This window comes from Lotus japonicus, chromosome 5, assembly GCF_012489685.1.
Source record: "Lotus japonicus ecotype B-129 chromosome 5, LjGifu_v1.2".
NCBI lineage: Eukaryota > Viridiplantae > Streptophyta > Magnoliopsida > Fabales > Fabaceae > Lotus > Lotus japonicus.
The window spans coordinates 9,464,046-9,528,773 of NC_080045.1; the positions used below are offsets into that span (position 1 = coordinate 9,464,046).

Genomic DNA, 64,728 nt, shown 5'->3' on the forward strand with positions numbered 1-64,728 from the left:
ATGATGAATGAAAAGAGACAAGAACCAGATACATCAGGAGAATTAGATTGTATTCCATCTCAATCGTCACATCATGACAAATGGAAGAGAGCACGACAAAAGCGGGGGGGGGGGGGGGGAATACACATCAGAGGCTATACGTGTTGTTGCTGAGAAAATTGTAAGTGAAATACTTTTTCCATGATTACTTTCTGATTATGGTTGTATATGTTCCTTGTGTGCGGCATCCTTCTTTACCACTAATGAAATATTAAATTTTTATGTGTTTTGCAAATGTAGGGCTCACTGGTTGAAGAGAATGAAAAAGGAACCTTTGTTTCACAAGGACGTGACGATATCTTGACAAAGGCAATTGGAACATCCGAGCATGGTGGTCGTGTTCGTGGTGTTGGACGATTTGCTAATCTAAGCAACTACTTCGGAAGATCTTCACGTCCAACACAATCCATAGATGTTAAGGAGATTGAAGCACAACTTGAACAAAAACTTGCAGCAAAAATTAAAGCAGGATTAAAGAAGAGTTTGAACAACAATTGACCATAGCGAGTGAGAAGATGCAACAATCATTTATGGAGACGCTTAAGACTATGGGTTTAAAAACTATGGGTTTATCTGAAATCTCTCCAACAAACAAACAAGGAGAACAAAATGTTTTTGTGCATGGAAGCACAAAAGGTTCTGTTCCGCCGCACAAGAAAATCACAAGGAGGACTCGACCACTGACAATATTCAGAGAGTGTTACTCATGTTTTTGAAAGAGCAACAACATGTATGTTTACCATTACAACATGATCTTGGTGCAAAAACTTTTAAATTTCACCAAAGTGTATTAAGGAGTTGTTGGTGGGTGAGGCTTGGCTTGACTGTTCTATTCTACAAGTTTGGTGCACGTAAGTACACTTTCATTTTTACTATTATCTTTCATGATTGAAATATTCAATATTAATTTCAACTTTATTCAGGTATATCCATCGTATATGTGTCGAAAGTAACAAATCAGATGTGTTTAGAATTTTGGATCCAGTAATCAAGAGTTTTAATCCAAATTCCACAAGTCTAAAAAGAAAGTTCAAGCATACATACAAGAAAAGTTATGTGATTTGGACAAAGTGTATTACTTAGCAACATATCTTGCTTCGTAAGTATATGTAAATTTGTGTTTTCTCTTATTTATTTTGAATCCAAATGTATCTTACTTAACACACTAATTGTTATTCCACACGTACAGATGACATTGGCAATTAATAATCATTTGTCCTAAAGACAATACTTTAGTTCTCCTTTGTTCATTAAACAATGACCTTCATCCACCAATGGATGATATTGTTATAAAGTAAGTGTAAATACTATGTCACTTTTGTTATATATTATTACTCCCTCCGTTCCTGATCTTTTGTTGTTTAAGGTTATGCACATTGTTTAAGAGTGCAATCATTGATATTTTTGTTGACATAAACACCCCTATTTAATGTTAATTAATAATCATTTGTCCTAAAGACAATACTTTAGTTCTCCTTTGTTCATTAAACAATGACCTTCATTCACCAATGAATGATATTGTTATAAAGTAAGTGTAAATTTTATGTCACTTTTGTTATATATTATTACTCCCTCCGTTCCTGATCTTTTGTTGTTTAAGGTTATGCACATTGTTTAAGAGTGCAATCATTGATATTTTTGTTAACATAAACACCCCTATTTAACGTTAAGTTAGAGTGAAGATAGAGAATGATAGTTATTGGTTAAGAAACTTGTTATGATTTTGATTGGTGAAAATTAGAGGTGGTATGTGAGAGATATAATATTAAATGAGGGTATACATGGAAAAATTTGAGAAGAAATGCATTGGGTTTGTAAAACAACAAAAGTTTTGGAATTTATGACAAAAGTTAAAACAACAAAAGATCAAGAACGGAGGGAGTATGTCCTATTACACTAAAATGACTAACTTACTTTGATGATTGTTTTTATTTTTTTTGATATAGAGCTATGCAGGTTTATCAAGTGGCCAACGGTAATAGAAAAATGTCTAAATGGCTTCGTCCCAATGTAAGTGTAGTGTAGATTATGGTTGCGTCTTTCTGTTGCTGTTTATGCTTCTTGTCACTGGCTGTAATATGTACTGTTATGATATATATTCAATGTATAAAAATTGATTCATTTGTAGGCAAGGTTGCAGCCTAATGAGAAAGATTGTGGATATTATGTGATGAAGAATATGCTTGACATTGTCTCTGCTAATATTACTAAGTCTTGGATGGAGGTATTTTAATTTTTTGATAAGTGAAATGTTTGTCTCCATATTTGTCTCACTGTTTGAGATCTTCATCAAAATGTCACAAAACATGTATTTTAACCTATTGTGCAAATTGTCGGTATTCAATGATCTAACGACATTAACAGAACAAGAGTTGTATGATTTGCGAAACAGTTGGGCAACTTGTTTTCTTGACTTGCTTAAACCTTTGAATTTATCTGGTATGTATTTAAAGATTGTGCCTAAACTGTCTGAATTTCCTGTATTGGCTCATGCTTTATCCCTTGGACAACCTGTTTTCTAAATTAGCTAATATTTCTCAACTACATTATATCATAGATTGTTGATATCTGTATTTATGGAATTACTTTTGCAAGGTTCAAAATTGCTCGTCTCTGGTGCTCTCCTGATTTATGCTTATGGTGTTGGTGGCTTTCCTGCTTGGGGCATTAATTAATTTGCTGAACTGTTGCTGTTTTTGCGGCTGTGTTGCTGTGATGTGTGTGTGTATTGTGCTGATTAACACATCCTTTATCAAGCCATTAGAATAGTTAACTTATAGCAGATTGCTTTCTTCCATCTTTGCTGGTCTCTTTCACTATTGTTTTGCTCATGCTGCCTTGCACGCCTCTACTGATATGTTGACTATTTTTTGCACTTGTCTTTACTAGTTAGTTTCTATACTAGTTACATTTGTTCTAGGTCTTCTAGTCTATTATGTTTTTTTTTTCTGTTTTGCTATGTATTTTCCTTTGATGTTTAACTCACTTGAGAGAGTGAGTTTTCAAGATCTCTTTTATTCATATCAAATTAGTGTAAAAAAATATATATATTCAAGTCAAATTAGTGTAAAAAAAGCAAATAGAGAAAAAAAAATTACATCGATTTCAAACAGAACCGATGTGGTAAGTGTACATTTCACATCGGTTGTGAATATAAACTGATGTAAATTTTTTTTTTCATTTGCTTTTTTTACATCGGTTTCAAATAGAACCGATGTGAAATGTCTATTTTTTACAACGGTTTTTTTGTCTCACCCGATGAGAAATGTGTATATTTCACATCGGTTATACCAGATGTCCGATGTAAAAAAGTACTTACCACATCGGTTGTGTAACCGATGTGAAAAGGTGAGGACATACCACATCACCTTTACTTACATAGGACGCAAACCAATGTAAAAAGTTCAAAATAACCGATGTGAAAAGTATTTTTTCTAGTAGTGACATAAGAACTTACGCACCGAATCTTATTCTTTTTACAATAATTCGATAGCTACAAATTCAATAATGATTATTAGAAGCAGTATACGTCAAAAGTAAATTTACAAGACAAACTTGGCAGACATGGATGAAACTAAAAAGTAATAACAATACATGATGCCTTTTTAGATATAACAAGAAAAAATGTTAAATTTTTATCACAGCCTATGTTTGTCAAGTCCAGGTTATAACTTATAATAAACCTCCAAATACATATATTGGATCATATATTGATATCAGATTATCAGTTCATGTGTGCAACAGAGATAAGTAAGGGCTTACTTGTTATACTGGACTGGATGTGATCTATTCATCAAAAGAGATATGGAATTACTTAATTTATTTATTTGATTTGTGGCAAAGAGCAAGGGCATCAGAGGTAAAAGAGTTGCAAGGTCAAATTTGAAGAATCATCTGCTAGCATTGGGGAGTCAACGCCTTCAGTAGCCTCTCGTATATTCTGATCCTATAAATATGAAAAGCAGCTGTCAAAATACAATCACTACATGAAAATCCTAATTGTATTTAAATGTTCAACAAATTGAAAATATGCATATCATCACATTGATTAAACATGTTACAACTAGGAAATAATCCATATTCTTACCACAATTCATGCGATCAACAAGTGGTTTATACCACAGCTATAATTACAGTAGTTACAAAAGCTCAATTGAATCGTTGACAGGATCCTTCATAAGGGTGACAAGGAAACTAATTGCTGTGCCATTCTGAGAAAGTTTTCTACAAAAACATTGATTCCAACCAGATCAGTCTAGAAACAAATCAACTGGAAATCCTTAAGAAGGAACTAAGTAGTTTGACTAAAGCAAGAATAAGGAAAAGCTTGCCTACTTTGTTTCTTGCATGGGCCTCTACAGCACCCTTCAAAGTATTTCAAATCTTCATTTTCACTCCCCTGTGTTGGAAATATTAGGAAGGAAGAATGCGCCGTGGACGAACCACTGCCTTGAAAGCAAAATTCCGGCAGACCTCCGGTGCAATCTATTGCCGGGTTTGCTCCCCAAGGTTAACACAGTCGCATGTAAGGTATTGTGCACTCAGAACCTACACATGCTGGAGTCTCTACAACAATGCTCAGAATCAGAAGGGTAAAAGAAAGGCTCGATCATGATCATATTTCTAAACTCTTTCTTACAATATGGCCGTATATCTTGTACCATAATCCTCCAAAGCATTTCCTTCCAATAGCTTTACTTTATATATAAAATGATAGTTTTAAAACCATTGAACACTTAGTAACGTAGCCAAGGAGTAACGTAGCCAAGGAGGTTAAAAGGATATCAATGGCCATTAACACAAAGATTTCTAACGGTGGAGAAACACAAAACCGTTAGTAAAAATCATTTAAATGTCATTATTCTATCAATCCCCCACTAATGGCAAGTAAATGATTTTTAAGAATTCTGAGCAAAGAAAGTTAATTTTTTGTGCTTAAGTGTTAATGTCCAAAGGATTGAATTAACACGTAGTGAAGTGAGGCAACAACTTTTGTCAAAAAAGTGAACGAATCTTGAACTAGTTTGACTTGGTTGGAACCCCCACTACACACACCATAACTTTAAAATGTAGAGACTCCGCGATAGAATATTAAAACCATTTTCCGAACCTTGGGATACATGTGAGTGTTTTAGAAAGATTTCTCAAGTCTTTCATAGACAGCGGCTTTTACCATCTCCACTCACATATTTATTCACATAGATTTCAAATGTGTCTTATAAGCATTTAAGTGCATCTCACATAGCACTTTCGCAGCTGTGAATAAACTTTATTTATAATCTATTTCAAAATATATCAAGTGCGTCTCAAAAGCACTTTATCACATAGATATAACAGGTGCTTCTCAATAGCATATCGAAGATCCCTATGTATCTCTTCAAACACATCAAGTGTATCTCAAAAAGACTTTATCACAGACACATCCAGTGCGTCTCAAAAGCACTTTGTCTTTATACATCAAGTGCGTCTCAATAACACTTTGTCATGATACATCAAGTGCGTCTCAATAGCACCACCACAAATGGCTATGTATCTTTATAATTATATCAAGTGCGTCTCTAAAGCACTTTATCTCGAATACATCAAGTGCGTCTCAATAGCACCACCAAAATTGGCTATGTATTTCTTTCAAAAACCATCAAGTGCATCTCAAAAGCACTTTATAATAGATACATTAGATGCATCTCAAAAGAACTGTCGCGGTTAGCTATGTGTCTATAAAAAATAGCATTACCTCTCGTCATAAGGATGAAAATGTAATGCATACGAGTAATCATACGGCTTAGTTTGACCAACAAATGGGTATCCACCATATTTTTCTCTTTGTCAGGGTTTAAGGTTCATCCTCCTCGACTTATCCAAGACAACTTTCTTGTCAATCCTTTAGCAAGACGATCAACAAGACTTCGTTCACTTCTGACATACTCAAAGAAAACCAAACGATTTTTAATCAATTTCTTAACAACAAAAATCTGACATGTAATCATACTCTCTATTGTAAGTATTGTTGCTAGTAACTCAAATTGCTTCTTGTGAACCACAAACACAAGCACGAATATATCATTCATAAAACTGAAGATCTCTAGATTCAAAAATAATATCATCTTCAATCTCAAAAATTTATGGGCAACACCATCATGAGCATAACCAATACAACAATATACCTTACCTCCAAAATTCTTTAAGATATGGTATTTCTACTTTTGTCAAATACCCCCACAGTTTAATGAATTTCAAGTATGAGAAAACCATTTTATACTCCTTAGTGAATTTTCACAAATTTTATTAGAAACTATATTAGGAATATAATATACATTCAAAATAGTTTTCATTCACATATTATCATACATGTCAGAACTAAGCAATATGACATCAATCAAATTTTTTTTTTATTATTGGGAAAAACAAGCACTACCAAATTCTCATGTAAGAAAAAAATATGAATATCACTTCTTTATAAAAATCGATAAATAGAGTCCACCAAAACACCCAAAATGTAGACAATCGAATTCTAATAACATTCGACATTGTTAGCATAAACAAAAAGGCATAGAGAATATAGATACTTATCTTTTAAGCGAATTGCCTCTCTTTTCCTAACTTTTTTTGAGCAGTAGCATCATCGCCATCGGCACGAACAAAATTTTGCTTTCAAATTGTTGGAAATATTAGGAAGGAAGACTGCGCCGTGGATGAACCACTGCCTTGAAAGCAAAATTCCGGCAGACCTCCGGTGCAATCTATTGCCGGGTTTGCTCCCCAAGGTTAACACAGTCGCATGTAAGGTATTGTGCACTCAAAACCTACACATGCTGGAGTCTCTACAACAATGCTCAGAATCAGAAGGGAAAAAGAAAGGCTCGATCATGATCATATTTCTAAACTCTTTCTTACAATATGGCCGTATATCTTGTACCATAATCCTCCAAAGCATTTCCTTCCAATAGCTTTATATATAAAATGATAGTTTTAAAACCATTGAACACTTAGTAACGTAGCCAAGGAGTAACGTAGCCAAGGAGGTTAAAAGGATATCAATGGCCATTAACACAAAGATTTCTAACGGTGGAGAAACACAAAACCGTTAGTAAAAATCATTTAAATGTCATTATTCTATCACCCTGTCATTAGAGTTCCCAATGGTAGAGATAACAATAGAAGTAAGCTCTCCAAAAGAAATCCAATCTTAATAGATCTCTCTTATTAGAGCCTGGATTTCGCATAGGGATTCTTGCAGGTCAATCACAATTTGATAAAAACTGAAAGAAATCATTCAATAAGTTCCTAATTCAATTTATTACAAATCTTAAATAAAATAAAATTAGACAAAATACAAATCCATACCGCAAGAAATCAATTTATCTATCTGTCTTCGAAGATGATTGAATTTTATTACACATGATTGAGTTTTTTAACGTGAAGATGATTGATTCTAGAAGAAAATAATATATATTTATAGAGGATTTACTTTTAGAGTTTAATATATAGTAGTGTGTGCAATTGTGTTATTCATTGCATCTGTGGCAAAAGACTGTTTCACGACAATCACCAAGTGAATACACCAATGAAATCAAAGCTAAATATGTCAAAATAAATAAAAAATTAAATGAGGAAAATTATGACTAGTTAATACACATATCTAAACACCTTTTTTTTATATTTTCCAGATTTGATTTAGATGTAAAAAAAAGTACATGAAATTATCACAAAATTTTTTTAACAAAACAATAACTACATAAATTTACAAAGAGATTCACGTAAAACATAGCAAAACTAATAAACTATCAATCCATATAATTCAACACAATTCAAATAAGAGTTTAATGGTTGTGCACACCACCATTGGGGTAAAACATTTTTACACAAACGTCCGATAAATTTAAATGAATCTATATTTTCATTAAATTAAAAGCTTATTTTCTGATTTGACAATATAATATTAGATGTCTGTGTAAAACAAAATTAGACTGATGCATTACCATTAAATTCCTATTATTTTTTCTCCTTGGAAGACAAAGACAAACACTATAAGTATACTATATAAATAAATAAAAAATAAAGAGATGAAGTGTTAAATATTATACCTTATAATTGAAAGATAAAAAGATGAAGTGCGGCAAACAACTTTCTCTATACCATATTCACGAAGTCAGTACACAAATGAGGAAGCTTCCAGCATCAACCCATGGTGATAGATTTAGGTTGAGGGATCATGGAACAGTTATCATAGAAATTAAGTGAAGAAACAGTAAGCATCGATGGCGTGAATTAGTAGGGAAAAAGGTGAGAAAATTATGAAGGAGAATCAAGGTATTTTCGGTTAACCTGTGTAATGGGGCCTATAAGCATATATATTAGAGAGTGTGATGTGCTATAATAATTGTGAAGAAGAGGAGTGGAAAGAGAGGTGGGTGATCAGTTGTGAAGAAGAGACATGGTGGTGGTTGGGTTAGAAAGTGGAGGAGTCCCCTATTTGTACCCGTCTACTTAGGGTTTGGTCCTCCAGTCTCATTTTGATTCACCCTATATTTTATTCCTTATTTCCTAAATTAAATAACATATTCTAATTATTTCTTGAAATTATTCCCCAATTAATTTTTGCTAAGAAAATCTTCATTCCTCTTGTAAAAAAACTAAGTAAATCTTCTAATTAATTTTAAATCCTTTAATTTTATTTTTAAAATTTATTCATTATTTTCGGAATTATTTAATTAATTATTATTAAATTTGTGAAATTATTTAATAAATTATTTTTATCAAATTTTTGAAACTATTTATTAATTATTCTAATTTGGAGTGTTGAAATTTCTATATTTTAAACATATCAGCTATATTAAATTAATATTATTAAGGTACGATAAAATTGGGTATTGACACTAGTGGTGGTCGTTCAATGTCTTAAATAAAATGATTCCATTAAAATTAGAAAAAAAAAGTTTCTTTAAGGATCTTATACCTCTTAAGATCACTTGCCGCATCCCAAGCATGATATCTGAAGTTTGCATCCTTTTCAATTATGGACGCACTTTTCTATGAGGAGCAGTTTATCTCTGTATTTGCTACATTTTTCAAAAGATGTTAGAGGTGTTTCAGTTGAAAATAAAAACATTTATGTTAAAAGAAAAAGAAGAGCTATTTAGGCTGGTCGAGCTCCTCAGTCGATCCCAAGGTTCCTTGTTAGTCATTCAAGAATCAAGACACTCAATGGGCGTCCCCCTTTATATGGTCACATGGTCATGGAGAAAAAGAGTCGCCCTACACGAGACCTTGGAGCAGGTTGCACGCCTCTTTGGGACGACTCGCCTATCTTGAAGGTCCTCGTGGAGGTCATGCATCCAGATGAGCGATCCTCTTATCTTAGGAACGATCCACCGATGTAAAATGACCACTAATGTATAGGACTTGTAGAACATGGTGAAAAAAAATATGATGGAAATTATAAGAAAAAATGGATGATGCATTGTCAGTGTAAATTTTTTTTACGTGATCGTGCATCCAATTGATTTCCGCCATATCAGAAATTTATTTTTATTTTAATTAAAATTAAAAGAAATATGACTGTTTGGTCCTATGTGGCATATAATATGATTGAATATTAGTGTTCAACTTATTCATTAGTATCAAGTTATAAATCATTTTATAATATGGTAATGCTTGTGCGGACTTTTTGGCTAAGCATGGAGCTGGTCAAGGCGAGGCTTTGGTTAGTGATTGAGCAACCAATTCTAGGTTTGGGATTGCTTCTTCTCGCGGATGCGTCGGGTGTCTCCTCTATAAGAACGTAGTTTTCTCTTTTTTCAGATCATGTACCAAAAAGAATTCGTGTAAAAGTCATTATCATATCATATACATACATATTCATAGAATAAATACATCATTTGAAATGGAAATTGCCCTTTGGAAAAAGCAGCCCGTGCATACAAAGGGTGTAATCAAAGCCTATGTGTGGATTGTGCTGTGCTACAACACCAAATTCATAATGGTTAGGTAGTAGCGTGTAATTTATTGGGGTCTTGCAAAGTTATCCTTAAGGAAGCTCCAAGGTCCTGATCCAGTACCAATTCTGCAAATCGAAGTTCATAAACGCTACATCATTTCAATCCTTTGTCATATGCATAGTTCCATATCTGTTATGATTATAATTTGATTAAATTTCTATTTCATTGTAAATGAAATATGGGTGTAGGAGAAGTGATGGATATTATTTTTTTGGTCTTAGAAAATTGCTTGATTATAACTCATACTGACAATGATTTATGTGTAGCAAAAGAAATTACCTCCAAAAGCCAGCAAACACCCTTAGGCTCATGTATATAGACAACGCAATCCAGATACCAGTCATGCCAAGGCTTGAGGATAACATATATAAGATATATATGCTCACCAATGCCACCATAATCTGGGAGAAAAGTGATGGCAAATACATAAGCCAGAGACAAATTGTATCACAGCAGGAAATGGAGGGGCTGGTGACTGTATTAAACACAACTATGATTTTTCGAAGTAAAAAAAGAGAGAAAAGATAAAAAGATTTATTGGTTCATCAACATTGAATAGTTTTTTGCTTAAATATTTTTTTGATCCCTGCATTATTGGAGTTATTGGTTTTAGTCCCTCTTTGTTTTGTTGCATGATTTCAGTCCCTGTATTTTTGAAATAATTTCACACTCTGAAAGGATTAATACCAAAAGAAAAAGGAAATTTTGAACACTGAAATTTACTAAAAAAAATAGTTCTTGAAATTGTCTTTTTCTCTTGGTATTGATCCTCTCGGAGACTGAGACATGGCTAGTTCGAAAATACAGGGAGTAAAGTCAAACAACAAAACAAAGAGGGACTAAAACCAGTAACTTCCAATAATGCAGTACAATAAAATATTTAAACCTACATTTTTTTTACCTGGTTTTCAAAGTCAATTATGCCAAAGTAAGATTGACCAACATTCATGGCTCATGAATGCTATCTCACATACTTTGATTTGTGCAGAAGAAAATTTTTCTGAACTTACCATTGAGTAAGCAGAGTATATGAAATCTGAAGCTCCATAGTTAACTCCATCAAAAACAAATGCTAGCGCATTGATGGGTTGAGTGGCTGCTACATACTAGTAGGTAATCATCAAGAAAACGGTTAGAAAAATATATTACCCTCTCTATTTGTGAAACCAATATATTGCTAGAAGGAGAGAGGTCTCTTGTTTTATATGCAATAGCGACATTACTTACTGGAATAGTAATACTGATAAGTTGCAGAACATTGATGTCATTTGTAAATAACTTAGAAGCAAATGGTAGTAGGCTAAATAGAAGGAATGAAAGTACCAACCCTAGAATCAAGCCAAGCTGCGTGATCCAATTATTCAAGTTAAGCGAATTAAGTGCACAAAAAGCAAACAAATCATTCAGGATAACAATTTGAAATACCTGCAGCACACGTGAAGTAGATGATATGACCTTGCTGTAATCCCTTCTTGCAAATGCACTTGCAATAATGGCCTGCAAAGACTTTTTGATTATGGTCTATATTGACTAGAATGTATAATAGGAACATCCTTTTTTCCTCAGAATAAAGTTATCTGGAGTGAATACTTTTAAATGAAGATAGATTTATCATAAATAGAGACTTAAGGCAAATCATGATGATTCTGTGGCAAATGCAACATAAAAGCATGAAAAACATCACCAATTAAATTGACCTTGAAATTTGTGTTCTTTTTAAACAGGCATAACAACTACGGTATGGAAGATCCAATGATCTTTATAGTTGGCTTTGGCACATGTCATAACTAGGAAAAAATATCTCAGTTTACAAGTAATAAATCCCTATAATGACTGGTGTATCCCTTTCATCATTGATAGTTAATCCCCTGGTCAATTATAACAATTTTCTCTGTCTATCATTAACTATAAATAAATGTGTTGGCATGCAAATTGACTAATAGATCTGAAATGTGACTTAGTTGCTAAGTCAGTATATTTGCTGCCTGATTTCTCACGGTTCTCAAATAGATAGTGTTAGACGTATAATGATTCATGTGTCTTCACCCAACAACTTAAGCTTTTGGGATAGTTGGTTCAGGACTTTGTATTAGAGTCTCTATAACTAAGTGAGTTTAATCCTTGTTACCTCCATTATTATAACAAAAAGTTGAACTTGAGCACATGGTAGATGGGTTTGTGCATTGTTCACGCTTCAAGCCCAAAGGGCTCTTGTGTGAGTGGGGATGTTAGAAGTATAATATAAAACTATCAATGTGTCTTCACCCAACAACTTAAGTTTTTTGCCTCGTGAAAGATAGTAAGCCGGAGATTTTCTGAATGTAATTAGCTTGCTAGTTTCTTAATTTCTTTCACAGTTCGTGTTTTCAATTCTTTGGTTGTACAAGTCATTTGACTCAAAGATTTTAGTAATATCTGTACTAGGAAACAAATAGTAATTTTTCATCCCACCAATCTATTTAGCAAAATGTGTACATTCATAAGAATTTCACTTCTTACTTGTCCAGCAACAGCCAATCCATCAGTAAGCAAAGAGGTTGCCATCCAAATCTGTAAGCAGATTTGGAACGCAGCCATCACTGTTGATCCTTGCCTTGCTGCTAGGGATGCTGACAAGGTCACACATGATGTCACAGCTACAACTTTAATCATTAATAGAAACCCTACATCAAAGTGGTGAAAAAAAAGGTAAAGATTTGTTCTCAATAATTTTTGTTTGGTATAATTAATGTTCTCAAGAATTCACTTCTTCCTTTTATTAGACAGACTAGATGTAACCTAGATATATTGTAATCATGTTAAGTATTTTTCATCAGGAGATAATATTCACTGTTTTTATCCCACTTTCACTTTCTCAAGTAGAATGTATCAAACATGTTTCAAATTTAAGTCTAAAAGATTGTTCAAATTCAACCAGCAGGAGAGAAAAGAAGCTTTCTGAACCATAATGAAATGTTCTCCTTATTTTGGAGCAAAAGACTGTGCCATCCAACTTTCTTATAAATGAAGTTGAAGTCAAATATTGAGTCCTGAAGAAACTTATGCTATAACTCTCTTAAAAAGTAATAGCTGAGGTTTGAGAGCAAAACACACCAAGATAAATCCTCTTTAGTATAAAGAGTGAGAGAGATATCTCCATCATAAGAACTAGAGGTTGATAAGAGGATTTCTCTTAATGTGTTTTGCTTTCGAAACTCAACTCCAATTTTAGAAGAAGGTGGATAAAATAAGTTCTTCACCATCCAATGTGAGACTTCAACTTCATTTATAAAAAAGTTTGATAACAAAGTCTTTTCCTCCACCAAATGTGGGACTTCTACAAAACTTCCAAATAAAGAGAGACCCAAATCTTCTGATGGTGAAATGTAATTTCCGCAAGAAAACTGTTATAAGATATGCTAGTGTTTCTGTGGGCAAGGCCGCAGACTTCTATAAACAGGATGTCAAGTTCAAATAAGCAAGAAATCTAATGTCTATGCAGATCAAATTTTTAAAACCATGCTATACATAGTAATATGGAGGTTTAGCCGCTAAATGAAATTAACCCGGAGATTCTGAGAAAACAAATAAATAGAAGGAAATTATAACCATTTTTCAGAATCTTCCCAAATTGGCAGTCTTGGATACTTGGCGGAAGGAGAACAACTTGTTTCATTAAATACCAGAACAAAATTAAGGTAATCAAGTACCTATTAAATCAGATCAAGATAAATGAAATGAGAAAGAGAAGTGAACCATGACTTCTGAATTCAAATATCATGTTTGTGATAAAGACACATCTAGAATCAGAGATGAATACTGAAAGTGAACTTACTGGGAGATAATATGAGCAATGGCGGCCCCACTGACTCCCAACCGGACTACAAATATAAGTAATGGATCTAAAATGATATTTGCTAAATCTCCCACAACTGCAGTTAAACTTCACAGATTACTGTGTGATAATAAGTGTACTTCATCATGATCATGATCTGAATATAAATACTGATTTGAGGTAACGAGAGGAATGGCGTACTTGTAGCATACAAAGGAGTTCTTGTATCTTTGATTCCTCGAAAAACTCCTTGCATTGCCATAGAAAGAATAACAGCTGGTGCACCAAATGACCTCAACGTCAAGTATTGTTGCGCTGGTTTTAACATTGGAGAATTCTGCATGAGAAATTAACATTGAAAGCCATTTTGCACAACATAACAAGGTAGCTAAAAGGATATAAAAGTCTAAGAAGATAATAGCCACAAATTAAAATTCAAAAACTAACTAGCTTTTTGAAGTAAGATATAATATGTGAAATTTGTTTGAACTTTGAAAGAGTAATAGATAAATCAAACTTCAAACAATTATGAAAACTTTCTATTTGATCTCAAATTTAAAGTTAATATCAGTTTCATATAGAATTCCTATAGCATTGTCAGCAGAGGACTCACAGAATGGATGCCCATGTAATTCAAGATCGGATTAGCTGCGAAAATGAGAAAGAGAGCTTGTAGGACACCAAGCACACCACCAATAACAAGTACTGATGAGGCTGATGGAATATAGCTTTTGTCATGGCCCAGTTTAGCTACTCTGTCAATATGAGTTTGTGACGTGCTGCATTCGGGATCTAAATTATAAAAAAAAAAGTTTAATGTTCTTATCCCAGGGAAAGTTTATAAGTTGAAAGAAGAAGGTGCATTAGGCTCTATTAAGCTCCTCAATGTATTTCACTCCAAGGGAAGATTCTGCTGAATACAAATTGAGAGATATTGACTTTTCCTATAAGAAAATAAATACCATCTTGCTCTATATTGTCTTCTACTTCCAACTTTCTTTCCTCATCAACAGAAGAGACCTTGATCAACATTTCTTTTTCTGGTGGTTGAGTTTGTAACATATCGGTAGCATCCTCCTCAGCAACCAAAGAGGTTGTAACACTGACAAGTGGAATTATTGCAATTTTCGAGACTTGATTGAAAATAGCAATTGAAACTCCCACAGCCGCAAGCTCCACAGGACCTACAAAGTATTACTTCGTAATCTAACTTAGATGCAGTTCAATTACAGGCTAGAATAAAAACTGACAATTTTATTATAGAGGACTTGTTACATGAGGATACACATAGATCTAACAGTTCATAGGAATTATTTAGCATTGTTATATCCCTTTCATTACTCAAAAATAAACATCATAGGACAGAAAAAAATAGGGTGATAAGATTCGGACTTTGTTAAGTATATTATTACTTGTACAACCATGTCTCTCAGTATGATAAATATATGAATAACCCTATATGTTCCCAAGACTTGTCATACTTCTCTTGATTACAAGTCAATCAGTGTTTATATTATGATCTTCACATAGATGCAGCACTATTTACGCGAATGTGCTTGTGGCGGCTTCTCTTGTTTATCAGCATCCAAAATGCTAACTAACAGGTTTCTTCAAATATAACATTTAATGAGCTCCAGACCCCAACCAATATCTTAGTGTTAGCTTAAACTTAAAGTTTGGCACAACTTATAATAGACCAGAATGACACAGCTGAAGTAGTCAGTAGTAGCAAAACTAAAGTTGTTACTTCTTAGCAGTTAGTTTTCAGTTAAACTAACTGTTTAATTTGATAGAGTAAGTTAGAGATGCGTATTGATTCTGTGCAGATGTTAGCAGTATAAGTGTGTGCATTCTAGTGTGCTATCATATAAATAGGACCTTTTTTGTGTCATGTAGATCATTCTTGAATAAAGAAGTTCTTTTCCCTAAATTTTCTTCTGGTTCTTCTTTCTTGGGACTGAGTGCCCAACTGTGATGACTTATGAATATGAAAAGATCCAATCCCTAAATAATTAGAATTATTCAGGAAATATCATTAAATACTACATGGTTAGTGTGCCTGTGAACAGATTTTCAATAGAAATGCCAAAGACAAGATGTAAGACAAACAAACCTATGTGGCCGATGAATGCAGTATCAATCAAAGAAGCAATAGGATCTGCTGCTAAAGCCAGAATGGTAGGGACTGAAATCTGCATTATTTCCAGGCCTAGTTCATCCTTTTTGAGAACATTTCTACAACCATTCAACAATATGGTCGCTTCAATTTTATGAACTCAGCATCTAATAAAACTAATAAAACAAGCAAAACTTCATCCAGGTTGCAAAAAAATCAGGGAAAAGTTCTGAAGCACAGTTTAATACAATTAATTACTTTTTGGGTCAGGGGAGAGGGCCAGTAAGAAAGAAAGAAAGAAAACTCTAAATAAAACAGAACCCAAGATTTCTTCTTTCCAGCATGTACAAAATCCAGTGAAAAGGGGTAATCACATTGAAAGAACACCAAGAACAACAAAAAATAAATTGAAAGAATCTAGTCATCTTTGTAAATATGATGCAAACAGTAAATGGTACCTTATGCCAGAAAATAACACCAGAAGGGGCATCTTTCCTGTGCTTGTTCAACAGTTCAACACATGACAATAACTTTGTGGCATCAACCTATATCTATGTGACATAAATAGTGGAATTTGTTTACTCAAAACTAGTAACTGCAAAATAAAAATTAATCCTTGGCTTGAAGCAAAGTTGCAAATGATTAAGTGTTATGTGATGTTGAAAAAAAGGCATTACCGTACAAAGCTAAATAGGTTGTATCTTCAAAGACACCAGATAACAGCACTCTACAAAAACCTCCCTCAGTTACACAAAACCCAGATTGTACAAGGTTTAATAGATAATTTATTGAATTTTATATTATACCCTGGGGACTTCAGTTGATACCAGACAGTGACAGTCGTGTCTCAATTCGGAAATCCATTGCATTTCTGCTTTGCGGGAACGTGGAAGCTGCATTTTGAATGTAATCCAACGTCTAGCAAGTGGATCCTCTCACTTTTCAGGAAAATTAGTTAGATAATTTATTTTTTATACCCCACTGGTGCAGGTGTGATTAAAAGTAGTTGTTGGAAAGGTTGATTTACCACACTTGGGTCAAATAGAATTGTCACACTTATTTAATCTGGTCCATCAGGACCATCCAGCTATTTCTATGCAGGTGTATGCGGTGTATGGTTTCCCAGAGGCACAGAATAAATGGAGGACTTGGCACATGATTCGCCGGGTGAGACCGGTAGATGTGGTCCCTTGGTTGTGTATTGGTGACTTTAATGATATTCTTTCCCCGTTGGACAAGCTTGGGGGTGACCCACCTGACTTAGGTCGGATGCAAGTGGCAAACCAAGCTTGTGCTGATTGTGGGCTATCTAGGGTGGACGCCTCAGGGAATCCTTTCACTTGGGTGAATAATCGAACCGGGGTTGGTAGAGTGGAAGAACGACTTGACTATGTGCTGATTAATAGAGCTTGGGAGGAGCTGTGGCCTTTTACTCGGGTGTCCCATTTGATCCGGCACCAATCGGACCATAGTCCTATTGTGTTTCATTGTGGCACTCGTAGGATGGAGATAAGACGCCATAGAACAAGGATGTTTCGGTTTGAAGAGCTTTGGTTAGAGAGTGGGAATGAATGTGCAGAGATTGTAGCGGAAGGATGGAGTAGACCACACACCTCTCTTCTAGGGAAGATTGATGTGGTTGGGCAACACTTGAAATCATGGGGGAGTGAAAAGTATGGGGATCTACCAAAGAAAATTGCAGACTCAAAGAAGCATCTCCAACGCCTTCAAGGGGGTGTGCAAACAGATTCAGTGATCACAGAGGCCAAACAAGTTGAGCGGAACTTGGATGACCTACTCAAGCAGGAAGAGATCTTCTGGGGCCAAAGGTCAAGGGCGAACTGGCTCAAACATGGGGATAGAAATACAAGATTTTTCCATACAAAAGCTACCCAGAGGCGAAAGAGGAATTTGATAGAGGAAATTAAAGATGATCAGGGTAGATCATTTGAGAAGAATGTTGACATTGCACGGGTTCTTCAGAAATACTTTGAGGATATCTTCACTTCATCAAATCCCTCCGGGGTTGACGAAGTAGCCACATTGGTTGGGGGTCGGGTCACTGAGGCTCATAGGAGAATCCTCTCTACACCTTTTACTCGCGATGAGGTTGAGGAGGCCCTCTTCCAGATGCATCCCATAAAGGCGCCAGGTTTAGATGGTTTTCCAGCTCTGTTTTATCAGAAGTTTTGGAATATTGTTGGTGATGATGTGACAGATTTTTGTCTTCAGGTTCTCCGGGGCGAGGCCTCTCCAGGTATGATTAATCAAACTTTAGCCTTTGCAACGTATTGTTTAAGTTGATAACTAAGACCATTGCTAATAGGCTTAAGCTGATTTTGCATGATTTAATTTCAGAGGCCCAAAGTGCTTTTGTTCCGGGTCGGTTAATTACAGATAATGCTTTACTTGCGTTTGAATGCTTCCATTACATGAAGAAGCGAGTAACAGGAAGGCAAGGCATGATGGCTCTTAAGCTTGACATGTCTAAGGCATATGACCGAGTGGAGTGGCCTTTCTTAAAAAGTATTCTCACCCATATGGGGTTTCCATTGCAATGGGTTGAGCTTATAATGACATGTGTTACTACTGTGAATTTTTCTATTATGGTTAATGGTAACCCGCAACCAACTATCGCACCTCACCGAGGTTTGCGACAAGGAGATCCTCTCTCCCCTTATCTTTTCATTTTATGTGGTGAAGCTTTTTCAGCTCTTATTCAGCGTGCTATGTCTGAGTCTGCTTTACATGGTATTAAAATTGCTCGTTCTGCTCCTGTCATCTCACATCTTTTGTTTGCAGATGACAGTGTACTATTTTCCCGGGCATCTCTTGAGGAAGCACAGTGTATAAAAAACATTCTTGCAACCTATGAGCGTGCTTCTGGGCAAGTGATCAATTTGGACAAGTCCATGCTTTCAGTTAGCCGAAATGTGCCAGAGAACTGTTATTATGAGCTTCAACAGCTTTTGGGAGTAAAGGCAGTAGAAAGCTATGACAAGTACTTGGGGCTCCCTACTATCATTGGGAAGTCTAAAAACCAAATTTTCCGGTTCGTTAAGGAACGAGTATGGAAGAAACTCAAAGGATGGAAAGAGCGTACACTCTCTAGGGTAGGTAGAGAGGTGTTGATCAAAGCTGTGGCACAGGCAATACCGTCATATGTTATGTCCTGTTTCATTTTGCCAAATGGTTTATGTAATGAGATTGAAGGTATGATTTCACGTTTTTATTGGGGTGGTGATGTGACCCGAAGAGGTATGCATTGGGTTAAGTGGAGTACTCTTTGCCAGCCGAAGTTGAATGGTGGTCTTGGATTCCGGGATTTTAAATCTTTCAACCTAGCCCTCGTGGCGAAAAATTGGTGGCGAATCCATAACCATCCAGATTCCCTCCTTAGTAGGGTATTCAAGGCAATTTATTTTCCGAGGGGCAACATGATTGGAGCCAGAAAAGGCTATCGTCCGAGTTATGCCTGGACAAGCATCTGGAAAACATCTGATTTGGTTCAGAGAGGGACTTCATGGCGCATAGGTAATGGTTTGAATGTCCGAATTTGGGAGGATCGTTGGCTTCCTCATGGCTCGCCCATTAACTTTAGGCATGATGTGGTGGAAGAGCTTAAGCTTGAGACGGTTGCTCACCTTATCCAACCTGGGGCTAGTGTTTGGAACAAAGAGTTGATTGAATGGACTTTCTGTCCTGCTACTGCAAAGAATATTTTGGCGGTCCCTTTACCTCTTCATCCAGCTGAAGATTTGCTGTTTTGGGAGCACACTTCTGATGGGCTCTACACGGTGAGTTTTGGCTATGATTTCCTTCAGAGTTCAGCAAGTCAGGCATCCCCATCTTCCTCAAGCTCATCCTCTGCTGGTTTGGATGTGGGCCTTTGGAGAAAATTCTGGAAATCGAGCTCTATCCCGCGGGTGAAGGAGGTTGTTTGGCGGATTTGCGTGGATGCTATTCCCACGCGTGCAAGCCTCAGGAGGAGGTCCTTGGATGTTGATCCCAGTTGCCCGGTGTGTGGTCAAGAGGAGGAGAGTGCCAGCCACTTGTTCCTGCAGTGTCCGCTTGCTCGTGGCTGCTGGTTTGTGCATCTTGGGGTTCATGTGGAAGCTGGAATGGAGATTATGGACTTCATGAGAGCTGTGCTTAGGGAGCGTGATAGCTGGGTAATTTCTCAGGTACAGACTGTGTTGTATTGTTTATGGGAGGCGCGGAATAGGTGGCTTTTCGAGGAACGGCGGGCGGATTGCCAAACGGTGTTGGATCGGGTTGCCGCGTTAGGTGTTCCAGCGGCGATAGCACGGGTCGACGCGCGCCAAGAGCGGACGGGCATAGGGACTTGGACACGGCCAGCAGCTGATATAGTCAAGGTAAATGTGGATGCTTCTCTTGGTGATGACATGTTTGTTGGGTTGGGTTTGGTAGCTAGAGATGAGCAAGGTGAAATTTTGGCAGCAGCTTCTTCATATCCCACGGTAGCAGCTTCTTCGACTGAGGCGGAGGCCCTTTGTCTCCGTTGGGCCATGCTTTTATCTTCAGAGTTAGGCTTCAGGCGTGTCCAGATTGAGACGGATAGCTTACAGTTATTCCATGCTTGGAATAGGGGTGTTGGAAGGTCTCTTTTATTTTCTGTTGTTCAAGACTGTAAGGGTCTGTTGAATTTGTTTGATTATGTTGCTTTATCTTTTATTCGTAGGCAGGGAAACACTTGTGCTGATTTTATGGCCCGGAACGCCTCTACCCTCTCAGATGTTGTTTGGATAGAGGAAGGTCCCCCGGGTTTGTATGGCCTTCTTCAGGCGGATATTTTGGCTTCTATGCCGGCTATGATTTAATCTATTTGATGTTTCGTTCAAAAAAAAAAAAGAGAACACATATGGCTAAACCATATGGAAAAAATTGTATTTTTTTAACTACCCTGTAAATTTTTTTAACTACCCTGAAAAAATGAATAAATTCGTTAGCACATGTTAGATAATTGAATATAAAACACTCATGTTTGGTAGGGAAGAGATAAAAAAAATAGAAAGGAAAAGAGAGATAGAGACAAGATACTCACATCACACTCTCATTTTTTTGGGAAATAGATTCATTGAAGAGAGGTGATTAAACTATGTGCGCCTTATGTTTTGGTTGAAGAAGGGCGATGTTGCGTCTTATTTGCGTAATATTGTTTAGGATTGTATTTCGTTCAGCTTATCTTTCTTCTTAATTTCGTTTGACTTTTGTTAGGAGGGGAGGTAATAAGGACGCAAACTTCTTGGCTAGTTTGGTGTTCTCTTCTTGTGATTGTATTTAGGTCAAGGATGAACCGTTGAGGCTATCCATATTTTATTGTTTGATTCTCTAGCTTAATGAAATTTCGTTTACCGTAAACAAATATTTGTAAAAATTATTTGAGAACTATTTCACACGACACATAACAAGAAGGCACGACTTAGTTACTTTAGTAAAAATCCAAGTTTTCTTACAAAAATTAATAAAAAGAAAAGGAAAATAATAAGTCTGAAGTTCTGAAATCAACTTTGAGAATTAAGCCGACTAAGAACATAAACGACTGAATATTGTATTGAGTATAAAATCAGTGTATGTTATACAAGAAATTTCCCTAGCTACTTTATATAAGGGAGGGATTTTCAACCCTAGGTACCCCTGTTCCCCCAACCGGGCGACTAACCTAGTTGACCAACTTACATGAATCTTGAAGGAAATCAAGGGATTCACTTACTATCAGCGTGCACAATGGGATGTATCTAGATGACTGATTTCTTGGCTGGCCGAAGACCTTCACTCTGGCCTGGTGTGGTCTTTAGTCGCAATACGAACTAGTCCCTTCCTTGATGTGTCTCTGCTGGATAGGGCCTGACTCGCCATTAGAAGTCATCTGACCCATTCCCAGACCATATTAGTACCCCCTCAAGGCACAAAAAGCCTTTAGAACTAAGCTGGTGTGAACGTAAGTCATCGGGTTATGCTTTGTCTCATGCTAGTGTCTCGTCGCGCGACCTTGGGCTGGTGCAGTAATAATTCATCGCGCAGTTGTAGGCCGACATGGTAGTAATCCTTCGCGTAGCCTTGGGCCGGCGTAGTAGTAGTGCATCGTGTGGCCTTGGGTCGGCACAATAGTAGTCTGTCACGCGTCCTTCGGTCGACATGGTAGTAGTTTAGCGCGCGGGCTTGGGCCGACATGGTTGTAGTTTAGCGCGCGGGCTTGGGCCGACATGGTTGTAGCTAATGGCACGACACAGAGCCATGCAGGAGATTGCCAACACGAGATTTGGGAGATATCAAGTTGTGGAGACAATTATGCGAAACACTTAGGTGATTTTCATTCGCTTAGAGATCTGTCAGCCGACTCGTGAATCACAAAGGTGGTTTTCATTTATTTAGTGATATGTCGTCTGACTAAAGAAACACATTAAAATTGACTAATCGAGTAGCCAAATTTGGTCAATATTTAGTTATACCATCTTCAAATTGTATGGTCCAACACGACATTGCAGAGAGATCATGGTCGGTGAATGAGTTAGTTGTTTGTCACTCTTAGTCCGACAACGAGCTGATTTGATCAACTGAATATGGTTGAACGGATATGCAACAAGTTAGTGTTATATGCAGCCGTTTAAACTGCAAAACAAAATTAGCAAAAAAGATGAGCATTTACAAAGAAGGTTGGCTTGCAAAGCATTTTCGGTTTATGAAAATTCTTTCTGACTTGATAGGTTTCTTAGTTTGTTGGTCGGCATAATAAGAGGTTTCTCAAGTTTTCCGATTTGAGTTCGGGGGCTTCCACCAGCATATCTGCAAATCAATTTATAGAAAGAGGTGCTTTTAAATGGTCTACCATTCTTCTGTTGCATTTCTCCATTTTTTAGTGATTGGCCTTTGAAACTTTGTGTTTGTTCCTTGCTTAATTTACGAGACGTCAATTATATTCGTGAATCAGTGGTTGGTCGTGAACTTGATTGTGAAGATCAATTGATGAAGCACTTTCAGAAGAAGTGTGACTCTGAAGAAGGTAAGCTGAACAAGAAGCACATCTGAACTAAATTCTTGAAAGTTCTACAAACCTACATTAATATGCATAAAAAGTTCTTACAATTTGTTTTGATTGAAAGTGACACTTAACTTTTTCCTTAAAGAACAAAAAAAAGAGAATTTGAATCCAATTCTATTCTAGATTGCTCGTGGATTCACTTATTCACTGAAAATATGCCTATACAGAGCCAAAGTAGAAGAAATAATGTAACTTCATTGTAAGCTTAATTATACTTTCAGAAAACTAAAGTCAACCAGGGTAAGTCGCAAACTTATTTGAAAAGGTAAATCAAGCAATGAAAGACCAAAAGCTAGTAAATATTTGATACATGAACACTTTGGTAGAGAAGAGAGAGATAGAAAAGAGAGAGTAGAGAAGAGAGAAGTTGAGTAGAGAGAAATATATGAGAAATAGAGTAGATTTCATTGGTTCTTTGGTACGATAGAGATAGAGGTGAAAGAGAGAAGAGAGAGTGTCACTTTTCATATCAAAAGACATTTTTACCCATAAATTTTTTAAATATTTATATAAAAGATCAAAATGGTAAGTGGGGAAAAATTGGAAAGTAAAAAAAATTGAAGCAACATGCATCATTTCTTCTCAAAGTGGGGAGATTGCTAAAAGGTGAGGTGGGCCACCATAATTCTCTCTCTCTCTCCTACAGTATTTTATGAACCAAATAAGGGTGGAAGTACAATCTCACCTCTAACTCCATCTATCCTATCTCTCTCTTCAAACTCTCTCCTACCAAACAAAGTGGAAGAGTGAAAGTTAATAAATTAGGTGATTAAATTGAAAGTATTTGATAAAACTAACACTTTGATTAGTTAAAAAATATAAAATGACATAAAGATGATTTGGCATTTAACAGTACTTTATGAATTACACATAATTATCTATATTATTTTAATTTTAATATGATTATCAGTTTAATTTTTTTTTAAAATTATGGGACATCTAATCCACTCTATTTATTTTTTAAAAGGAGTAAGTTAATCATCTTCACCTTTAAAATTTATTAAAAAAAAGAGCTATAGGTTGCTAATTTATTGCTTAAAAACAATCAACGGATGTTTTTCTTAAAATCTCTAAAAATAATCTATTTTTTAAGACCTCTAAAGATCATTATTTTTTTGATATGAAAGAAACACACTTTAAATTAATATCCCACACCTTCCAGGTATATCACAAAATTACAATTATTACTCTTGCTAACTTACATTTTATAAATAAATGTGAGTAAATCAATAAACTCGAAACCGCCCGTGGAGGATAGCACTGGTGGGATCCTTTGAAGGCCAAGGTTTTGGCTTTGCGCAATGACATTCTTCTCATGTGGGAGCTTAATCTTCGTGTGGCTATTTGTGAAGTAGATTGCCTTGAGATTGTGAATACCTTGCGTGATGATCGCTTCCAGTATCACGAGTTAGCATCTTAACTTTTCTGTGCTTTGGAGTCTCCTTCATCGTCCATGGAGTGTTCAGCTTGAGCATATTCCGGTGAGTGCTAATGATGCGACTGATTGCCTTGTCAGGTTGGGGGCAGATCTTCAATACGCCAGCTACCCTTCGTTTAGAGACCCCTCCTTTTCAGCTAATCCCATCTTGGCTAGGAATCTATTCGCCCTTTAGCTTTTCTGTTTTCTCTTTACTTTTCCGACGTAAAAAATAAAAATCAATAAACTCGTCTTTAAATAAATTAGTATACCCCTAAAAATTATTATATTAAGTACACCTACAATTTTATATTCATTTTGAATTTTTTTATAAATCGATTTGTGATTGATAATCACTTCGCACTCATCGCCCACAGTTTCGTTCTCTCGGTAACTTGTATCTTCACTTTTTAAAGTGATTCTCGCAATCTTTCTTTAATCTCATCGTTCCCTCCGCAATCCAATTTCGATTCATCCGGTACGCCATTAAACCACTCTGCAACTAGATCCATCACTCTTTCATTTCACTCGAGTTTGGTTGTAACCGTTTCCGTTATTTCTGTTGTGGTCGGTTTGTTTCCGTTGCAGATGGCGGCGTCTTCAGTGTTCTCTGTAGCTTCACACTCTGTTTCGCCTTCGAATCACCATGCTCACAAGGTTCACAAATGCACACACACTAAACGCATTTTATTGAATGAATTTTTTTTTTTTTTTTGTAATGATTTGATGTTGATTTTGAACAGGGAAAAACCAAGATTGGAGGTAGCGGTTTGAGATTGGCAAATTCAAGGGTGTGTACTAGCAACTCAGCTTCTCACTTTAATTTCAGTTATTTATTTATTGCTTTGATTGGTGTGTACTGTGTACTATGATGATTTTGTAATGATATTACTTTATGATCAATAGGGTAGGACTATTGGTACACTCCATGTTACTTATTCATGCTCTTCACTAACTAACTACGTTTAATTGCGATATGTTAAATGTTTTTGTTGCGATTTAGGATTACCCGGAGTCCGGGAAATCCTAAATTAATGGCCATGGGTAAGGAATCTGAGCAGTTCGATCAAGATTGGACAGCTTGAATTTTGAGCTTATCTGTGACATCTGATCTTTAATGAAACATATAAGCCGTCTAATCTTGATCAAACAGCTCAGATTACTTAAATGCATTAAATTAAGATTGTCTTGACTGCAGAGAACCCATATGCGTTTTGATGTTGAGGATAAGAGTTTCAAAAGTGATTTTTTTTTTATTTGAAAGAGAGGTGATTGATTATACCTTTGTATTTTCAATGTAATTAATATTAATCTCACTTTAGTTGTTTTTTTAATTCAATTCAACCGATTATTAATTATAATCCTACTATTGTGTTCATAATTGGCGGAAGAAATTTGTTATAGTTGTCATTAAAAGTAATTCGTAAGGAGTGTGAATAGACAACTAGGAGCGTCAAATTAATTATCTTTTTTGCTGTATCCTAATCTTATGTATGTCAATTTTGGTTCAGTCTTCTGGCAGTGGCCGGATCTCTATGGCTGTTGCTGTTAATGCTTCTCGATTTGAGGGAATACCGATGGCTCCACCTGATCCAATTCTCGGAGTTTCTGAAGCATTTAAAGCGGACAAATGCGATCTCAAGCTCAATCTTGGAGTTGGGGCCTACAGAACTGAAGAATTACAGCCATATGTGCTTAATGTTGTTAAGAAGGTCCTTTCCTTACTTGATCTGTGTGCAATGATTTGATGTTGTGCTGTTGTCTCCAGTTTGCATAATTCCATAGCATATGTTCATTCCTAATTTTGCTTCTTGTTTACAAACCTAACACTATTTGTCAATATTTATTTGGATAAAATTCTTATTTTTACAGGCAGAGAATCTTATGCTGAATAGAGGGGAAAACAAAGAGGTAATTTGCTTTTGGTCATATGCCTTTATGTGTGCATAAACCTGTTGACCTTTAGATTATTGACTTGGATTTAACTTATACATGCAGTATCTACCTATTGAGGGTTGGGCTGCATTTAATAAGGCAACTGCAGAGTTGTTACTCGGAGCTGACAACCCAGCAATCAAAGAACAAAGAGTATGTAGTGGATTCAGAAGATGAAGAAGTCTTGTAGGACGTAATATTTGTTGGTCACAAAGAATAGACACAACCAATAATCAAATTCTTTTTTCATTTTTTAATTATGTTATTCAATTTGCACCCAGGTTGCCACTGTCCAAGGTCTTTCTGGAACTGGTTCTCTGCGACTAGCTGCTGCTCTGATAGAGCGATATTTTCCAGGGGCAAAAGTTTTGATATCATCCCCTACCTGGGGTATGCATCTTATTCCTTTCTCTGTTTAACGTGATCATGATATTTGTATTGAGGGCCGGAATTCATACATCCTGCATAATGTCATGGTCATGCAGGTAATCACAAGAATATTTTCAATGATGCTAGAGTCCCATGGTCAGAGTACCGATATTATGATCCTAAGACGGTTGGATTGGATTTTGAGGGCATGTTAGAAGATATAAAGGTTACATCCTGATCCAGAATTTGAAAGTAAAACTGAATATGTTTTATACAGACTATGACCAGAATTATCCTGATCCAGAGTTATGTTAATTGTTTGGATTAGAAATTGACGTGCAAGAATGTTCTAGTTAATATTTTTTCTCTCTCTCAATCATTGTTCTTTGGTCTGCACATTTGTCATCTTTTCGAAAAATATTTGTTAGATATATGAAAACTATCTCAAAGTATCTTAATTGTACCTTCGACTAATTTAGAATATCTTAAATTATCTCTTGAGTTGGTTTCTTTATTTCCTCACATTTCATTTTTTGTTTCCTTATTTTATTAAGATTACGAGTCTAGTATATGTATAAGTAAGGGTTGGTGTTTTGTCTTATGTAACACATGCAACATATCATCTTATATGAAGTAAGTATCAACTTCAAAGTATTTAGTTTCTGTCCTTTCTTTTTTCCTTTCTCTACACCTAAATGTGATTAAAGCCCCATAATTTCAACACGGTATTAGAGCGGTACCTCTCCATAACCTCTTCTATCACTATTCTACTGTCTAGTTCCCAATAATATAGAGCCTTACTTGACTTTCTTGATTATTTTATTCCTTTTGATTAGTCATCCTCTTGTAGCATTGTCCCCGGAACCCTCTCTTTATGATTCATCTTTGAAATTTGTTTGTGGGTTTTCTAGACACCACTGCCACTATCCTCATCATTGCCACATAAGCCAAAAGGTGCCATTTCTTAACTTCGCCACATCACCATTCTGGCAGCCTGTCACCATTTTTTTACCAATTTTTTGCGCTGCCTGCTTCCATCTTGTGGCAGTTTACACCAGTATCTTGTTTATTGTATATCTTTGTCTGCTGCTTGTTATATTTCTGATAATTGTTATGACTCTTTTCCAGTGCTAGTGTAGCATTAAGAAGGAGAAAGTTAGATCCAGTTTGGCCCTAACTTCTGTCCCAGTCTCCCAGATGCATTAGTCTCAACTTTTGTCTCAGATGCAGTTTGACTCTCTTCTGTATGTAGCTTGGCCTTGCCTTTTGTCCTAACTGAAATCTTGTTGTCATTTTTGTCCTAGATATGATTTGACCATGATCTTTGTCCCATATGCCAATTGGCTGCGATCTTTGTTCCAAATGAAGCCTGACCTTAGCATTTGTTCCAGATGCAGTCAGGTCCTTGCTTGTGTCCCATATGAAGTATGCCTGCAACTTTTGTCGCTGTTGTATTCTTGTACTGATTTTTGTCCTGGGTGCAATTTAGCTCAGCTTTTGTATCAGATGAATCCAGCTTTTTTTCCCAGACAATATTTGGTCTTGGCTTTTATTACAAATGCAGCTTGGACTTGGCTTTTGTCCTAGTGAAAGTCTCTAGCCAAGTAGCCTGGAGTTTTGTTCTAGATGTAGTCTTGTCCTAACTTTTGTCCTAGATGTAGTATTGCCCTAACTTTCATTCTAGATGAAGTATTTACCCAGCTTTTGTCCCTGATGCAACCTGGCCCCTGTCGGTCTTTGTCCTGGATTTGATCTTGTCCTACTGATCTTCTATTCCAATATATATTGTTTGGTTATTTTTCTTCTTTTAAAGGTTTTATTTATATTCAGTTTAAAGCTTTGTAAGCTTTAGCTTCAAAGGGAATGATAGAATATTTGAAAAATATCTCCCAGCATCTCAGTTTTGTTCTAAGTAATTTAGAGTATTAGATGATCTCTTAAGATTGGTTCCATATTACCTTATGTTTCATAGTCCATTTCGTTATTTAATTAGGATTAAGAGTATAGGACTAGTAGTTTATTTTGTTTCTTTTGTAACAAATCCAACTTATCATCTCATCAAGTTTGTATTTCTCCTTGTCCTCCCTCTATACCTAAAAGAATAAAACCTTATAAGTTCAACAATATCTTACCTTTGTAGTGTAATAGTGTTAAATGCATAATTTAGTACTTGTAATTTGAGCATCTTGTAATGAAAGGAGATATAGAGATATTCTCATTTGATTTGAAGATTAGTCAATTCTGGATAAAACTGACTTCTGCTTAACTGTATGCTTTTACATTTTCTAGTCAGCTCCTGAAGGATCTTTCGTGCTACTTCATGGATGTGCTCATAACCCTACCGGTATTGATCCCACACCAGAACAGTGGGTGAAAATAGCTGATCTAATTCAACAAAAGAACCACATTCCATTTTTTGATGTCGCTTACCAGGTACCGATCTTTGGGTAAATGAGCTATCATTTTAGTTAATTTCTAGATAGCATATAGCAAAAACCACTTTCATATTTGAAATTTAGACAAATAATCTTTATAAAAAATGATATGGATACATTTTAAAACGGGTAAATATTGTACTGTCATCTAGAATCTAGGCCACAATATACTAAACCCCTCAATAAATTTTAGGGGTTTGCTAGTGGAAGCCTGGATGAAGATGCTGCTTCTGTGCGATTGTTTGTGTCACGTGGCATGGAGGTTCTAGTAGCTCAGTCATACAGTAAAAATCTTGGTCTCTATGCTGAAAGGATTGGAGCAATCAATGTCATTTCCTCATCACCAGAATCTGCTGCAAGGTGTGGTAAATTTAGTATGCCATGCTTTCTCATATCTCAAGTTAAATTCACATGTCAAAGAAAAGATTAAATGCTCTATTTCTTCTTCTCAAGCATATTTATTCCTTTTCCAGAAAGGTGCAGGGATTTATCAATTAAGTAGAGATACTAAGAAGTATTTGCAATCTGATACTATATTGTAATGATAGACTCTCTTAACATTGTGACAAAATGTTAAAAGTTTGGTTTTAAGGAATATGTCTTAAGATTCAACTTTATCAGCGAATTATATGCCGCAATAAAATTTGTCTTCATAAAAAGTTTGGTAACAATGTATTTCAGGGTAAAGAGCCAATTGAAAAGGATTGCCAGGCCAATGTACTCTAATCCACCGGTTCACGGGGCTAGGATTGTTGCTGATATAGTTGGAAATCCAGATCTCTTCAATGAATGGAAAGCAGAGATGGAAATGATGGCAGGAAGGATAAAGAATGTTAGACAGAAGCTATATGATAGTATTTCTTCAAAAGACAAGAGTGGAAAGGATTGGTCATTCATACTTGAGCAGATAGGCATGTTCTCATTCACAGGCTTGAACAAGAATCAGGTAATTGACTCCCTTTTCAACTTACTGCTTCAACATGATCTTATTTCGTTGACTCAATCAACATGATATGAACCTGTAATTTTGTTTTGCTATTTTGCAATATTGACTGTGTTGTTCTTGCATGTTATGTTGTGTCTGATCAGAGTGACAATATGACAAATAAGTGGCATGTATACATGACAAAAGATGGAAGGATTTCCCTGGCAGGATTGTCACTGGCCAAATGTGAATACCTTGCAGATGCTATTATTGACTCTTATCATAATGTCAGCTGAAACTGGATGAAATATTCTTTATCACCAAGCTTATATTTTTTGGTGAGTATTGTATCCAATCATAGTGGTCGGCACACATGACAATAATTCATGTAAACATTAATGTCATACATGTACTTTTAATTCCCTAGGAAATTTTGTAACCTTAAAATAAGTTGAATCAAACTATTGATGCATAATGAGTCTGCTTCTCGGACTTGGAGCAAGTTGGATCAAAGTATTGATTTATAATGAGACTGTTTCTTTCATATTTCACGTGGGCTTTATCTAATAAAGCATGATTGCAATAGTTTTGTTGACTGCACATGCTTCTGTTGCTTAGTTAGCTTCTTTTTCTAAGCCAACTTTCAATATGATCGAATCATTCATATTGATTGAAAATCTGAGAGTTCACCCATGTCTTATATTGGGATCGGTGATGAGGTAAACAGAATAACCAAGATCGTAGTAATTGACTACATGATTAAGGGGGAAAACATTGTTACTCAACTTAAACAAAAAAAAAAAAGTTAAAAGGGTGATACCCACAGGATCAAAAGTAAGAGAGCACCTCATTTCAGCCATACCCTATGTTAAATGGTGCTAAGAAGTCAAAGGGTATTCAAGTTATGCTTTATCAATCCACTCTAATTCAAATTGATCATAGACACAGTTTTTTAACAGAATTGATGAATGGCTCCTTCCTATGTTATGTGGGGCTTTCGGCAACCAACGTAAAATATGTCGATATCTTTAACATTAATATGTGATCCATATAATTAATCTCACTGAGTGGGACAACACTTTTGTTTGTTTGATGAATGGCTCCGTCAGAATATGGACAAGTTACCATGTTGCAATTCGGTGAGTTCACTAGGTTGTCATGTTGGCTGAAAAAGGTTTGCAAAGAAAACACAGGATGAGCGAACTACATTTTTTCTTCTCCTGATTTAGCAGAATCATATTTTATTATATAGTATAGGAAATATGATAAAAGAAACAGAACAGTTCCATGTTCCACAAAATCACCACTCTATACACAAATGCCATGAAAGTTAAACTAAAATTCTTTACATTTGTCACCAGCAACCCAATGCTCTTCAGTCTTCACCAGCATCACCTAACTTCTTTCCTTGTGAATGCATCTTTCTATGTTGCGGTCAAACTCCAAGGCTGTGTATATTGCACAGACATTCTGATTATTGTGTATCAGTTTGTAATTCCAAGCCTCAGTGGTTTGGCAGCTTCGCGAAACATGCCATGGATTCTCATTGTGTGAAATTGTTTCAAAGGAGGGTGCTACTGTGCTAGTAACAATCTCCTTAACACATTTTCAACACATTTTTATTGATTGAAGTTCATAAGAGTCACAACTCGGAACAATATGTAAACTTCCTATGAAATTTAACCACGAAGAGAATGTGTTGAAAGAGTGTTATGGAGAGTGTTGTTAAGCATTTTTCTGTCTTCAAATGATGGTGGCTATCATTGACTAGAATTCTCAGGTGGATCAGCTGGTAAGACTTGTCGTGTTACTTGCGAAACTCTAAGTGTTCCTCCAAGCTCAACGGGTACAAGAGGGATGAGGGAGTGGAGAACATCTGCAATCAAGGGGCGGTAACATGGCTCTGGTTGCACGCATAGCACAGCCACAGCAGCAACCTACAAAGTCAAGGTTGCGGTTTAGTAGAATATAATAATACGGCAAAAACACTAATTGAAGAGGCAGAGTGTATTAGAATCTGGGTTAGGCTCAACTCAACCCTAAAAATGAGCTTAAGAGACAGAGTATTCTACCCTTTATATGGACTTTGTTAGCTATATTTCTAGTGAATGTGAAATCTTAACACACTCCTCACGCTCAAAGCTAGACATCTAGAGATCACAAACTTCATAAAATTAACTTCATCAAATTCTGAGATATGAGATATCTGCGGGCTTGATTAACTTCATCAAATTCTCTTGAAATAACTGCAAACTAGATTGACTTCATTAATTTTTCCTGGAATAGATGTAGATCAGGTTGATTCTTGATCTTAAACTTCAGCCGGTGGCCCATCATGGATGGTCCAATTAATTTATTTAGGGTAAACTCTTATATGGTTATACCATATTAGAATTCGAGTTAGATCTAACTATGCACCAAAATCTAGCTCAGATGTGAGGATTGTTTTACTCTTTATATGGACTTTGTTACTCATATCTCTAATTAATATGAGACATTGACAGAGTGACCTAATTCCAGTTGGGACTTAACACTATTAGTCTAATATTATAACTATTATCATTTCCAAAAAGGGTAAGTACAAAACTGGAAAACATGTCCGAGTTCAGCCTTGGAGATTAATCAAACCTGGTACAAGTGCTTGGGATCCATAGTATTCCTAATCACAGGATCCACAATGTTTGGGAGCTTGGATCTGTCAGTGAGTTGTGGCATGGCCTGCAATCATCATAAAGTAGCTATGTCATTTCCCATATCAATCCTATTTAATTTTATCAATCAAGCAACTCATACATACCCATGTGACAATAGATTGGCATTGAGCTGGTGCCAGTTTTTCTACAGGCTTCCTTCCTAATAGAAGCTCCAGAAGCACAACTCCAAAAGCATACACATCACTTTTATCAGTCAATTTACCTGTCAAAATAATTTACATGCGATTTCTTTAGTAAGCAATTCATGTGCTTTGGTTAGATGAATTTCACACAATTAGTTTTATGTACCCTATGGATCTGGCAATTTCTCCCCAAAAATCCTAGCATAAGTGATTCATTTTGGACATGTCTCATGTTAAATGTCTACTTTCGCAAATAATCTCGTAGTGTGTGTTTGAATACCAGTTGAGTGAAACATAAACAGACTTTCATCCCAATTCCCACCAGAATAGTTCTGTTCACTTTTTGCATTAAAGTGTGTACCAATAATTGAAAGCTTATTAGGTTCGATCTGAGGAAAACCTTCAAATGTTTCCCATCTTTCAGACAAAAAATCAATTCCACCTCACTGATGCTTGCAGGCACAGTAGTTGTGAACAAATTGTAGTTCCTACTCTCATGATACTGTTTATTTTATTATCAATAATCTTTTTTATATATATTATCACTGACAAGAAGCAACTGGAGCAAACCAGGCATATGAGATTGTAACGTGTAGCTGACAACATATTAATTTAGTAATCTATATAACTTGCCATGTCAGTTGGGCAGGTACATGCCCAAGGAGCACAAGATGCCCAAGCTTACACCTTTCAAACCTACCCCAAGCTCCATAAATTAATGCATCAAAGGGTCCAGATATGGATTCCCTTTAGTGAAAATCATGTATTCACGCAGTCAAGCATTTTTAGCCGTCGGATTTTGATGGGAGAATTCACATTTTAAGTTATAATAATAAATAACTTTAAATAGTAATTTGGAATCTGAGTTCTTCAATCTTGATCGGCGACTCAAAATGCTTGAATCCGTGAATGCAGGTTTTTCCTAATCCAAGGAGTCTAAATGGGCCCATAAAGAAAGGAAAACCAAAATCTTGGATCTTGTTTGTTGAAAGTTTAACAGTATATTAATTATTTATCAACTTGTCACAGCTCACACCGTTGAAATTGTATTAAGTTCAGCATGCATACCATCTAAAAGATACTCTGGTGCTACGTAGCCCAATGTGCCTGAAAGCTTGATGTTATTCTTATTTTGGGACCCATCGGTTATGGCAAGACCAAAATCAGAAAGCTGAATCCACCAATAAATAATAAGTCATGGGCGCACACAGAAAATAAAAGCTTTGGTGAATGAACAACATAATAGGAATAATTTATTCAGCAATTTCAAGATGGTCTTTCCTTACCTTTGCATTGAAGTTTGCATCTAAAAGAATATTAGAAGATTTCAGATCTCTATGGATCACTTGAGGGTAACAGTGTTCATGCAGATATTTTAATCCTCTGGTTGACATTAATGAATAGCATGTTAACAAAATAGACAACAAAGCAAGTGATAAAGTTTTGCAGTTAATTCTAAAGGCAGAATCAATTATGGGGAGAAGCTTCTGGGGATAAAATTGATTCTGGGGAAAAATAAACTGATACAAACATACTATAAGAAAAGGTCACCTTGATGTGTCAAGAGCAATCTTCATCCTCATATGCCAAGTCAATGATGAGCCATGAGAAGGTCCTACTCAAAATCAAATTTTGGAAAATAAAGATATCAGTATTATTTATGCACCAAAAAGTAAACTACTATTATTTTATAATTAACCTCATTATCTTTCTATTTGTGTCTTCTATTACAAAGCATCAGAAACAATGTGTTTACTTTTTACCATGTAATTGAGTTTCCAATGACCCATTTTGCATCAACTCATAGACAATAAACCTTGTATCTTCATTACTGCTACACCCAAGCAGAGCAATTACATTTGGATGTTGAATTTTACTCAACAAATTGACCTCATTCTGCAAATTCATCCAATTTTTCAATTCAATATTTTCATTTAAAAGCAAAAAGAGAAGAAAATCAGAAAAGCAGCAAAAAATGATTAGCAAGGTGTTGTTACCTCATATTCTCTCTCAGCAAAGTGATTTTCACAGTGCATTTTTTTCACTGCAACATCCAAGTTATCATCCAAACTAGCCTTGTAAACACATCCAAATCCACCCTCACCCAAGATGTTACTTTCCTTGAAATTTCCTGTGGCCTTTTCAATTTGCTTATAATCAATTATTGGAACACACCCTTTCTTCCCAACCATTTTCACAGACCGGAATTTACTCAAAAATGGAGCTAAAGAAAGCCCTTTCTCAGCATCTTCACATTCAAAAACAGAACAATGAAAAACCAAAAATCAAATCAAAGGTTGAATTTTAATAGCACCCCATGAATGGTTAACATGTAATTGAAAAAGAAAATAAGAAAATACCTGAACTTTGAATGTTTTTCTTGCTGGGTTTTGAAGGAAACTTGGAGTGATAAATCCAGAAGCATAACACACACAAAAGCACTGCACCAAGTGAAGTGCTGACAATGGCTAGAGCAATTATCATTTTCATGTGCGAATCCATTTGGTGCTGTTCACCCTCCACTGCAACACCTGATCAATGTTACCATAGCAGTGACAATCAAATCAAATCAAATACATTGTAAAAATGAAATCAAACCATTAATAGCAAGTTAAGAGAGTTTAAGGAAAAGGGTGTGTGACATAGCAGACAATGACAAGAAATGAATAAAAATAATTAAGTGCTTGTCATGATTTTCAAATTTAAATTTTCAAACCGTTGAAAATAGCAACACACACCATCACAACTCACAAGAAACAGACAATGACAGAGACAACAAATGGAGCAGAGAGAGAGAGAGAGAGAGTGCCTGGAGAAGAAGCAGCTATGTTAGATGAGGCAAGAATCCAAATGGGTTTGTGAAGAATAAGGAGGAGCATGAGAAGAAGCAAATGAAAAAGCTTCATGAAGGTAAAGGAACACACAAATCAAACAAAGTTGTTGAGCCACTGAAAGTGAGTGTGTTTTGAATTTTTAAGGCTTGACCTTCTTTTTACTAAGTCACTTTTTTCTCAATATTTTTTTCCAATTGACATGTTGCGTACGTTTGAATAGAAGTTTCACCTAATTGGATTAATAAAAATCATCTGAATTAATTATAAACTAGACTTAGACCCGCGCGATGCGCGGTTGGCTCGTACACTTTTTTAGCAATTGTTAATGGATATATTTTTACTATTTACTCACCCTAATATTACCTTTCTTTATTTAAATGAGGTTGGGTTGTATAAACAGAAAATCACCCATTCTTTAAGGAAAAAAATGACGAAGTATAAATTGATGTACAAAATCATATAAATGAAGAAATAGAGCTGTTCAAGTAATGCGGCTTGTAGCAAATCTAAGAATGAAATAACTGAATAATTTGGATAACAGTCCTATTAGAAAGAATGTTGCTTAATTTAAAATAGCAAGCTACTAACTTTTTCATCCACATCAAGCATGGAACCAAAAAAATATGAACCTTTGTTTAATAAAAATTATCACATGACTGCAGTTTTTCCAATGATACTCAACATGAAGGGATGAAATGACGAAGGGTTATCAAGATTAGAATAAAGATTGGAATAAAGTTTGGGCAGAACAGAATCTGAAAATCCAAGTACTTCAGCATTCCCAAGTGTGATGAAGAAAGTAGAATTTATAGATAAGATTATGGAAAGACATATGTTGGTGAAGGGGAAATCTTGAGGTCCAGCAAACCACAATGACCTATAGCAGCAATTGTTTAATCACTTCATTTCTATAAATTAAATATTGGTGTCCTTCATATAACCGGTATTCCCTTGGTGGTTCTGAACTCAATGCCACCATTTGAGTTGTAGATATGAACATGCTCCACAAGATTATTTAATATTGAGAAGAGGCTTGGTAGGTTCTTTGATCATCCTCTCTTGATGGATTTCACTTAATTTATTGTAATCATTCTCAATCAAAGAGCAACCAAAGATTGCAAGTTTCGTTGCATCCTCTCCTTGTCATAGCTCTTCGTCACAAAAGTTAACATGTTTATATATCCATCAAAGACAAATCTATGAAATGATTGGAGATTAAATTTCTGAACAATAGTTAAGTTAAATGACAAGATCTTCAGAGAGAAAAAAGAAGAAGTCAGAGCTAAATTACTATTCACTGATATTGCTACTTTGAAATTAATATATGGTGATACACCATCAAAAATTTAATATATAGTAGATAGATACTTGAGCTATAGTCTTGCCATGAGTATCCAATTCTTTCTGGATGTCATTATCCATCGCTAAATTAGCTCCCCTGCTGACACCCCTCCTTAGGGGTGAGAAAGCAGTTATGCCAAATTGTCAATACAAGGCCTTTTCCTTGCAAAAATCTCCAAGTTTCACTTGTTGCCAACCAAGGTTAACTTCCACATGTTTGGATTAAAATCAATGATTAATATTAGGTGAAGTGTTAAACTAACTTATGAGCTTATATCAATTACTTGATCGATTACAAGTGAGATGGTAGCAAAGCTGAACAATTTCTCAAGCTTCTTGATAGAGAAGTTGTTGACTCCAATGGCCTTGGTGAGGCCAAGTCTCTGGCTTTCCTCCATTGATGATCACACTCCCTGCATGCCAAATTCCATAATCTCTAATACTTCAATAGGGTATTTGACTGCTCCTTGTTTAGTAGCAAAGGGCCAGTGGATCAAAAAGAGGTCTAAGTATTCTAGTTGAAGTGTCCTGCATGGACAAATAAAGAGTTTTAACATAAATATGGCTAAACCAGCTCAAGAAGTTGGCACGATCATTCCAATTAATAAATTAAAATTAACGCAGTTGTGACTTGTGATCATCACCTTAGAGATTTTTGCAAAGCAGGAACAATGAGTTCAGGATGGTTGTCAATAACCCACACTTTGGAAGTAACAAAGAGGTCCTCCTTGAATGCAATTAGTCAAAGTTGATGTTCTTCTGCTATAGCTGCTCCTACAGACTGCTCCACTGCATATGCTGCAGCAGCATCAACATGCTTGTAACCCTGCTTGATGGCCTCAAGAACTACATCTTATGTACTAATCATATGGGCTGCTTCGGGTGCAGTGTTGAGGCTCATCACCAGTATCCTCCGCTATCCGGTGGAGGAATGGAGAACTACTTTAGGCACCGTGGTGGTGGCCATTTATTTTGCAAACTGAAAGTGAAGCTATTAGAAAGAATGAAGAGATAAAGAGAAACTGCTTGTTTTAAGATAAATATACAGATAAGGCAAAAAAATAATTCAATTAATGTTGCATCCTGTTCTTGTCGAAATATAAATCCTGAAAAGAGATCCAATAGTGAGAGCAAAGATGATGCAATCACAGTCAGTGATCTCTTGTCAAGGGAAGCATACATATTTTCTGCAAATAGCACCAATATTTTCCTCGTGTTAAAAGTAATATCTACCTGAACTTTCTCCATGTAATCAATCATTGGTCTTGGATTTTCCTCCATGTATTATGCTTCTTCTTGAAAATCTATCCTCTTCCACATTTTCTGAAGAATAAAAGAGATAAATTTGATAATTAACTTGTCAACTATATTAGTGAAACTGCTTGAGATAAAGCATTCAAATATGAAATATGCCCACATAATTAGAGTGTCTCAATCGCAGAAATGGATCAGAAACTATCACTTGGCACTGATTGCAACTGTTGGTTGTTGGATAGGCCGATGCAAACAGGTTGCGGAATATATGGTTCACAGAATATAAACGATTTTACTTAAAAATGAAAATGAGACAAGCTATGATCCATGTATCCATCTTTAAGCTATGGTATGAAGTAGCACGAAATCTGCAACTTTTCAAACAACTTTTATAAACCAACGATGGTGAACTGTTTCAATCATAACATCAGAATATTAACCATGGAAGCAGTTAATGCATGTTCTCAAACAGAAAGTGGAAAATATGTCTCCACAATTCATAGAGAGCATTGGATGTGTTATCATATCAGACACAAAGGCTTCAGAGGGCAAGTTAATAACAATGTGGTGGAAATCACGGAGGTTTAAGTTTTCCAGTACGCAATATTCAACAACATAACCACATCTCGTGCATTTCAAAGTTATCAGTTAAATTAAGAACTAAAAAAATCTTGAAATAGTACCTCGTTAGGAGAAGATAATAGATTCTTCAGGAAGTAGCACAATCCGATTTTACCGCGAGAGTGTTAGATTTACGCAATAGTGGATGATAGAGGTTGCAAAGAGCACCGTCTGGAAAGAGTAAGGACTGCGGTTGTGAAAGCGATTTGGAGGAACCGGAGGAAGAAGTGGTTGCGTCGCCATCGACGTAGTTGTAGGCAGAGTCTGTGTCTTCGTGAGGTTCTCGACCAAAATAAGGTTTTTACTGCGTTGATGTCTAGCTCTGTGCAATCCTTTAGAAATTACAACGTGACACGTGATCAAAATTGCTGATGTGGACACAATTCCTAGATGTGTAAACGTTGAGATGGTGGCGTTAGATTGCGCGCTTCTCAATTCCTATATTATAAATAGATAGATTTAAGTTTACTAGTAAATAGTAATGTGTAATTGGTTTAGTGGTATGACGTTTCATTCATGTAAACTAGGTGTTTTGGTACACAACTAGGTCTTCCCACTTCCAGTATTCTCCTAGGAAAGGTTTCCACCCTTACAAGAGAAAGTTCTTCCGGGTACTCCATGGTTGTTGAGGATGCGTCTTTTTTCATGATTTGACCGCTGAGCATTCTTTCTCAGCCCTCTATTGGCTCAAGGCGCATTACGATTTCCTTGCCGAGAGTTACCAGATTAGAGGGATCAATGTCCTTGAAGGACTTCCGATCGAAGGAAACTTTGACTAGGCAAACCCATTAAGTGCAGAGCCCTTTTAAATGTTTCTCTCGTAAGTCAAGAGGATCTTCTAGTAAGAGTTATATATTTACTTATATTTTGTATGATTATTCTTCTTGCTCATCTTTCGTGTGCTTATTTCATAACATGTCGGCTAGGAAGAAGCTTCACATGAGGATACTGGGGAAGCCTACCCCTTATAGCTATGTTGATCTGATGGAGGGTCATCTTCAAAGGAGCCTTTGGTTGTATCTCAGGAGGTCGTTCAAAATGAGGAGCCTCCTTGAAAATATTCGGCTCTCAAGGTCAAGGTGGTTGTTGACAACGATCATCTTAGAGCCATTGAAGAAGAAGAGGACAAGGCAGTGGATTGACCTCTATGGTGACTTTGGAGATCCGAGTGTACTCCCTTTGATGGGTGAGCACGGTGCATTTGAAGATGTTTGTGTACTCCACCTAGGATATGGACCACCTAGGGGACCAGCCTGACTTTCTAATGGTCAAGGCTAGTATCCTTCGGGCTCTATAAGTGTTTGATCTTGAAAGGTGGGCTCTTTATGACATGTTTTTGATCAAGTACAACATGCACATGGTCGTCTTAACAGATTGAGGACCGGAAAAAATAAAGTTGAGGGTCTCTATCAGAAGCTTTCTGAGGATTTGAATCTTATACTCTGGCTTCTTCAGTCGAGAAGGAGAGAGAACTTCACTTGAAGAGGGTTTTTGAACTAGAAACTCAACTTCAGGAGCTTCAAGGCCAGCATAAGCTTAAGATTAAGGAGGATCAAGAAGTCATCTTTGTAGCTGCCAAGTCCATGATATCAATGTTCGAGGTTGAGGCGAGTGAAGAGGTATCTTGCCTCGAGCATGAGCACACATTAACACTCCAAGAGCGGGACACTAAGATGCTAAGGATCAACATTTAATAGTTTGAGTCAGTTAGGATGCAACTATGGATCTTCAATCCTTGTATGATTGAGGAGGGAATTTCGCCTAAGTATATCATAGAAAAAAGCTTATAATGACTAATGTGATAATTTAATTTAATTTGACAGCTTTTCATTGAGAGTAATGAAAAAAGCAATAATGACTAATGTGATAATTTACTTTCTAATAAAAAATTAAATTGAAAAATGAAGTTTTATGATAATTTCCCATACCTAAATGTGTTTGGTTATAATGGTGGGAGAATCAGAGAAGGACTTAAATGGATAAGAGAGGAGAGAAGAGGAAGAGGGGGAAAGGATTTTAAATTTTATCATATGTAGTTAAGTTGAGGGTAAAAGAGGTTAGCGGAGATAAAATAGCTCATTTCTTGTTTAGCTTAGTAGGGGATGGAAGAGATTTTAGAATAAATTAGCTTTTATTGTCCTTACTTTTACTGAGAAAATGAACATGAGTAATGACATATTTTGTTCAATGAAACGTTTTCCCTTCAAATCCCTCCACTTTCAGAGAGGAAACAAAATGAAGTTAGTAGGGTTTTTGGCCATCTCCATTGGCCTTCAATCCCTTCCTAAAAATTGAATTAAACATGATAACTTACAAAAACAACTTCTCGCCTCCTCCATTCCCCTCCAACTAAAGACTATGTGAGTTAGAGTTCCTTCAAATAATTTATAAGTTATTTTTAATGAAAACCACAACCAAGCATAACTAGTTGCACCTTTGCATCAAAATGTTGCATTTCGGTGGGTGAGCCCGATGCGTCCAAACATGCATTAGCACTAACAATGTATTTGGTTTATGAGAGAAGTTGGTAACAGAGGAAGTATGAAGAAGGAAGATGAGTAGAGAGAAAGTAATGAGAAAAGAGTAGGTTATGTATATTGGTTGGTATAATAGAAATAGAGAAGAAATAATAATGTGTATCTCTCTCTGATCCCCTCGCTCGGTTAGAGAAAAAAAAATAAAGTTATTTTAAATTAAAATGATACATTTAAATATAATATAAGAATATTAAGATTAAAAAATAAGATTCGTAGCTGGAGGAGGGTATTAGTGAAAATCAGTAAATGCTCTTTGAAATTGTAAGTGGACAGTTAATAAGAAACATAGGAGAGTGGTAAATAACTACTGCTCAATCTGTTCCAAAATGGTTATTGTTTTAGTTTTTTACATACTTTTCAAAGTGGTTGTTCTTTTAGAAATTTAAGACTATTTGTCACATCTTCTTACATATATACTCTCATATAATAGTACACCCCTCCCCTATCATCTTTAATTTTAACCTGTCATAATTCTCACAAATCACTTAACCAATACTTATCATTCTCTCTCTTTAATATAGCTCAACTTTAAATATGGGTGTTTTAGTCAAATTTATATCAGTTAGTGAGCATTTAAACTGTGTGCATTACCTTAAACAACAACCAATTTGGAATGCAGAGAGTATTAAATTTGCATAGAAGAATATAATGACATGTTTGGTTTGCCCATTTCCTTTTTTCATTTAAAACAAAAAACAAAAATTAAAGCTGAAAACAAGTTTAGTTTATATTTAAAAAATGTTTTCTTCAAAAATATTTCTAAAATATGATCAATATGGAAAACAAAAGAAAGACGTTCAAAATGAAAATGAAAATGAGTTGTCACCATCATCACCATTATCACCATCACCATTGTTACCACTACCACCACTACCACCGCGTTGTCAATACCGTCGTCATTATTGTCACCACTGTCTTCGCTGTCACCCAACCACCAACCAGTGATATGAAAAGCGGTAATTGCGAAGGTTGGTCATGGTGTTGGTGGGGTGGGGTGGTGGTGGTGGCAAGAGTGACAGTGGTAGCAACGACAACAATAGTAATGGTTGTAATGGCCAGGACGACGAGGAAAATAAAAACAGAAAATATAAACAAACATGCTTCTAAATTTTAATTTTTCTAAAATATAAACTATTTTTAAAAAAATAAAATGGAAAATAAAGAGAAAATGTTTACCCAAACCAAACTTGCGTAACAATTTTTTATTCTATGAGGACGAAAACATAAATCTTAATACAGAGGAAGATTAAAAAAAATGTGAAGTGATTGTGAAAATGTCTGACCTATTTGTATTTATTCAAGCAATTTACATCTTAATTCAAAAATTTATTTCACCGTCTTTTTCTCTCGCTTTCTCAAGAAGGAAAACTGAGACAATAATTGATAGATGAAATTAATTTTTAGGGTGGGGGGCACCTGCACGTCTATGATGTGCACTTGCATGTTCATTATTTCAAGTGTTTGAACCATGTTCATGGGTTTGTTTTAAACCATCATAATTAGGTCTGAAAATATTCCCCAAAAACAATTAAAAAGGGAATGGAAAGGTGTGAAGCATCTGAAGCAGAAAGAAAAGGAAATGGTAAATTGAATGCTTGCATGATAACAAATTCTGAAATGTATAGCTCATGAAATACATAAAATAAATAGTTATACCTTCTTAAAATGATGGAGAAGATTGTTATTGCCTGTGACATGTTTGGACATTTTCTTCTTCAAGGCCTTTCAATTATCATTGCAGATACTACATATATTTCTTAGAAAGGCACTTTGTCATGATGTATGTGATAAATATTAATCAGGGTGGAATTAAAAAACAAAATATCATATAAACTAGTTAATTTTCTCTATTTCTTACGTTAAAATCCCTCTTTATACTACTCATAATAACAACATAAACGATGTTTAAATTTTTATGTTCTCACGAATATTGTGTGTGAAATCTTCTTTTAGATGAGACAAACATATTGCGTTCTGCAATAATTATTCGGGTTAACCAAACATATTAAAGTATTGGAATAAAAGGACTTCGACCTTCGATCTGGAGCTTCGGACTGATCTAAACACTTAGCCAATTTAGAAATCAAAATTTGAAGATTCTATCTCATGGTCTTGACCTGTGATTATGTGAAGGTCTTCCTCAAACTCCTACCTTCGAACCTACTCTTGAGTCTTGTAGAACTCATTCTAATGTATCATAGAAAAATAAATAAGGTGAAATCTGTGGTACCTCAAAATTATTTTGGGTATGATACTCGCATTAATTAAGTAATTTAGTAGATTATTGTCATGTGAAATAAATTTTTAGCCGTCAAGGTTTATTGATGACAGAGTTGACGATATCTGGAGATCATGACCGGCGAACGATGAAAACGATGGTGTCCGACACCTTTGTTTTGAAATAAATTTTTGACGATGCAGAGGAGAAGAAGGGTTGGGAACTTTCTGGAGGATTACTTTGCAAATAATGATAAGAATATTAACACTTAAAATTTAGAGTATGTTTTTTATTGGTACACGTCATTTAGAGCACGTATGACTCAATCAAAACATGTATATTTATTGATACACATCATTTTAAGTACCATATCTTGATCTAACTTAAGGTACCACAACAAGCATCTAGAAATAAAGGGGAATAAGAATAATAGCGCGGTAGTCGTGTATCTACCACATCTAAAGTAGCGATGGTGTCTAGTGATGCTACTAAGCGCATAAATTAACCATGCCAGCAGAACTTGCAATTCAGCAGACTTTGTGATAAATGGTAGTTGTAAACTCATATCTCTTTTTACTATATTAGTTATGCCATTGGCCAATGATGTTGGCAAAGATGGGATGATCTTAACTGTCGTCACTGATCAATCATTTGTCACAGAAGCAACATGAACATTAATGAAATCATTTTCTATATCATAGGAATTGAACTAGGCTGATATATATTGACGAATCACTAACCCAATGAGAAATATAAAAATAAAAATATTTTATATTCTACCTCTTGTAACGTTTATATTTTTTGATCTATTCTGTGAAATATGTTGCCAAATGCCTTTAATTAAATCAGCTAACTTTAAGCTTTTATCTAAGTTAATAGATAGATGCTCCCAAACTTATATTTTTATACTTTGTACTCAATAATTTATAACAAGTGTAGCTATCCCCAACCTAAATTTATGGGGTATGTTATAATGACATAAAATTTAAATTTGTGTGGACTTTACTCTTAGTTCGAAAGTTAAATTTATATGTATATTTTATTTAGTTTATTTTATAAGATACAAAAGATCTCATCACTCATAACAACAACAAATCGTAAGCCCGGTAATAGGGAATACAAAACAATTTCCTCCTTTCTTATAACCACTACTAAAGCAGTTTGCTCTACAATCTGATCCATTATAGCAAAACTCAGTCCCAATGCAAGTTCTAGGAGGATTACCAAAGCTATTCTTCGAGCCAATCGATATTCCTGCATCAAACCCAAAGTTAATTAAAATTTCACCTTATTGATATATTAAACCACCCAATATAACTTCAAAAAATTAGAAATCATTATCTTGTGATGCACAGGTGACATCTTCTATTAAAATTTACAAACATTAAAAGTTGTTTTGAAAATATTTTCGAATCCCACTACTGCAAAACAATTTTTATTTTATAATTAACATATAAGAACATTAAACGAATAAGCATATACCTCTTTTAGTTGGAAGTTTTCTCATTTTTTTTTGTTACAAAAATGTAAAAAGCAATCAATCAAACAAACTTTTAAATTCATACCTGAAACAAAAATCAAAGTGAGGCATAAAATCAAGAGATGAGATGGACATTTGTGCATAAACATTTTGAGGAATTTTAACTTTTATTGTTTTTCTCACAAGATGGAGACTAATATGCATTTCTCATTATATATAGTGGACCATATATAAATAGAATAACTTTTTTTAGAAAGTGATAACTTAATAAGATGATATATTGAATAGATAATTAAAATCATTAAAGTCAAATTAAATACTAAATATAATATTTACTGTATTCCAATAGTAATTAGTACTAGTATTCAATGTAAATTAATATTATTAATTATTGTAAAAATTATAATACAGGTTGACTTGAGTTTTATATCAATATATATATTAATAGTCACTAAAAACACTTTATATTATTAATTATAGTGTAATGTTACTTTCAAAAAAAAATTATAGCAACGTTTAATTTTAAAATATTTCATGAAGAAATTTTCCGATGTATAAAAAAAAATATTTCATGAAGATAAACAAAAATAATAATATATTTTCATTTTTAAAAAACATTGAATGACAAATTATATTTTTAGCTAAGCTATTTATTAATCATAAAGCTTGTAATACATCAAATAGAGTAAGTTGACTTGTGTTTTATACTAATAAAATTAATAATGAGTTATTGAAGACACTTTATATAATTAATTAACTACTCTATCTGTTCTTTAATATATGGAAAATGCTATAGTGCACGAGACAGACCTGACGTGTAATGCACGAAGTAATTTTCTGGCGGTTATAAACCCCTTGTAGTGTTAAAACCACTAGAAATTGCGAGTCGGATTTTGCAATTTGTGACACTTATGAGTTTCTGGCAGTTTGAAACTGCCAGGAAACGCGTTTCGTGCATGACACGACAAAATCTGTCGTGTCATATATACTCTGCTCTTAATATATATCACTATCTTAAGAGTATTTTTGTTTCTGTTTATTTATCTAATACATAATTTCAAGAAAACATTAATTACGTCTTATCAATTATACCCTTAACATGTTTAATTTTTAATGGTGGAAGGAAATTTGAAAAATCAAAAGGAAAAACTTAGATACAGTAACATTTATACAGTTGGTACTGTTTTCCAATAAAAAAATGACATCTGTCCCATTAATAATTTTTTCATTTTTAACCGCTTCCCCTCATTCCCTGTAACAAGTCACGTTAATGCTATCGTTTCTGCGTCTGAATTCCAATAACAAAAAAACTGCAGTTCTCAAATGCTCTATCTCCAATCAATACTTTGTTCTTGCTTTCGCTGCTACAGAGTACGTTTCCTCCTCTTCAATTGCAAGTTCGACATTGGCTTTCCATTCTTCATGGTCGAAGCTCCATGCCTCATACCCAGTCGTCCGCACCGCTGCAACTGATAACAAAGATGGAGAAAAGGGGGCCATCAATTAACAACAACAATGGAGAAAACGGGGTCAGATCAGGAGCATCCTCTTCGGTAGAACACATCTTATTGCAGCCAGCCGCACCCAAACGAAACGAAGAAGCCAAAAACCTGCAACCACATCTTGTGTTCACTTCCTTCACGAACAAGAGTTGCGTGGAGATCGTGACTCCTTCATTTCGTACGACCACCGAGCAAGAGACGACGATGACTTGTTATAGGGAAAGAAGTTTTTTTTAAACTTACAGGAAAGAAGTTAAATATGAAAAAATAATTAATGGGTCAGATGTCATTTTTTTTATTGGAAAACAGTAGCAACTGTATGAATGGTACTGTATCTAAGTTTTCCCCGAATCAAAATTACTAAGAGATATAAAGGGTATATTAGAAAGCTAGTAATAATTTTAACAAAAAACCAGAATATTAATACTATTTCTTAATACATGTGTCAAAACCTTAAAGTAACAAAATTATAGGAATAAAGGGAACATTGTAAAAAAATTAATGCATTAAAGTGACAATGCTAATTAGTCCTCCCGTCCCCATTTATAAGCATTTTTACCATAATTAAAAAATTATTTACAATAAATTTCTCTAGAGTTTATTCTTCTATTAACTATCATAGATTACCCTTACAGTTTTATAAAAAATTTCAAATTCAACTAATTTCTCTCTCTATTTTAACTATTTGTTCAAATTTCTATGCATGTTAAAAACTTTTCAAAATCACATCATGGCTTCCATGTTAAATATGAGGGTAATTTTAGGAAAAATATAAATTGTTTTATTGATATATTACAAAGTGAGTTATATTTACGATAAGAAAAAAATCTTAACATGTTACTTATTCATAGAGACTATGAGTACTAATTATATCGTGCAATGAAAATATATCGTTTGGTTCTTTAGATATAAAACTTAATTAACCACAAGTGGTGAATGTGCATTTCCTTAAGGGATTTCATCTAGGCTTCTGGCCCGGGTTCGATCCGGTCTGAGGTAAAAAATAATACATTTGTGGTCAGGGACATCACTACTGTATCCCGAGCCAAATTAGTCACGTGGGGTCTCTTTCTCCCGTGGGGACTGGTGGCCAAAGGACAAATATATATATATATATATATATATATATATATATATATATATATAAAGACTTAATTAAGTATATACATAATTTAATATTTTATTTCATTTTACTGATGAAGATTTAATTTAATAATGTTAATAAATATGTCAAAAGGCTTTGGACTGGGCAAGACCCCAGGGTCCCTCGCCCAGGAGCGCTGGCCTAGGGCGATGAGCGGACTAGGGACTTGGGCCTTCATCCCGGAGGCCCAACTGACCTATTAGGATGATTTAGAGGCGCTAAGCCCAACTCCTCCAACTATAAATGTAAGACCCGGTTTTAGGGCCTACTATTTTAATAATAATATTAAATAATATTCTGTGAATTGCTTGTGCTATATGTGATATTATGCCTTTTAAAAAGGTGATTAATTGTTAGAAGCAATATTAAGTCCTAGAAACCTCTAGACGTTGATGAGCGGGACGATACGAGCATTTTGACTATAATATTGCTAGGGTTCGGCAACGGCAGCTTTTAGGTCAAAATCGACCCGACAGCAGCGATGAGTTGGCAAATCGAGTCGATGAGGACGATTTCGTGGGCCGCACCTTATGGGGAGGTGCTGGGAATGATTTTAAGAATATTCTAGGAGAGAATATTCCTTGGTTTTATTTTTGAAGGTTTTATTTAAATAAAATGGGGTTTTATTTAAATAAAATGCATTTAAATAATTTTAACCTATGGTTTAATATCAAAATTAATTCTGAAAATATTTTTGAGGCATCATGGAGCTAGTGCACGAATTTTTGGAGCCAAAAATTATTGATGAGGATTTTTGATTTTAAAATTGAAGTTTTGGGTGCATTTAGGAGGGAAATGGTGCATTTAATGCATTAATTATTTTAGGGTTTTTTTTTAAATTATTAATTTAAAAAATTTTGGTGAAAAATATGAGCATGAGGTGTGTGTGGTCGGCCAAACCTAGTAGAGGATGAAAAGAAAATAATTTTGCAAATAATTTCCTTTTTTAGCTAGGTTTTATGAAGGAAAGATATTAGGGATTTGATTCTTTGATTTTCTATTAATGGGGGATTGATTTCTGAACTTTTAAAACCTCGAAGGATATTTTCACATATGATTTAAAACCCTTTGGATTCAGATTTATATATTCTAAAAGATTAAGGATTTAAATGATAGTTTTAAAAGGGATTTAATTAGGAAATAAACCAAATTTTGAGGACCGAATCAAGGAAGGTTGGAAGAGTCTAGAAACACTAAAATGGGCTGCAAATTTCGTGGGTTTGAGCTTCTTCTTAGGGAGAAAGAAAAGCATTTAATGCTTGGCTCTCACCCCTCACTATAAATAGAGCCTTTCCCCCTCTCATTTCTTCACACCAAGAGCTCTCCTCTCCTCTGCATTTGTGTGAGCTCTCTCTCCCTCTCTTGTCTTTATTTTATTTTTCTTTTTCTTAGGTTAGTTTAGTTTCTAAGCCTTGAGAAAGGTCATTCTCAATATGCTCTGTGGTTGCAGCTTAAGCTGATCTGCCAAATCCAGAAGAGAATGATTTTAATCAAGTTTCTTAGAAATGTTTATCTATTTGAGGGTTTTCTTAAAGAAGTTCTTGATGTTCTTATTTTGTTCTTATGACCTTCAAAGAAAGGATTTTATAAAGGAGGTTTTGATCTTGGGAGGATTGAATCTATGCGAAAATTATGTTTGTCTTCGAAAGTTCTTCAAGTGTTCTTATGATCTTCAAGCAAAATGTTTTAGAAAAGAATGTTTGATCTTATGAAAGAAATGATTTTGGATTTTCAAGGTTTTTGGGGGGAATCTCGTGATCAACAAGGGGATGGGCTTATGATCGATTCGATTGTCCGATTAGTAACGTTACTCTGTCCGTTCGTTGGTAGGAAATTTCCAAGTGTAGATCTAGCTTCAAGGAGCAACCCCAGACTTCTAGGAAAGCGCACCTTTGAGGTAAGGACACTTCGGCCTCAGCCTAGATAAATTGTTTGTGATTGTGATTGTTAGCAAGCATGATGCTAGGACTATTGATGATGTATGTGCTAGATATGCTATATGATGATGCAATAAATGCTAGCTAGTGTTATTATAAACATGCCTATATGACTAGGGTTTTAGCTATATTTATTGCTATGCATGCAAGTTATTATGCGATGATATGTTGTTCATAAGAGATGAACGTGATGGGCTTAGGGCCTAGTGATTATGACTGACTTGCATGGCATGCATTTGTGGGCCAAGTGACCTGGACTGGGCTTGGTTGGCCACGACTGGTGACCTGGACTGGGCTAGTCAGTGGTGACGTTCAGGGGATAGACCTGAACAAAGGACGAACGTGAAACGACAGTGCGTTGGAGAGGTCCAACCCCGATCATCAAGCTGTTGGGCAGCGGTGCGTTGGAGGTGTCCAACCCCGATCGTGGAGTCGTGTCCGTCCTGCCTTTCCATGAGGGATTGGCTTATGGATATCCAAGCGTCTGCATGCATGTGCACGAGCATTGACTAACAATAAACTATGAGATAGTTCCCTATACTTGTGAAACTTAGAATTATGAGATAGTTCCCTATACTTGTGAACCTTAGAACTTAATATAGTTCCCATATTTGTGAATGTTAGCTTAGTGAAGAACTTGTGATTGATAGGGTAGTATACCCTACTTATGATGTGTGTGTGTTAGAAGTTGACCCTTGCTTGTTTGCTTGTTTGCTGTTTGTTGTTTGGGGCGCTTAACGCACAACAAGCATGCGTGTGATCAGTCGAGATGCGACCCTATATCTGCTTGATGTGAACGACGGCAAGGCTCGAGACATCGACTGCGCGACTGATGATTCAACTATGGGATTGGTGAGAGCAGAGGATGCGAGGCGATATGATTCGAGCGCTGGAGGAGGCCTTGGAGGGCACGCGACCTATGAGTCGGGTATGGAGTGTGATAATTGAGTCTGTACTTGGGGGTGAGCTGAGTTTGTTTATACGGTTCGAACCTAACCTAGAGACCTTCTTGTTGTGTTGGCTCGGGGGCGGTCGGACACTAGTTTAATCATTAGGTTGTAATTTGAAAGAATCATTGTACGCTTCCAAAGCTTTTATTAATAACATGAATTATTCAGTCTACTTCTCAAGTTACTACATTTTATTTGTAAGCAATGTTATTGAAAAGTTTTATTTCAACGAAAATTTACACACGTTTTTGGAAAAAGGTTACTAAAGTGACCCTCGAGAAATCGGGGCGTTACAATAAATAGGGGAGGGATACCAATTGTAAAGGGCTCTTGACTCATTTGTGAGAAAACAAGATTGGAATTCAGTTATTCTCTCTCTAAAGCGGTTACGCTCTCACTTTCCCAAGGAATCTCACATCACGTTCCTTACACCTTAGGTGCTATACCTCATCTCAATGTTCATAAAGGAACATTTGGCGCCGTCTGTGGGGATCGGTAGATTTCGATTCCCGGACTACGTGGATTGCAATTGGATTTAGAGAAGTTCGATTCTCTGTGTGAATTTTCTTCAGTTTTTAGTTTTTCGCCTGAAGTTCTTCGGTTCACTAACCAAGATCGATGGAGAAACGTCGTCGACGACGTAACAAAGATCAGGAGCGGCGGCGCGATTCGCCTCCATGCCGCGTGAGGCAGGCCGCGACGCGAGCAAGTTCGCCATGAAGAAACCGATCAGTTAACTCCTCCTCCACCACCACCTCCACCTCCTTCTCCAACGCCTTCGTTAACTTCTCCGCCAACTTCACCGGAGCAGCAGAGATCACCAGCGCACTCACCCGGAGCTTCGGGAGAGGAGAATCTGGCACCTCAGGAACCGATCTCTGGCCAGGATTAGAGGCGCTTGATCCGTAGTGTTGATGATATACGGCAGCGAAATGATTACTTACAAGAACAGCTAGAGTATTATCGTTCCGAGCAGCAGGATGAAGGGGAGCGCGAAGCAGAAGCCGTGGCTGAATTTGAACCGTTCTCAGCGGCAGTAAGAGAGGTTGCCATACCAGATAACATGAAGAATATTGTCCTTGAGACATACAGCGGGAAAGTTGATCCCAAGGAGCACCTGCTATATTTCAATACAAAAATGGTGATCAGTGCCGCTTCCGACGCTGTGAAGTGCAGGATGTTTCCAGCTACGTTCAAAGGCACAGCCATGACGTGGTTTACCACGCTACCCCGAGGATCCATCACTAATTTCCGTGACTTCTCATCAAAATTCCTCGTCCAGTTTTCCGCCAGTAAAACCAAGCAGGTGACAATTGAGGATCTCTACAACGTCCGTCAATCCGAGGGAGAGACTCTGAAGCAGTATGTAAAATGATTCAGCGCGGCGTTAGTCAAAATTGAGGAGTCAGAGCCGCACGCATGTGCGCGTGCCTTCAAGAACGGGTTGCAGCCGGGGAAGGTTGTAAGATCAAGTTTTGATCTAGTAGTACAACTCTATGTTTTGATGATTACAAGTTAACCTTTTGATATGAACAATTATGGCACTCAAACGTGTTTTTCTGAGTCTGCTATTTACAGGCTCTGACCTCAATTTAATCTCACACAAATCAGAAGCACTGCGCTTAAAGAGTGACCCAAGCAACGCTTTCGCATTCTCCATGTTCAGTCTGAACAGTGGAAAAGCTTCAGAAGATCTGAAGTAAATCAAGCTCTGATAAGGACTCAGCTCACTTGAAGCTCTGATGATCCAGAAGATCTGACAACCCAGAGACTCTGAAGGCTCAGAAGTTCTGATGGTGTAGAAGACTCTGAAGATCCAGAAGCTGAAGAGTGAAGACTCTGAAGTCCAGAAGCAACTGGCTCTGAAGACCATGTACTGATCCTCTGAAGTGAAGATCAGAAGGTACAGCGGTCAGAGGATCCAAGCTTCCTTCTGACTCTGATCAATCAGCTTCACAAGTTCCAACATGAAGCGCTCCTCTGATCAGAAGTCTACGAGGTTAAGGTCAAGTCACTATCCAAAGTACAAAAGCAAAGTGTATTATCCTGACGACCTACCTAACATCCTCAGCCACAGCAGAAGCTGGAATTTCCAGAACTGCTCTCCAACGGTAGTATTTCCATGCAACGTTCAAACCCTAATCCTTGGAGTATAAATAGAGGCTGAAGATTGAAAGAAGCGGCTAGAAGCACTTACACACGCGCAAGAAATATTCAAACCTTCTAAACTTTCTTTCATCTTGAATTTCATTGTGTTTACTATAAGCTTTTTAGAAGCATTCTCTGTGTAAACAAGAACTTCATATACAGTTGTATAGTTTGCCTTTAGGAGATCAAGGTTGATCGGATCCTAGAGAAGACTAAGAGAGTGAATCTTAGTGTGAGCTAAGTCAGTGTATTGTTAGTCACTTGTAGGTTTCAAGTGCAGTTGTAACACATACCTGATTAGTGGATTGCCTTCATTCTAAGAAGGAAGAAATCACCTTAATGGGTGGACTGGATTAGCTTGAGTGATTTATCAAGTGAACCAGGATAAAATCCTTGTGTGCTTTTCTATCTCTTATCTTAAGCACTTTATTTGTCTCGAAAGATTTGCCAAAATCTTTAAGGTGGAAGTTTTATCTTGAAAACGTTATTCAAACCCCCCTTCTACCGTTTTTCATACCTTCAATTGGTATCAGAGCGCAAGTTCTGATTACCACACCTAACAGTGTTCAGTGATCCGGGCCGGTGTGAAAAACAATGGCTACCACCAGTGAAACTAAAAAAGATGGTTACAACGCAAAGCCTCCCATGTTCGACGGTCAAAGGTTCGAATATTGGAAAGATAGACTTGAAAGTTTCTTTCTGGGTTTTGATGCAGATCTCTGGGATATTATTGTGGATGGCTATGAGCGTCCAGTTGATGCAGATGGAAAGAAGATCCCAAGGTCATAGATGACTGCAGATCAAAAGAAGCTGTACTCACAACATCACAAAGCTAGAGCAATTCTTCTAAGTGCTATCTCTTATGAAGAGTACCAGAAGATTACAGATCGTGAGTATGAAAAGGGCATCTTTGAATCCCTGAAGATGTTTCATGAAGGAAACAAGAAATTCAAAGAATCAAAGGCGTTGTCCTTGATCCAAAAGTATGAATCCTTCATCATGGAGCCAAACGAGTCCATTGAAGAAATGTTCTCCAGATTTCAGTTGCTTGTAGCTGGAATACGACCTCTCAACAAGAGCTACACCACAAAAGATCATGTCATAAGGGTCATCAGGAGTCTTCTTGAAAGCTGGATGCCCTTGGTAACTTCAATAGAGCTTACGAGAGATGTTGAGCATATGAGTTTAGAAGAACTCATCAGCATACTGAAGTGCCATGAGCTGAAGCGCTCAGAGATGCAAGATCTAAGGAAGAAGTCGATAGCCTTGAAATCCAAATCTGAGAAGGCTAAAGCTGAGAAGTCAAAAGCTCTTCAAGCTGAAGCAGAAGAATCTGAAGAAGCATAAGAAGATTCTGATGAAGATGAGCTGACTCTGATCTCCAAGAGACTCAACCGCATCTGGAAGCACAAGCAGAGCAAGTACAGAGGCTCTGGAAAGGCCAAAGGAAAGTCTGAATCCTCAGGCCAGAAGAAGTCATCAATCAAGGAAGTCACATGTTTTGAGTGCAAGGAATCTGGGCATTACAAAAGTGACTGTCCAAAGTTGAAGAAGGACAAGAGGCCAAAGAAGAATTTCAAGACGAAGAAAAGTCTGATGGTGACTTTTGATGAATCAGAGTCAGAGGATGTTGACTCTGATGGTGAAGTCCAAGGACTCATGGCTATTGTCAAAGACAAAGAAGCAGAGTCAAAGGATGCTGTTGACTCTGACTCAGAATCAGAAGCAGATCCTAACTCAGACGATGAAAATGAGGTATTCGCTTCTTTCTCAACCTCTGAACTGAAACATGCTTTGTCTGATATCATGGATAAGTATAACTCTTTATTGTCTAAGCATAAAAAGTTGAAAAAGAACTTATCTGCTGCTTCTAAGACTCCTTCTGAACATGAGAAAATTATTTCCGAGTTGAAAAATGATAATCATGCTTTGGTAAATTCTAACTCTGTGCTTAAGAACCAGATTGCTAAGTTAGAAGAAATAGTTGCTTGTGATGCCTCTGAGTGTAAAAATGAATCCAAGTATGAAAAGTCTTTTCAAAGATTCCTAGCTAAGAGCATAGATAGAAGCTTAATGGCTTTAATGATCTATGGCGTAAGCAGAAACGGAATGCATGGCATTGGCTATTCTAGACCTGATAGAAATGAGCCTACTGTGTCTAAAGCTAAATCTTTATATGAATGCTTTGTTCCCTCTGGTACCATATTTCCTGAATCTGTACCTGCTAAAGTTGTTAAACCCTCTCTCAAAAAGGGAACTTTCTCCATGTCTAAATATCATGCTAAAATTCCTTTACAATATCATGTTGAGAAACCCAAGGTGATCAGAACCTCTGGGGTAACTAACAAGAAAGGACCTAGAAAGTGGGTACCTAAGGACAAGATTATCTATGTTGCAGATATCCTTGATAGCTCCACTGAAACACCAATCATGGTATCTGGACAGTGGATGCTCGCGTCACATGAAGGGAGAAAGGCGTATGTTCCAAGAGCTAAAACTTAAGCCTGGAGGTGAAGTTGGCTTTGGTGGGAACGGAAAGGGTAAAATTGTTGGTACTGGTACTATTTGTGTAGATAGTAGTCCATGCATTGACAATGTTTTATTGGTAGACGGTTTAGCTCATAACTTATTGTCTATAAGTCAATTAGCTGACAAGGGTTATGATGTTATTTTCAATCAAAAGTCTTGCAGGGCTGTAAGTCAAATCGATGGCTCTGTTCTGTTTAACAGCAAGAGGAAGAACAACATTTATAAGATCAGATTATCTGAGTTGGAGGCTCAGAATGTGAAGTGCCTTCTGTCTGTTAACGAAGAGCAATGGGTATGGCATAGACAGTTAGGGCATGCCAGTATGGGAAAGATTTCTCAGCTGAGTTAGCTAAACCTTGTCAGGGGCTTACCCTCTCTGAAGTTCTCTTTAGACGCTCTTTGTGAAGCATGTCAGAAAGGCAAATTCATTAAAGTCCCTTTCAAGGCAAAGAATGTTGTCTCAACCTCAAGGCCGTTAGAACTTCTGCATATCGACCTTTTTGGACCAGTGAAAACTGAGTCTATAGGTGGCAAGAGATATGGGATGGTCATCGTTGACGACTATAGCCGCTGGACATGGGTAAAATTTCTAACCCGCAAGGATGAGTCTCATGCTGTGTTCTCTACCTTCATAGCCCAAGTGCAAAACGAGAAGGCTTGTAGGATTGTGCGTGTCAGAAGTGACCATGGTACAGAGTTTGAGAATGACAAGTTTGAGAGTCTGTTTGATTCCTATGGAATTGCACATGATTTCTCTTGTCCCATAACTCCTCAACAAAATGGTGTTGTTGAGAGGAAGAACAGAACTCTTCAGGAGATGGCTAGAACCATGCTCCAAGAAACTGGCATGGCTAAGCACTTTTGGGCAGAGGCAGTAAACACAGCGTGTTACATTCAGAACAGAATCTCTGTGTAAGATCAAGTTTTGATCTAGTAGTACAACTCTATGTTTTGATGATTACAAGTTAACCTTTTGATATGAACAATTGTGGTACTCTAACGTGTTTTTCTGAGTGTGCTATTTACAGGCTCTGACCTCAACTCAATCTCACACAAATCAGAAGCACTGTGTATAAAGGGTAACCCAAGCAACGCTTTCGCATTCACCATGTTCAGTATGAACAGTGGAAAAGCTTCAGAAGTTCTGAAGCTATACAAACTCTGATGTGGACTCAGTCGCTAGAAGCTCTGAAGATCCAGAAGTTCTGATAACCAAGAAACACTGAAGGTTCAGATGTTCTGATGGTGTAGAAGACTCTGAAGATCCAGAAGCTGAATAGTGGAAACTCTGAAGTCCAGAAGCAAGAAACTCTGAAGGCCATGTTCTTCCCTCTGAGTTCAGAATCAGAAGATACAATGGTCAGAGGATCTGTGCTTTCCCTCTGACTCTGATCAACCGGCTTCACAAGTTCCAATATGAAGTATTCCCCTGATCAGAAGTCTCCTAGGTTAAAAGGTCAAGTCGCTATCCAAGTACAAAAGCAAGTGTACCTTCCTGACGACCTACCTAACGTTCTCAGCCACAGCAGAAGCTGGATTTTCCAGAACTGCCCTCCAACGGTAGCATTTCCCATGCAACGCTCAACCCTAATCCTTGGAGTATATATAGAGGCTGAAGATTGAAAGAAGCGGCTAGAAGAAAGAAACACATATACGCGCAAGACATATTCAAAATATTCTAAGCTTTCTTTCATCTGAAATTCATTGTGTTTACTATTAGCTTTTTAGAAGCAAATCTCTTGTAAACAATTCTTTGATAAACAGTTTGTTTAGTTCCTTTAGGAGATCAAGGTTGATCGGATCCTAGAGAAGACTAAGAGAGTGAATCTTAGTGTGAGCTAAGTCAGTGTAATTGTTAGTCACTTGTAGGTTTCAAGTGCAGTTGTAACTCTTACCTGATTAGTGGATTGCCTTCATTCTAAGAAGGAAGAAATCACCTTAACGGGTGGACTGGAGTAGCTTGAGTGATTTATCAAGTGAACTAGGATAAAATCCTTGTGTGTTTTTCTATCTCTTATCTTTAGCACTTAAGTTCTCGAAAGATTTGTCAAAATCTTTAAGGTGGAAGTTTTGTTCTGAAAACGTTATTCAAACCCCCCCCTTTTCTACCGTTTTTCATACCTTCAATTGGTATCAGAGCGCAAGTTCTGATTACCACACCTAACAGTGTTCAGTGATCCGGGCCGGTGTGAAAAACAATGGCTGCCACCACCAGTGAAACTCAAAGAGATGGTTACAACGCAAAGCCTCCTATGTTCGATGGTCAAAGGTTCGAATATTGGAAAGATAGACTGGAAAGTTTCTTTCTGGGTTTCGATGCAGATCTCTGGGATATTATTGTGGATGGCTATGAGCGTCCAGTTGATGCAGATGGCAAGAAGATCCCAAGGTCAGAGATGACTGTAGATCAAAAGAAGCTGTACTCACAACATCACAAAGCAAGAGCAATTCTTCTAAGTGCTATTTCCTATGAGGAGTACCAGAAGATTACAGATCGTGAGTTTGCTAAAGGCATTTTTGAATCTCTGAAGATGTCTCATGAAGGAAACAAGAAAGTCAAAGAATCAAAGGCATTGTCTTTGATCCAAAAGTATGAATCCTTCATCATGGAGCCAAATGAGTCCATTGAAGAAATGTTCTCCAGATTTCAATTGCTTGTAGCTGGCATACGACCTCTCAACAAGAGCTACACAACAAAAGATCATGTCATAAGGGTCATCAGGTGTCTTCCTGAAAGTTGGATGCCTTTGGTGACTTCAATAGAGCTCACGAGAGACGTTGAGAATATGAGTTTAGAAGAACTCATCAGCATTTTGAAATGCCATGAGCTGAAACGCTCAGAGATGCAAGATCTGAGGAAAAAGTCCATAGCCTTGAAATCCAAATCTGAAAAGGCTAAGGTTGAGAAGTCAAAGGCTCTTCAAGCTGAAGAAGAAGAATCTGAAGAAGCATCAGAAGATTCTGATGAAGATGAGCTGACTCTGATCTCCAAGAGACTCAACCGCATCTGGAAGCATAGGCAGAGCAAGTTCAAAGGCTCTGGAAAGGCAAAAGGAAAGTATGAGTCCTCAGGCCAGAAGAAGTCTTCAATCAAGGAAGTCACATGTTTTGAGTGCAAAGAATCTGGGCACTACAAAAGTGATTGTCCAAAGTTGAAGAAAGACAAGAAGCCAAAGAAGCACTTCAAGACGAAGAAGAGTCTGATGGTGACATTTGATGAATCAGAGTCAGAGGATGTTGACTCTGATGGTGAAGTCCAAGGACTCATGGCAATTGTCAAAGACAAGGAAGCAGAGTCAAAGGAAGCTGTTGACTCTGACTCAGAATCAGAAGGAGATCCTAACTCAGACGATGAAAATGAGGTATTTGCTTCTTTCTCTACCTCTGAACTGAAACATGCTTTGTCTGATATCATGGATAAGTATAACTCTTTATTGTCTAAGCGTAAAAAGTTGAAAAAGAACTTATCTGCTGTCTCCAAGACTCCTTCTGAACATGAGAAAATTATTTCTGATTTGAAAAATGAAAATCATGCTTTGGTAAATTCTAACTCTGTGCTTAAGAACCAGATTGCTAAGTTAGAAGAAATTGTTGCCTGTGATGCCTCTGATTGTAGAAATGAATCTAAGTATGAAAAGTCTTTTCAAAGATTCCTAGCTAAAAGCGTGGATAGAAGCTTAATGGCTTCAATGATCTATGGCGTAAGCAGAAATGGAATGCATGGCATTGGCTATTCTAAACCAATTAGAAATGAGCCTTCTGTGTCTAAAGCTAAATCCTTGTATGAATGCTTTGTTCCCTCTGGTACCATATTGCCTGATCCTGTACCTGCTAAAATTGCTAAAAACCCTCTTAAAAAGGGATCTTTCTCTATGACTAAATATCATGCAAATATTCCTTTAAAATATTATGTTGAGACACCCAAGGTGATCAGAACCTCTGGGGTAACTAACAAAAGAGGACCCAGAAAGTGGGTACCTAAGGACAAGATTATCTATGTTGCAGATATCCTTGATAGCTCCACTGAAACACCAATCATGGTATCTGGACAGTGGATGCTCGCGTCACATGACGGGAGAAAAGCGTATGTTCCGAGAGCTGAAACTTAAGCCTGGAGGCGAAGTTGGCTTCGGAGGAAATGAAAAGGGTAAAATTGTTGGTACTGGTACTATTTGTGTAGATAGTAGTCCATGCATTGACAATGTTTTATTGGTAGACGGCTTAACACATAACTTATTGTCTATAAGTCAATTAGCTGACAAGGGTTATGATGTTATATTCAATCAAAAGTCCTGCCGGGCTGTAAGTCAGATCGATGGCTCTGTTCTGTTTAACAGCAAGAGGAAGAACAACATTTATAAGATCAGATTATCTGAGTTGGAGGCTCAGAATGTGAAGTGCCTTCTGTCTGTTGATGAAGAGCAGTGGGTATGGCATAGACGGTTAGGGCATGCCAGTATGAGAAAGATTTCTCAGCTGAGCAAGCTAAATCTTGTCAGGGGCTTACCCAATCTGAAGTTCGCTTCAGACGCTCTTTGTGAAGCATGTCAGAAAGGCAAATTCACAAAAGTCCCTTTCAAGGCAAAGAATGTTGTCTCAACCTCAAGGCCGTTGGAACTTCTGCATATAGACCTTTTTGGACCAGTGAAAACTGAGTCTATAGGTGGCAAGAGATATGGGATGGTTATCGTTGATGACTATAGCCGCTGGACATGGGTAAAGTTTCTAACCCGCAAGGATGAGTCTCATGCTGTGTTCTCTACCTTCATTGCTCAAGTGCAAAACGAGAAGGCTTGTAGGATTGTGCGTGTCAGAAGTGACCATGGTGGAGAGTTTGAGAATGACAAGTTTGAGAGTCTGTTTGATTCCTATGGAATTGCACATGATTTCTCTTGTCCCAGAACTCCTCAACAAAATGGTGTTGTTGAGAGGAAGAACAGAACTCTTCAGGAGATGGCTAGAACCATGCTCCAAGAAACTGGCATGGCTAAGCACTTTTGGGCAGAGGCAGTAAATACAGCATGTTACATTCAGAACAGAATCTCTGTGAGACCAATTCTGAATAAGACTCCTTATGAATTGTGGAAGAACATAAAACCCAACATTTCTTATTTTCATCCTTTTGGCTGTGTTTGTTATGTTCTCAATACTAAGGATAGATTGCATAAATTTGATGCTAAGTCTTCTAAGTGTCTATTACTTGGTTATTCTGATAGATCTAAAGGTTTTAGATTTTATAATACTGATGCTAAGACTATTGAAGAATCTATTCATGTTAGATTTGATGATAAGCTTGACTCTGACCAGTCAAAGCTAGTTGAAAAGTTTGCAGATTTAAGCATTAATGTTTCTGACAAAGGCAAAGCTCCAGAGGAAGTTGAGCCAGAGGAAGATGAACCAGAGGAAGAAGCTGGTCCCTCTAACTCACAAACTCTGAAGAAGAGCAGAATCACTGCAGCTCACCCTAAGGAATTGATTCTGGGCAACAAAGATGAACCAGTCAGAACCAGATCTGCCTTCAGACCCTCTGAAGAGACCTTGCTGAGTCTGAAAGGATTGGTGTCCTTAATTGAACCCAAGTCCATAGATGAAGCTCTTCAGGACAAGGATTGGATTCTGGCCATGGAAGAAGAATTAAATCAATTCTCCAAGAACGATGTTTGGAGCTTAGTGAAGAAGCCTGAGAATGTCCATGTTATTGGAACGAAATGGGTATTCAGAAACAAGCTAAATGAGAAAGGAGATGTAGTCAGAAACAAGGCAAGGCTAGTTGCTCAAGGCTACAACCAGCAGGAAGGAATAGACTACACTGAAACATTTGCTCCGGTAGCAAGACTGGAGGCAATCAGACTGTTGATCTCCTTCTCAGTAAATCACAACATAGTTCTACATCAGATGGACGTAAAGAGTGCCTTCCTAAATGGTTATAACTCAGAGGAAGTCTATGTTCATCAACCCCCAGGTTTTGAAGATGAAAAGAAACCAGACCATGTGTTCAAATTGAAGAAATCACTCTACGGTCTGAAGCAAGCTCCCAGAGCATGGTATGAGAGACTTAGCTCATTCCTTCTGGAGAATGAGTTTGTAAGGGGTAAAGTAGATACAACTCTTTTTTGCAAGACTTATAAAGATGATATCTTAATTGTGCAAATTTATGTTGATGATATTATATTTGGTTATGCTAATCAATCTCTATGCAAAGAATTTTCTGAGATGATGCAGGCTGAATTTGAGATGAGTATGATGGGAGAATTAAAGTACTTTCTGGGAATACAAGTTGATCAAACACCAGAAGGAACATATATCCATCAGAGCAAGTACACTAAAGAACTTCTGAAGAAGTTCAATATGCTGGAATCTACAGTGGCCAAGACTCCAATGCATCCTACATGCATTTTGGAGAAAGAAGATAAAAGTGGTAAAGTATGTCAGAAGCTCTATCGTGGAATGATAGGTTCACTTCTATACTTAACTGCATCTAGGCCAGACATATTATTTAGTGTTCACTTATGTGCTCGTTTCCAATCAGATCCAAGGGAAACCCACTTAACTGCTGTTAAGAGGATCCTAAGGTATCTGAAAGGCACCACTAACCTTGGCTTGATGTATAAGAAAACATCAGAGTATAAGCTTTCAGGTTATTGTGATGCTGATTATGTGGAGATAGAACAGAGAGAAAAAGTACTTCTGGAAATTGTCAATTTCTGGGAAGCAATCTAGTCTCATGGGCAAGCAAGAGGCAATCAACCATTGCACTATCAACTGCAGAGGCAGAATATATCTCAGCAGCAATATGCAGCACTCAGATGCTCTGGATGAAACATCAGCTGGAGGATTATCAGATCCTTGAGAGCAATATCCCAATCTATTGTGATAACACTGCTGCAATCTCATTGAGTAAGAATCCTATCTTGCATTCAAGGGCAAAGCACATTGAGGTAAAGTATCACTTTATTAGAGATTATGTACAGAAGGGCGTACTTCTTCTGAAGTTTGTTGATACTGACCATCAATGGGCAGATATCTTTACAAAGCCCTTAGCAGAGGATAGATTTAATTTTATTCTGAAAAATCTAAACATGGACTTTTGTCCAGAGTGAAGATGGATCAGAACCTCTGACTATGATACTTCTTGATCAGAAGATGTCTAGTCCAGAAGGTAACTCAATCAGAGTGTGTGTGCCCACTGGTACTGACTCTGAAGCTGAGACAACAACACGTGTGTCAGAATTTCTGATGCATAATTCCTTGTGCCCGTGTGACAGTCTGTTATGATTGCGTGTAGATATGCTTATCTCCTGTGTGTGATTGTGTATTTTACTGTTACTATCTATCTTTAATTTTCAACCGTTGATCTTAAAGTGCTTTTTGAATCAACAACGGTTATTTGATAAAACCCACTATACACACACGTTCTCGTTCACTTCCGGTTTTCACTCTCGCACTCTCTGCTTTTCAAAACCGCCTCTTTCGTGATTTCTCTCTCGATCTCTCTTCATCCTTCAAACTTCATCTTCTACCTCAAACCTTCAACCTCTTCAAAATGGTGAGACAAACCAGAAGATCTACTGCAGATGCACCTCAGTTCCCTCACATGGTAGTTGGTTTGGCAACGGGTCAAAGGGGCTCTGAGAACCCGGCACAAGAACAAGTTCAAGCTCAAGAGCAGATTGTTCCAATTGCAGAACGGGGCTGTGCCGTTCACTGCGTATTTGCTCCTGAGGAACTCCAAGTCCTGCAGAATGGAGATTCGACCTCGACAACCTGGCTGCAAATGGGTTTGATCTTCGTCCTGAAGTCCAAGCTCAAGGTTGGGGAAACTACTTCAACCGACTTCGAGGACCGGTGTATGAGAAGTTGGTCAAGGAATTCTGGAAGCACGCCGACTGCGATGATACTCAAGTGGTATCTCATATTCTTGGCAGGAAGATCATCATCACGGAGAAGTCATTCGTGAATCTGCTAGGTGCAGACACTGCTTATGGGTTTCGATTCCAATTCACTGAGTCGAAGCTGAAACCCAGCACCAAAGACAAAACCAACCAGGCCCTGTACACCACTTTCAAACCGGGCAAGACAAGTTACAAGGTGATGGACCTTCACCCCAAACTCAGGATCTGGCACAAGATCCTGCTCAACTGCATCAATCAGAGACCGAAGGGCAGTTCCCCAGATTACATCAACTTCAACCAGAAGGCGATGCTGTTTTTCATTCAAGACAAGAGGAAGATCTGCCTTCCCTACTTCCTGTTCTCCTACTTGAAGGAGTGTATCCGGAAGTCTAGGACTACTGCCTCAATCAAGTCAGCAATCAAGTATATCCCCTTTGGGAGACTGCTGTCTGATCTCTTCATTGAGAGTGGCCTCATTCAAGACCTGATCAATGCTGGTTGCACAGAGGACTTGAGCACAATTGTCAGCGATGTCTTCACTGCCAACTCTCTGAAGAAGATGGGTTTGGTCCAGAAGAAGATTGCTCCTGCTCATGAAGATACATCTTCTGAGATCAGAGGAAGAAGGATGCCTCTGAATGACTACCCACTGTGGACTCAAGCAGACAATCCTGAAGCCATCAGATGCTATGTTGAAGACCTCAGGGCTCAAGGATTCGAGATTGATCTTGATGATTTCTTCAGCAGACTGCCGCCAGCTCCAGAGTTTCCTTCTCCTCCCAAGAAGAAAGCTCAGAGGAAGATGGTTCTGGAAGAATCCTCTGAAGAATCTGATGTCCCTCTGGTCAAGAAGACAAAGAGAAAGCCTGATGATGGTGATGATAGTGATAGTGAGGATGGTCCTCCAAAGAAGAAGCAGAAGAAGGTCAGAATCGTGGTGAAGCCTACTCGGGTGGAACCAGCTGCTGCAGTGGTCAGAAGGACTGAACCTCCTGCCAGAGTGACTCGATCATCAGCACATTCAAGTAAGCCTGCACTTGCTTCTGATGATGATTTGAATTTATTTGATGCACTTCCTATTTCTGCCTTGCTTCAACACTCCCTCAAATCCCCTCACTCCTATTCCTGAATCCCAACCAGCCGCACAAACCACCTCTCCACCACATTCCCCACGATCCTCCTTCTTTCAACCTTCTCCTACCGAAGCACCTCTCTGGAATTTGCTTCAGAACCCAACCTCTAGGTCAGAAGATCCAACCTCTCTCCTTACCATTCCGTACGACCCCATTATCTTCTGAACCCATCATCCATGACCAACCAGAGCCCAACCAAACAGAACCACAACCCAGAACGTCTGATCACTCTGCTCCCAGAGCATCAGCACGTCCTGCTGC

The 64,728-nt window shown here is 36.9% G+C and overlaps 4 protein-coding genes and 1 pseudogene across 7 annotated transcripts; 2 read left to right on the plus strand and 3 right to left on the minus strand.

The window, feature by feature from the left end:
- Positions 1–9,846: 9,846 nt before the first annotated feature.
- On the minus strand, positions 9,847–16,760 carry LOC130718704 (protein DETOXIFICATION 42-like). Of its 4 annotated transcripts, XM_057569335.1 has the most exons (14): positions 16,645–16,760; positions 16,426–16,518; positions 15,965–16,086; positions 14,814–15,035; positions 14,465–14,643; positions 14,053–14,188; positions 13,852–13,948; positions 13,626–13,726; positions 12,537–12,700; positions 11,463–11,534; positions 11,265–11,381; positions 11,048–11,143; positions 10,317–10,438; positions 9,847–10,102 (listed from the first exon to the last, which is right to left on the minus strand). In XM_057569335.1, exons 2-14 carry the CDS (start codon positions 16,455–16,457, stop codon positions 10,042–10,044), a joined length of 1,521 nt encoding a protein of 506 aa, XP_057425318.1. In that variant the 5' UTR covers positions 16,458–16,518; positions 16,645–16,760; the 3' UTR covers positions 9,847–10,041. The 4 variants fall into 4 exon arrangements, with proteins under 4 accessions (XP_057425318.1, XP_057425319.1, XP_057425317.1 ...); XM_057569336.1 differs by lacking the exon at positions 16,645–16,760 and having other exon boundaries at positions 9,847–10,166; positions 16,426–16,632; XM_057569334.1 differs by lacking the exon at positions 16,645–16,760 and having other exon boundaries at positions 16,426–16,631.
- A 302-nt stretch (positions 16,761–17,062) lies between these two features.
- LOC130719041 (uncharacterized) lies at positions 17,063–20,808 on the plus strand. The gene is made up of 2 exons (XM_057569692.1): positions 17,063–18,224; positions 18,326–20,808. The coding sequence occupies exons 1-2, from the start codon at positions 17,063–17,065 to the stop codon at positions 20,806–20,808; spliced, it is 3,645 nt and encodes a 1,214-aa protein (XP_057425675.1).
- Positions 20,809–24,767: 3,959 nt separating this feature from the next.
- LOC130717905 (aspartate aminotransferase P2, mitochondrial) lies at positions 24,768–30,655 on the plus strand. The gene is made up of 12 exons (XM_057568305.1): positions 24,768–24,925; positions 25,036–25,104; positions 25,191–25,238; positions 25,959–26,159; positions 26,320–26,358; positions 26,446–26,535; positions 26,664–26,772; positions 26,868–26,977; positions 29,041–29,184; positions 29,380–29,546; positions 29,868–30,132; positions 30,276–30,655. Exons 2-12 carry the CDS (start codon positions 25,036–25,038, stop codon positions 30,405–30,407), a joined length of 1,374 nt encoding a protein of 457 aa, XP_057424288.1. The 5' UTR covers positions 24,768–24,925; the 3' UTR covers positions 30,408–30,655.
- A 695-nt stretch (positions 30,656–31,350) lies between these two features.
- Positions 31,351–35,914, minus strand: LOC130720568 (probable receptor-like protein kinase At1g80640). The gene is made up of 10 exons (XM_057571218.1): positions 35,757–35,914; positions 35,308–35,478; positions 34,945–35,195; positions 34,711–34,843; positions 34,499–34,562; positions 34,234–34,330; positions 34,016–34,118; positions 32,909–33,027; positions 32,740–32,829; positions 31,351–32,048 (listed from the first exon to the last, which is right to left on the minus strand). The coding sequence occupies exons 1-10, from the start codon at positions 35,851–35,853 to the stop codon at positions 31,872–31,874; spliced, it is 1,302 nt and encodes a 433-aa protein (XP_057427201.1). The 5' UTR covers positions 35,854–35,914; the 3' UTR covers positions 31,351–31,871.
- An 878-nt stretch (positions 35,915–36,792) lies between these two features.
- Positions 36,793–38,089, minus strand: LOC130719042 (NAD(P)H-dependent 6'-deoxychalcone synthase-like; annotated as a pseudogene).
- Positions 38,090–64,728: the final 26,639 nt, after the last annotated feature.

Coding starts and splice junctions, on each gene's coding strand:
- LOC130717905 (XM_057568305.1), top strand. CDS start 25,036: ATGGCGGCGTCTTCAGTGTTCTCTGTAGCTTCACACTCTGTTTCGCCT. Junction 25,105..25,190: donor CGAATCACCATGCTCACAAG/GTTCACAAATGC, acceptor GATTTTGAACAG/GGAAAAACCAAGATTGGAGG. Junction 26,978..29,040: donor GCATGTTAGAAGATATAAAG/GTTACATCCTGA, acceptor TACATTTTCTAG/TCAGCTCCTGAAGGATCTTT.
- LOC130718704 (XM_057569335.1), bottom strand. CDS start 16,457: ATGCCCCTTCTGGTGTTATTTTCTGGCATAAG. Junction 13,727..13,851: donor ATTGCTCATATTATCTCCCA/GTAAGTTCACTT, acceptor CTGATTTAATAG/GTACTTGATTACCTTAATTT. Junction 11,535..12,536: donor GATTGGCTGTTGCTGGACAA/GTAAGAAGTGAA, acceptor AAGTCTTTGCAG/GCCATTATTGCAAGTGCATT.
- LOC130720568 (XM_057571218.1), bottom strand. CDS start 35,853: ATGAAGCTTTTTCATTTGCTTCTTCTCATGCTCCTCCTTATTCTTCAC. Junction 34,563..34,710: donor ATTGGAAACTCAATTACATG/GTAAAAAGTAAA, acceptor GATTTTGAGTAG/GACCTTCTCATGGCTCATCA. Junction 33,028..34,015: donor ACCAGAGTATCTTTTAGATG/GTATGCATGCTG, acceptor TTATTTTGACAG/GTAAATTGACTGATAAAAGT.
- LOC130719041 (XM_057569692.1), top strand. CDS start 17,063: ATGCAGGTGTATGCGGTGTATGGTTTCCCAGAGGCACAGAATAAATGG. Junction 18,225..18,325: donor CCGGGGCGAGGCCTCTCCAG/GTATGATTAATC, acceptor ATTTAATTTCAG/AGGCCCAAAGTGCTTTTGTT.